The 72,089-nt window shown below is 44.0% G+C and overlaps 1 protein-coding gene across 1 annotated transcript; it reads left to right on the top strand.

The window, feature by feature from the left end:
* The first annotated feature begins 54,489 nt into the window (after window positions 1-54,489).
* LOC140733792 (probable G-protein coupled receptor 139) lies at window positions 54,490-55,374 on the top strand. Its single transcript, XM_073057543.1, has one exon. The coding sequence runs from the start codon at window positions 54,490-54,492 to the stop codon at window positions 55,372-55,374; it is 885 nt and encodes a 294-aa protein (XP_072913644.1).
* Window positions 55,375-72,089: the final 16,715 nt, after the last annotated feature.

Below are 72,089 nucleotides of genomic sequence, written 5' to 3'. Positions count from 1 at the left end.
TTTGCATTTTTTCGTTAAACGCGATTTGATTTTTTAACTGCTTGCTTTTGTTTTTTTTTTGTTTGTTTCACTGCAGTTAACCTTTTGGCAATTATCATTCTGTGCCGAGGAAACTGTGGCCTCTACAACTGTGTAACGCGCCACCTGGTGGCGATGGCTGTGGCGGATCTGATGGTAGTGATTATCGACGTCCTGTTATACTAGATGGGTGAAGCATTCGGACTTTGTCAGTGTCGTGGGAAACGCTCAGTTCCACCTTGTCACGTGGTCGTTGATTGCTCCGTGTGGTTTACTGTCATTTGTACTTTCGATCACTTTGTGGCCATTTGCTCGAGGAAATTTAAAACAAAATACCGCATCCCCAAATTTGTTGATTTGGTGATTGGCGTAGTATCCATCGGGTTCTGTTTTTTTTTAAAAAAAGTCCCTTTTTATTTTCTGTACATGGAAACAGCAACGTTTTCGTGAGGGGTAACTGGGTTTGTTTCGTTAGGCCCACATTTCCTTTTTCGGAATCGTTTGAGGGGTTTTATTGGGTCGGTGGACTGTCTGTTGAATCGGTTACTTCCTTTCTTCCTCAATCTGACCCACCTCTTAAAGTCAGATAAATTGTGGAGGCGAGCAGAGTCCGCAGGGAGCTGAACGAATGGCGAAATTCCGGGACACAGCGAGATCCGAGGATGGAGAGCGGGAGACAATCCATCATCCTGCTTTTCCCCCTGTCGGCGAGGTTATTCTCTGTTGGGCGGCAACCACTCTGGTCTTGATTCTCATGCGATGCCTCTACACAGACTTGGAAATGCCTAATCAGCCTTTTCAAGCACATTTTTGGGGTACTGTGATTCAGAATTTCAGCAGCTTGTTCTTCAGCAAGTTGTTCTCTGCCCCACGAATTTGGTTTCCAAAATATTTCAACGTCTGTTCCGCTCAGATGAAATGGTAAAGTAATTTCTAATTTCAAAAAGTAATGTCACACTTGCTCTTCAAGCATATTAACAATAGACAATAGACAATAAGTGCAGAAGTTGACCATTCGGCCCTTCGAGCCTGCACCGCCATTTTGAGATCATGGCTGATCATCTACTATCAATACCCGGTTCCTGCCTTGTCCCCATGTCCCTTGATTCCTCTATCCATAAGATACCTATCTAGCTCCTTCTTGAAAGCTTCCAGAGAATTGGCATCCAGTGCCTTCCGAGGCAGTGCATTCCAGACCCCCACAACTCTCTGGGAGAAGAAGTTTTTCCTTAACTCTGTCCTAACTGACCTACCCCTTATTCTCAAACCATGCCCTCTGGTACTGGACTCTTCCAGCATCTGGAACATATTTCCTGCCTCTATCTTGTCCAATCCCTTAAGAATCTTATATGTTGCAATCAGATCCCCTCTCAATCTCCTTAATTCCAGCGTGTACAAGCCCAGTCTCTCTAACCTCTCTACGTAAGACAATCCAGACATACCAGGAATTAACCTCGTGAATCTACGCTGCACTTCCTCTACAGCCAGGATGTCCTTCCTTAACCCTGGATACCAAAACTGGACACAATTCTCCGGGTGTGGTCTCACCAGGGCCCTGTACAAATGCAAGAGGATTTCCTTGCTGTTGTACTCAATTCCCTTTGTAATAAAGGCGAACATTCCATTAGCCTTCTTCACTGCCTGCTGCACTTGCGCATTCACCTTCAGTGACTGATGAACAAGGACTCCTTGAACAAATTCAACTCCCAGAAAACTTTGCTGTTTTCAACGAATACAACATTTGTACCCAGCGGGTCTGCAATGGCGTTCTGTCTTTGAAAGAATCTACCTGCATAGGTTAGATTGCTTGGCTGCTTCCTTTTTGTGATGTGTTATGTACCTTGCACATTCTATCACCCTAAATTCCGATATTCAAACGAAGTACTGCAGACCCATTTTTGAAGTGTAAAGTTTTCCATTGCTACAGCTACTTTACAGCATTGCCCCTTTACCGTAATACTGTCGGACATTGAAACTGTGGACACAATTTTTGACTTTACGTTTCGATTTACATTCCACTAGCTTAAAAAACTATATCCTCCTAGTTTCTACATTGTGGACGAGCCATTGTTATGACGCTCCCACAAGTTGTCTTCTTGTTCTACTACATTTCAAGATTTGTGATTCTGTTTGCAAGGATGGTGCACTGTAGAAGTTTCCAGCTCTGTCTTCGCTCGCTGCGCCGTGTGTCCCGAGGAGCTGCAATGTGAAAAATTCAGACGAATTCATGGTTTTTGTCCTGTACTCGCTAAATTTAGAATAATGAGAAGAGATCGCTTTGTTATCCATCGATCATTGAATGATCTGGACAAAGAGGATATGCAGAGTGGGGTGAGTCTACCACCAGAGGGCGCAGCCTCTGAGTTGATGGACGTCCATTGAGAACACGGGTGGGGAAAAATTCTTCAGCCAGGAGGGCGGTAAGTCTGTGAATTCGTTGCCGCAGACGGTTGTGCGGGCCATGTCATTAGGTACATTTCGGGCGGTCGTTGATAGTTTCTAAAATAATCAGGGTTTAAAAGGTTACGGGGTGAACTCAGGAGAATGTGGATGAGAGGGACTCCTTTCTTCCTCATTTTGACCCTCAATGTTCTGATCGTCAGAGAGATTTGACCGGCGAGCGGGGTCCGCAGGGACGGGAAAATTTCCAGAAAACAGCGAGATCCGGAGATAGAAATCCTGAGATAGCTCACCATTCTGTTTTTCACCGTGTCGACAGGTTTCCTTCTCTGTTGGGCGACAAACACACTGGACTCCATTCTCAGGCTATGCCTCTATACAGACCTGAATATGTCTATTCAGCTTTTTCAGGGACGGCTTGGGGTTCTGTAATTCAGAATTTCAGTAGCTGCACAAATAGAACCATAGAACACTACGGCACAGTACAGGCCCTTCAGCCCTCCATGTTGTGCCGACCCATATAATCCTTTAAAAAAGTACTTAACCCACACTAACCCATAACCCTCCAATTTTCATCCATGTGCCTGTCCAAGAGGCTCTTAAGTACCCCTAATGTTTCAGCCTCCACCACCACCCCTGGCAAGTCATTCCAGGCACTCACAGCCCTCTGTGCAAAAAACCTACCCCTGATGTCTCCCCTAAACTTCCTTCCCTTAATTTTGTACACATGCCCTCTGGTGTTTGCTTTTGGTGCCCTGGGAAACAGGTACTGACTATCCACCCTATTTATGCCTCTCATAATCTTGTAGACCTCTGTCAAGTCCCCTCTCATTCTTCTACGCTCCAAAGAGAAAAGTCCCAGCTCTGCTAAATGGAGTTATTTACGGTGTGACCCAGATCAGGTTGAGAGAGCAGCTGATAGTTGACAGCTGAAAGAGGCACGATACAAAGGTTTGGGTACCCCAAGAGATTTGAGCTCTCAGAAAACTTTCATCAAGGTCTCAGACCTTAATTAGCTTGTTAGGGCTATGGCTTGTTCACAGTCATCATTAGGAAAGGCCAGGTGATGCAAATTTCAAAGCTTTGTAAATACCCTGACTCCTCAAACATTGCCCAAAAATCCGCAGCCATGGGCTCCTCTAAGCAGCTGCCTAGCACTCTGAAAATTAAAATAAAAGATGCCCGCAAAGCAGAAGAAGGCTATAAGAAGATAACAAAGTGTTTTCAAGTAGCTGTTTCTTCCGTTCGTAATGTAATTAAGAAATGGCAGTTAACGGGAACAGTGAAGGTCAAGTTGAGGTCTGGAAGAGCAAGAAACTTTTCCGAGAGAACTGCTCGTAGGATTGCTAGAAAGGCAAATCAAATCTGCCGTTAAACTGCAAAAGATCTTCAGGAAGATTTAGCAGACTCTGGATTGATGCTGCACTGTTCTACTGTGCAGCGACACCTGCACAAATATGACCATCTTGGAAATGTCAGCAGAAGAAAGCATTCCTGTGTCCGCACCACAAAATTCAGCGTCAGAAGTTTGCAAAAGAACATCTAAGCAAGCCTGATGCAGTTTGGCAACAAGGTCTGTGGACTGATGAATTTAAAATAGAACTTTTGGCCACAATGAGCAAAGGTATGTTTGAAGAAAATAGGGTGAAAAAGTTCATGAAAAGAACCCCTCTCCAATTGTTAAGCACGGGGGTGTATCGATCATGCTTCGGACTTGTGTTGAAGCCAGTGGCACGGGGAACATTTCACTGGTGGAGGGAAGAATGAATTCAATGAAATACCGGCAAATTCTGGAAGCCAACATCACACCGTCTGTAAAAAAGCTGAAGATGAAAAGAAGGGGCCTTCTACAACATTATAATATTCCTAAACACATCTCAAAATTCACAATGGACTACCTCAAGAGGCGCAGGCTGAAGGTTTTGCCATGGCCCTCACAGTTCCCCCACCTAAACGCAATCGGAATTCTGTGACCAGACCTCAAAAGAGCAGTGCATGCAAGACGGCCCAAGAATCTCACAGAACTAGAAGACTTTTGCAAATAATATCCCCCAAACAAGAATTGAAAGACTCTTAGCTTGGCTACAGAAAACGTTTACAATCTTTGATACTTGCCAAATGGAGTGTTACTAAGTATTGAAGCACCATGTAGGGTGCTCAAACCTTTGTTTCGGACCTTTTCATTTATTGGTATTTTGAAACTGTAAAAGGTGGAAATAAAAAAAGTAATCTTGCATAAGGTATTGAAGAAATGTATACACGCACACACACACACACACACACACACACACACACACACACACACTCACACATATACATTTCTTTAATACTTTATATATATATATATATATCGGAAGGCTGAGGATAATAAGTTGTTCCTGAATTGCCAAGCGTGTACCTTCTGACTGTTCCACCTCTTCCCTGATGGTAACAATGACCATGGGCGACTTTCCTGAGGCACTGCTCTACGGACACTAGTACCCAAGTTGGCGCTGACTAAGGTTATACCATTCTGTAGCTTCTTTCGATTATGAGCAAAACTATACCGCCCCTCCCCCCTCCACAGCAGACAGTGATGCAGCTTGTCCTAACGCTCTCCATGGTATATCTATAAAGTTTTTCGCGTACTTTAGTTGACAAACTAAATCTCTTTAAGCTCCTAATTAAATACTGTATAGTCTCCTCTTTGCCTTCTTCTTAGCTGCATCGATCCATTGGGACCAGATTAGATCCTCAGAGATGTTGATTCCCAGGGACACCAAATTGCTCGATCTCTCACTCCTGTTCCTTCCATGAGGACTTGTTCGGTTTCCTTCGACTTACAATTCCTGAAGTCTACAGTTAGCTATTCCAACATGCGGACATTGAGTGCAATGTTGTTGCTGCTATACCACTCATGGTATTTACAGATGGCACTTGAGCAAGAACTATACTCATAGCTCTGTGAAGAGACAGAGCATAGCAGTGCGCAAGTGGTGATTGTCAGCCAGGAGGAGCTATTATCATAAATCCAGGTAATTTGTGGTCCTCCGTTTAGGAAGGAGGATCCAATTGGTGACGGAGATACAGACGCCCGGTTCTGTAATTTATCAGTCAGGATTTTGGGAATGATGGTGTTAAGTTCTGAGATGTAGTCAAACAACAGCATCTTGGCAGAGGGGCTTGATTTGTCCAGGTGAAGAGCCCTCCAGATCGCGTGTGCCGTTGACCTATTGTGTCGATAGGCAACGTACAGTGGTTCCAGGTCCTTGCTGAACAGTCCAGGCATTTCATCACTGTAGATGTCAGTGCTACCGAGCGATAATAATTAAAGCAGCTCACATTATTCTTCTTAGGCACTGCTATCATATAATTTATGCCTTTTTGAAGCAGGAGGGAACTTCTTACCGTAGCAGTGTGAGTTTCAAAATGTCCCGGAATACACCCGCCTGTTGGTTGGCACCATTTTTCAGAGTCTTACCAGGACCTGCCAGGGTTCAGCCTTCTTAAAGACACCCCAAAATTGCCTCCAAGACAGAGATCACAGCGTCACCAGTGCAGCAGTGATATTCACAGCTTTAGTTACATTCTACATTTCAAGGGGGGCACAGAAGGCTTCGAGGTAATCGCTGTCATACATATTATTGTCTTTCGCGTTGTAGGATGTTGTGCATTGCAAACCCTGCCAGAGTTGCCGTCCATCCCATGTGGCCTCCAACCTCGCTCGGAGTTGGCTCTTCGCCCTTCAAATAGCTTCCGGAAGTCTTACCTGGTGTTCTTGTTCCGACCTGCGTCACGAGACATAAATGCCAAAGATGTAGCCCTCAACAGACGAACCTCCTGGTTCATCCACGGCTTTTGATCTGAGAACGTACAACGTTTTCGTAGGCACACATACATTGAGATGAAACCGAAATCAACTGCAGCATACTCATCCAGTTTCAAATAGGAATCGAAGAATACAGTCCAGTCCACTAGCTGAAAACAGTCCTACAAGCGCTCCTCTGTCTGTACACTCTAGACCTTCTCTACTGGTGCCGCAGTCTTTAGACTCTGCCTATACACATTGAACGAATGGAACACTCCAACTACTCCGGACGGCGACAGCTTGCGCCATTCTTTGCTCGGAAGATGTCTGTTTTTTTTCGCATTTTGTCAATATTATTACTAGCTTGCCAATTTGACTTTGGAAAGGTGAATCATAGCATTCAGTTTTCAAATTGGTGTATTTATTATCAGATAAAGTATACAGAAACAACCTTAAACTCTAATTCCTTTCAGAGAAGGACGAAAACCGGAAGAACTCCAGAATAAAACGGACAGAAACAAGTTGACCATGAAATCCCACTGTTCTTCCCCCACACCCACCCAAGCACCATATACCCCCATCTTCCCCCACCCATTTCAGCAAAAGCGTCGGCGCCCACCACACAAGAACCCAAATCTTCAACAAGTGTCACTGACCGCCACCTACGTTCCAGTTAACATCACATCCACCACACCTGACCACAATGACCTACCCAATTCTACGTCTCCAATATCTCAAAACATCTTTACTAGTTTCTGTTGACATCACATTGGCCCAAATCGCTAATGTCCTGACACCACTGCTAGTTCCCATGCCGCCATTCTTCCTCCAGGTTACAAATGACACAACAGCACTTCCGCAGGACCGCAATGGCCTCATGTATTTCCACATCCACAATGAATCGCATAATTGCTCGGCAGTTCACACTGGCCATAACCTCCACACCGACCTAATCGCCACTGCCCTCCGCCACAATTATTGCCACTGACCCCGTACTCCCCACCTCTTCAACGACAACACACAGCTCATACTCCCGCTCTCCATGTCTCCCCACCAACTCGCACAGCGCGGAAAACTCTTCAGAAGACTCCAAACTCTCGTGTGTGTAAATTGCCCACGCAACCACTCTGGAACACCCACTCATCCTAGAATTCACCCACCAGATCCCGAAGCAGAACTAAAACCTTCTCCACCACCCCCTCCCCAACATCACACCTGCATCTCCGCTCCCGGACTGTGGTCTATAAATCGATGTCAAGTGTTTCCACAGCCCTCCTCAGACCCCGCCCACTCAGTGGACGCTCATCGCTCAACAAGCATGTCCCTCCTCCACCAAGATAAAACATATATCTTGAGAATCCCCCACACTCACTGATTGCACGCTGTTCCCGCCTGGTAAAATATCCGTCTCCGTTTGGCGAGATGTCCTGTTGTATTCTGACCTGGTGCTGTCTCGAGCGACATTCTGCGTACTTCCCGATGACAACACGACGACATTGATTCGATGAGAATCAGACAGGGGTTCCATAAATATCAATAGAAGGGATATTCATCTGATTTAGAATGGGGACCAAGGTGAGAAGAGAGAAGGTCACAACAAGTTGTTCTTTTGCAAAACATATCCTTCCGTTCCAGTCGCCATCAGTCCACCTCTCCCACCACGATTCCTCCACCGGAATGTCGTCTCATTAACACCCTTTCAAATGATTCAGATTATTGTTTACATAATAATTCCGAAACGATCTCGGCCCTTGTCAAGTTCCCACTTAAGTTACTGTCCGGTACCTTCCTTATATTTGCTAAATTACAATGCAAGCTACCAGACGCAATGCCTGTGCCAGCGTAAGGATTTCCAGAGTAAGACACAATCTCATGGAGAACCTTGTACCAGGACGGATATTCAATCGCTTTTTCTGTGTTCCTAATGTATTGACATCTTTCCCTTTGATGACTTATCGAAATCTTTTGCATTCCGGGAATATTTCTGTATTCGTCAACCTATACAATTTTGTCCCAATGACACAATTCAGCTCATTCGCACGAACGGAAATTATGCCCTTTCATCTGCCTGTGCTATCTCACTGCTTACGACGCCGACATCGAGTTGTATGGCAAATGCCCAAACCTCAGCTGTATTGCCCCGTTTCCCATTCTCCTTCGAAATTCGTTTAAAGCCTCCCCAACAGCTCTACCTAACCTGCCGGCAAACGTGGTGGTCCCATTCCAATTCGTGTGTTAGCTTATGTTAGTTCAGCTCATTCCTTAACCAAAAGCGATCCCAATGAAACTAAAATCTGAATCTATGCGCCCCCCCCCCAGCGCACCACTTTCTGAGCCACTCATTCTTCAGCACTAACCCCCTATTTCAGCCCTGACCAGCACGCGTTTACTCGGATAAATCCGAAGATTACTACCTTGGAAGTACCTACTCCTCTCTGCCTCCTAACTGCTCTTCAACATCTTCCCTAACGCCCTATAATGGATACGCATAGATTTTCTCCCGTGGACAAGTTGTTGTGAATGAGGCAACAGTAACAATTTTTGAGCCCTTTAGTCGTCCATCGTGAGCAACAGTCTGAGAGTCAAAGCTCGAGCTTCGCTCCCTGACTTAGATTTTACCGTGACTCGACCTGAAGTTCAACATCCGTCAATAAAGCACAGAGGCAGAGAGGCAGAAAGGTCAATGTGCGCTCATTAGGTTCAAAGATGGAAGCTGCGGCCGTTTATCACTGGAGCAGATATATCATCCAGTAAAGTGACTGCATTCAGCTGGGGGAGAGGGGACTATCTTCCAGATTATGTGCTGAGAGTGACTGGATTAGATCGAATGGATACGACCTATGCAAATAGTGTAATATAATCAAGAAGAAGCACTTGAGAAGTAAAATACTTCGAGAGTAACGAGAGAATGGGAGTCGTGACAGTATTTCCGTGGCACATGTCGAGTGTGAATAGGGTTCACATCTCAATAACAATGAGGTGGCTCCCAGCAACAGAGACACCCAACGCGGAAACAGATCCCTCTGTTACCCGAGAGTACACTGATGGTCGAAACACCGTTCACACAAAGCCACCTTCCCAGCACCGAACCCCCTATTGTACCTCAACAGGATGCTTCTACCGGCAAGCTGTGATCGGTTGGGTTGCGGGTGAAACTAGAGCAGCGACACGGTAACAAACCGCAGACACCCTTTGGCAGTCGGTCAGGGTCGAACGGGGTTAGCTGCAGGTATGACGTGAAACTCCTGTTAGCAGACTATGGGGCTTCTGCGCTTTCAGGCTGGCGGACTTCCACATTCGCTTTCTTGTTTACACAGATGACGCGTAGAAACAACAGTCTGGCAACACTGTCATTTAAGGTATCCTGAGTAAGCCACAAATAATATTCGGTTCCGCCGTTGCTCAATTACCACCAATAACAGTGACTTAGAAAACTTTATTGTACAAATATGTCGTATTTTTATTTCCTATTCATCCAGATTTATCCTAAGCCAAATCTGATGGTAATCGTTCAATTTCTCCCAAACTTTCTAAGTACATTTCTGACAAATCTTAAAATAAATTCTCCCCAATGGCGTTTCCTGTGCTCGTTCGATTTTACTGTTGATCATACAAACAGTATCCGTTATCACGAGACTTTGAAACTCACAGATAGATTTGATTGTTTGTCCATTGAGCTGAAACACCAGAATGAAGGCGCAGTAAATTATATCGGTTGGTTGATACGGAAAGATATAGAGAACAGAGCAGAGAAAATCCAGGATGGAAACAATTGTTATGACGATGGTTGCAGTGATCTCTCTACAACAGATGGCTACAAATAGATCAAACGTGAAGCAGACAGTATAAAACACGGACAGTTCCAGACAGACCGTCTTCAGGTTAATTATCACCGTATGCGTGCGAGGTTCAGGTCAGAAGAGCTTTCATGAAGATTGTATTAAATAATATGTTGAAGACCATGAAAGTAGGTCTTCTGCGACTGTCAGAGACACACCTTGACAAGCCGCAGATTCCCCGGGTGAGAACAGCCATGCTGAGGAGTCTTGCTGTAAGGAACAGCGAACAGCATCAGATCAATGACCCCCGGATGTATTTCACAACATATCGAGGTGATGTTCAAATACACACTCATTGTCTTCAGTATCTATTGCAGAGACACGAAACAAGTGAATATACCACACTCGATCAGGGGAAAGCTCTTCAGCGTTCTTCATGCACTCTTCAACAGGCCACGAGTAAAATTTGTATTTAATCGAAGCAAGTTAACAACACGTGATAGAGAGAAGAGAAAAATCATTTTGGAATTGGAAAAAAAGAATGCTTGTTGTGTTAGACCGGAGCAGGCTGCTCTTTAAGGTGAACAGGAGGCAGTGAAATAGCGGTGTAGTCTGTATTTCATCAGGTTAAGAACTCAGTGAGCGCTATTTCCATATTCACGCGTTTTGGAGCCTTATGTTGCCGAAGGAGCGGTGATAATTAAAAAGGGAAACTAGACGTTTGACGTACCGCAGCTCTTCAGCCTGGACCTGCACAATGAGATACAGCCTTCTCGGTCTGCAGTCTGAAAAACATCCTTGAGTTATAGCTGGGATCTGTGCAGTGCGCTCATGTGCTCAGAGTCACACGGGGGGTGTAGGGGGGTTCTCTACAATCTGGAGTTGCGAAGTGAGTGGTCGTCAGAAAGCCCGGCAGCCTGGACATGCGCAATCACGTACGGTGGTAAAGGCTGCCCTCCACCGAGCATGTCGACTACGTTAAAGTTCATATGAATCGGCTGGCCGAAGACGAGCCCTTGGTTACAGTCCACTCGGCTCAGCAGCCTCGCCACTGTGAGGCAGAAAGTGAAATTATATTTAAATATTTACAACTGAGATGATTCAGAAAACAGACCTCCGTTAAAGTCTGCACTGTTCTTATCAGTAGTTGAACAGAATTCAGCGAACTGCCCCAACCGGAAAGAAGGAGCATCTCAAGGTACTGAGTCAAAGGCTACACATCCTTCAACACAATAAACAGCAGAATAATCCGTAGGGTTGCTAGGAAATCCAAAAGCGAAAGTAAGTTCCACTTATCAGGCAAATTACTAGCTTTCAAATTTCTGGGTTTAACATTCCCGAGAACGATAAATCAGAATAATAAAACTATATGCCATATCAGTACCGAATCCTGTCAGAAGAAATCAATGAGAAGAATATACAATATCGACTTTGTTACAGAGTCGTTCCGACTTTCCAGTTCCGCATATAATTCCTCCCTCTGTAAAAGTTACGTGTTAAACGTGGCATAAAATGCAATTTGAAATCATCTGTGTCAGCTGCAGTCTCTCAATAACCAAGGTGATGCATTTCTGCTTCAACAATCTGAAGTGATCAACAGTTCATTGCAGACACAAACCTCCCCACAATTAGAATTATACAGATGCCGTCCTGACTCAACAAATCTCAGTAAATACAAGAACATGATCTCCGGCACCTCCGCATTCAACGACGTCACCTTCTGTTCAACCACTCAGATTTGGAACCAATCATCCTGATTACTGCAGATCAGCAACATTATAATCACTGTGGCGAGTTTTCACAATCACAGACAATTTTCACACAAAAGAAAGTCTGCAGATGCTGGAAATCCAAACAAATCAAATCCAAAGCACACAAAAAACGCTGCAGGCCAAGCAACGTCTATGGAAAGTCGAAGTTTGGGTCAGGACCTTTCATCAGGACAGACTCGGCAAGAAGCGTTGACTGTTCTCTTTTCCATAGATTCTGCCTGTTCTGCTGAGCTCCGCCAGAATTTTGTGCGTGTTGCATGGACTTGGTTGTTTTTTCTTCTAATCGCGTTCGTTCTTGTATAATTGTATATAGTTTATGTTTAAATGTTTGGTTTTACTTGAGAATGCAATTTATCTAATGTTATGTGGTTGGTCACGTGACAGTAAAATCATTTTTGACTTCCATTTGGAGTTTCATGTTGGGAATGGCTTTGGTCCAACATATATTCTTTAAATCAACAAACCCGACTGATGGTGGGTCTGTTCATAAAGAACGCGATCTGCTCCTACTTTCAGATTGTGCTGACCTGCCTCAGATGTCACTGTGGCTGCAGGTGTGGGAATTTCGCTTCACCTTTGCTCATAACGATTTTGTTTCTAATGTTGTTCCTGTTACGTTCCTGCTGCTGCCACGAATCTGCCATGTCTGATGCAGGCATGGATACACCGCACCGTCAGGCATGACGAGACTATCGCCGAATCTGCCATGTCTGATGCAGGCTTGGATACACCGCACCACCAGACATGACAAAACTATCGCCGAATCAACCATGTCTGATGCAGGCTTGGATACACCGCACCACCAGACATGACAAAACTATCGCCGAATCTGCCATGTCTGATGCAGGCTTGGATGCACTGCATCACCAGGCATGATGAGACTGTCGCACTATCTGCCATGTCTGATACAGGCATGGATACACGACATCACCAGGCATGACGAGACTGCCGAACAATCTGCCATGTCTGATGCAGGCATGGATACACGACACCGTCGGGCATGATGAGACTGCCTCCTATAACATCCTAACGGCTACCACAGTGGAAATATGCGAATTCCAGGATTATAACGGACAATGCCGACTGCTGAACACTGGCATTCAGAAAGTATTTTTGACCTGCATGATGGCGAATCTAGCGCAAACCTACAACTAACCACGGCATTGCGTTTCCGCGCCGTTCACGATTGTTTAATCCAAAAGTCTTAATGCAGCTTCCTGTACCTAAGCGCAGAGGAGAACGGAATAATTGTTACTACGAATCCGATGCAACGCAACAAACACAAAATAACACCATAATAATAAAAACGCTATAAATATAAGAACATTAAATAGCTTATTGGCATTGATTGATTGTAGATCCAAAAATTACGCTCGGCTCGACTTGTTACTGACAGGAAATAATGACGTAATTTTGGAGGTTTTTTTTTTGGTGCAGTGTTGTTTAGATTTATTCCATCTGTTTTTGTGCCTTGTGGCCGTGCAGCAGTTGTTACGTTGTCTGCTTGTTGAAAGGGGCAAAAGACCAAGCAGGGTGAGCAAGATGCTGCCTGATTTTAATGATCTTTTTCCGGCACCTTTCGGTATATGTCCTTGATGGCGGGTAGGATAGTGCCAGTGATGCCTTGGGCTGTTCTGGCCACCCATACTGAACGCATTCCTACCAGCCACGGTGCAGTTTGTTAGGATGGTCTCTACTGAACGTACAGTGCAAAGTCTTGTTGTGTTCAGCCTTCTCAGAAAGTAGAAGCGATGCTGAGAGTTCTGACAGGATCTGCTAGGGGACTATTATAATTTGTGTGTGATATGCACTCCCAGATGTTTGAAACTTCTGCAGTTTCTTCTGCTGTGCAGCGATGTAAAGGGACCACTGAATGGTGCGAGTTCTCCCGAAGTCGATAATTAACTCCCATATCATGTTGCGATTAAAGAATAAGTTATTTGCGTTGGAACAGGCCTCGTGCTCTTCCACCTTCTCTGGGTAGATCGTACCATCATCGTTGCTGCTGATGATCCCCACCACTTCCGTGTCATCAGCGAATGTAACGATGTGGTGGCTCGAGTATTCAGCCGTGTAGTCAGATGTGACCAGAGTGTACAGCATTGGCCTCTGCCCACAAACCTGAGAGGATGGTTGATTCCGCTTTGCGGATGGTGTGGAGGCAGGTGCGGTTGTGTACCCTAGCTATCTGAGGTCATTCCGTTAAGAAATCCGACACCCAGATGTACACAGGCAGCTTAGACCGAGGGGTATGAGTGTCTTCAAGAAGGTTTGTGGGACGATAATGTTGAATGTCAAACTGAAATTCAGAATAAACCTTCCGACATAGGGTTCCTTGTTATCTAGGTGTGCCAGGGTTGGGTCGATCACAGACACTGTGATATTTGTCGTACAGAGATTCTGTCGTTAACGTGCTTTTTTAAAAATCAATATCCTGTCATAATTGTTTCACACCATCACTCTACGTATTGCAGCCTAACATCATTACTTGTGGAGAGATTATGTTGATAACGGTTTTTATTTGTTACTCAATATCATGCCATAGTTGTTTCACACTATCACTCTACATATCTCTGCCTCACGTTATTGTTGGTGAACATAAACCTACATTATTGGAAGTCAACAGATCTATACCTGGTACAGTGCAGTAGCATCACTGATTGGATACTTTGTCATTGTTATTGGCTTTCACCTGTACATAAACACAATTGCTGGAGGCAGGAATTCAACACTGCAGATTGAGACATTTTCTTTTGTACTGGCATAGGTTTGCTACCGCGACCGCACTGTTTATGACGCTACTCCATATTGCAGAGATAAGTCCAAACTTGGAGCATTGGTCGCTTCTGCCTAATCGCATAAGCTGAATGTGATGTTGCGAATCTTCTCTCAGGTATAACCGCACTGTTTTCTTTGACCAGTTCTACACTGACGGATCTGAACTGACATGGGCATTGCTGGTGTTGTCGGGGAGCACTTAACTTCTGTTAAAATGATCCAGCACGTTTATCAGAACAATAAACAGTGTTGGTTATTGATTATGTTGTTTTGTCAATTAAAAGCTCGAGGCTAGTTTTTAGGAACATCACGGAGCACCATAAACACCAGAGATATGCAAGTGATTCAGGTGTGAGTGGGAGATGGTGATCAGAGTGCTAAATTTCAACAAAGCCTCGCCTCTGTCTCCGGAGAGTTGACAACGGAATCACCGACTCGTCCCACGCTGGTAATTCTCCTATGACCCCCTTCATATGGGGAAAAGATATATAAAATTGAGAACACATGACAGCAGGCACAACGGAAACAACAATCCCCTCATGATAAGTTGATGGTGAGGACACCTTGTAAAATAAAGATGAACTAATGATCTCTGAATTTACTTTGTCGTTGTCCTTGCGCTGTATTACTCCAGACAATTGCACAATCTTTTTCCGTGTAACACGATAGTATGCATTCAGTTTCGTTTCGTACCACCTTGCAGTGCATGGCAAGCTCAGTATTAGCATGTGCAGAAAAACCTTTTGAATGCATTTTTGCACATAAGTTACTTCAGTCATAGAACAGGTAGAATCAATCATTTCGGCCCATCCATTCTGTTCTTAAGCAGTAATCTGCGTAGTCCTATCGATATGTATCCCCTGCATATCCCCCATGCCCCTCCTATCCATGTAGCTACCCAACCTTCTCATATACTTTGAAATCCAATTGTATCTACCACATGTTCTGGCAGCTTCTTCCACATTCTCACCACCCATTGAATGAATTAGATATTCTCATGTTTCCCTTAACAGATAAACTCCAATTGTACTCTCACGCAAGCTCCGTGGGAACAAAAACCTGCCTGTGTTTACCCTAAATATAATCTTATAATTTGGCAAACCACAATCAAATTTCCGATAGTCTTCTACGATTGAGACAATAAAGTTCTATCTTATTCAACCCTCTCATGGCCCAACGAGATCCTTGTAAATCATATCTGCACTATTTTAATCTTATTTATATCTTACCTGTATGTAGGTGATCAAAATTGGATACAATGTTCTAATTTAGGATTAATCAGCGTCGGATTCAAATTTAACATATGGTCCGAAGTACTGCACACAATGCATTGATTAATGAAGTACAAAATGTCAAAAAAATTCTCTTTACGACCCTATCTTCCTGTGACGACACATTCAATTACTTTTGGCCCTAATCCCTTTGTTCCAGCCAACCCCTCCGTGCCCTAGCATCGAATGTGTAAGACCTATTCTTAGTGGTACGAACGAAGGGCAACACATCGCACTTGTCTACATTAAATTCCATTCAGCCCATTTTTCTAGCTGGTCCCGCTGCAAGCCCTGGTAGTGTATCCTGCTGTTCACTAAATCAGTAATCTTGGTGTCATCCACAAATTTGCTGAGGTACTTAACCATATTATTAATCAGATCGTTGCTATAGATGACAAACCAGGAAACCAGCCCAACACAAGCAAATGACTAGCAATGTGTTACAGATGCTGAATGGTTCGAGGAAAGAATAGTGAGTATAGTTACAATAACCATCCATAGGTCTGAGAAGGAAAGGATTTGGGAGTCCTTGAGCAGAACACCCGAAGCGTTAACGCAGGTAGTATCGGTGCTGAGGAAGTCAAATGCAATGTTAGTATGGAGGGAACTTAGAGATAGATCGCAGGATGATTCAGGGATTGATAGATTTGTCATAGCAGGAACGTGTGATGGCTCTGGGTATGTACTCGGTGGAATTTAGAAGGATAATGGGGGATCTCATTGAAACCTTCCGAATATTGAAAGGCCTAGACAGAGTAGATATGGAAAGGATGATTCCCATGGTGCAGAGTCTGGGACAAGAGGGTACAGCCTCAGAACATAAGGACGTCGATTTAAAGCAGAGATACAGATAGATGTGTGGTATTTGTACCTCAGGCAGTTGTGGAGTCTAGGTCGTTACGTATATTTAAAGGAAAGCTTGATTGTTTCTTGATTGAACACGGCATCAAAAGTTACGGAGTGAAGGCGGGGGACAGGAAAAAACGGTCAGACACGATTGAATGTCGAAGCAGAGTCGATCAATTCTGATCCTCAGACGATGCCCTTATGGTCTAAAATAGTGGAGAAACTCAGCAGGTCAGTCAGCTTTTATGGAAAATAATAGATATTGGGCGTTTCGATTCGATCACTTCCTTCAGATTTCAAGTGAATGGTCCTGATGATGGTTCTCGGGCCGAAACGTCATCAGTTTTCTCTTGCCCATCGATGCTGTCTGATCTGCTCAGTTCCTCCGACATGTTGTGTGTGTTGCCTTGGAGTTCCAGCATCTGCAAATTTGTTCGTGTTTGTGAACTGCGAACCCAACACCGATCCCACGGCAGTCCACCTCGCACAGGCGTCCAGGTATGATGCTATCCTCCACTAGCACTCTCTGGCTTCTCCCATTTTGCTACCTCTTTAATCCATTTTACTACCTCAGCAATGCCAAGTAGCTGAAACTTCTTTACCAAGTTCATAAGCGGGACCTTGCCAAATGCCTGGCGAAAGCCCAAGTAGACAATATCTACTACCTTGCCTTCATCACCATTCCTGTAACTTCCTCGAAAAATGCTATAAATCAATTAGATACGACCTACAACGTACGGACCGGTACTAATTGTTCACAGTTATGTAGATACTCATAAATTAGGCCCCATTCAATTATTCCCAATAACTTTCCCACCATTGATTTCAGGCACACCAGCATATAACTCCCTGGTTTTATTTTGAGACTTTCTAGAGTCCAATGTTCCCTAAACCCGTTATCTTTCATTCTGAAAGCTACATGCAAGCATTCTGCTCGCCAAATTTCTTTTTTCAAGGCCATTCACTTACTAAGAATATCTGTTCCAGAAAATAGACTGCTCCAACACACATTGCCGGGTCATTTCTGACACCATCAAATGTAGTATTTCTCCAATTTAGAAACTCAACCCATCGGACCAGACCCAGCTTGTACTTTGAAACAAGTGCCATCATGAGCACTAGATGAAATGTGTTCACCTACACAATCCTCTGTCCCCTGCCCAGTTCTTATTCCCTTATAGCAGTCCAAGTGTCGCACATTCATTCGTCGTGACTTTTACGTACTGATTAAGACAACTTTCCCAAGTACATCTGGCAGACGCATCGAACGCAACAGGCAAAAATGCTGGAGGAAGTCAGCAGGCGAATCAGGTTCCATTGAAATTAGTAACCAGTCAATGCATCGGACCGCGACCCTTCATCAAAACTAAAAGAAAGAGCAGACGTCAGAGAAATAAGGTGGGGCAGTGAGGAAGAATCACAAGGTGGCATCTTATAAATGAGACCGGAAATGGCTGGGGGGGGGGGTGGTGAAGTAAATAGTTGGGAAGTTGCTTGATAAAGGAGTTAAAGGTATGGTGAAGAGGGAATCTAATAGAAGAGGACAGAATGGAAGAAAGTGAAGACAGAGGAGGAAATGAGAAAGGTGGGCAGATAACGAGTACATCTGTGGATGGAGACATAGAGATGCAATTGACTTTCAGCCAGGAATGAAATAGAGCATGAATTAAATTTCAGATTCAAAACAGGAACCGGCCTGGCCAAACTAATTGCATTCCCGTTATGGCAGGAGCCCACTCTTAGCAAATGCTAAAGTTGCAGAAAATATAACGAAGTAGGACACATACAAGGAGTATGTCGGGCAGCGAAAAAAAAATAGATTGACAGAACAAAGAAGAGAAAAAGAGAAACAATCAAGTTACAATTTCAAGAAAATGGTATTAACCTGCACGCTGTTGATGAATAATCTTAAAGTTCTGAGAATGACTCAGAACTGTGCAGGCAATAGATTTACAACATGAAAAGTGATAATAGATCAGCAGTACTGAACGGCAGCCTAATTCAAAATAAATTGGATGGACGCTGACGAAGGTTCTCGGCCCGAAACGTCGACAGTGCTTCTCCTTATAGATGCTGCCTGGCCTGCTGTGTTCCACCAGCATTTTGTGTGTGTTGCTTAACAAATGACATACCGTTTTTCCGCTTTGGTTTTGAACGTCCTCAGCTTTATCATCATCGAAAGGTCATATTTGCGCAGGTGTCGCTACACGGTAGAACAGTGCACCACCACCCAAAGTCTGCTAAATCTTCCTGAAGGTCTTTTGCAGTCAAACGGGGATTTTGATTTGTCTTTCTAGCAATCCTACGAGCAGTTCTCTCGGAAAGTTTTCTTGGTCTTCCAGACATCAACTTTTCCTGTTAACTGCCATTTCTTAATTACATTACGAACTGATGAAACAGCTTTTCTGTAATCTTATAGCCTTCTTATGCTTTGGGGCATCATTTATTTTAATTTCCAGAGTGCTAGGCAGCTGCTTAGAGGACCCCATGGCTGCCGATATTTGGGACAAAATTTGAGGAACCTGGCTATTTATAAAGCTTTAGATTTTGCATCAGCCGGCCTTTCCTAACGATGTTTGTGAACAAGCCATAGCCCTAGCAAGCTAATTAAGGTCTGAAACCTTTGTAAAAGTTATCTGAGAGCTCAGATCTCTTGGGCTGCCCAAACATGTGAATGGTGCTCCTTTCCTTTGTACAAAGTTGTACAAAGCAAAAATGATACCCTAATCTTGCTTAAAATGTTGAAAGGAATGTTTAATCTTTAACTTTGTGACTTTTGGAGATCATTTCATCTTCTACTCACTTAACTATTCACAGTAACAGAAATTTTGACCAGGGGTATCCAAACTTTTGCATGCCACTGTATATCCCATCCACCGGCGGTTCGTATATAAGTCCGTGTTTCGAATGCAGTCCCAGGGTATACTGTCAATTAATTTCATAGGCTGATATATGAAGAAGCGTTTTTGTAGAATAGAGCAGAACGGTGGTTGTTGTCAGATCCACAGCCGTAGTTTTCCCGGTGCAATACTTTGCTTTCCACTTCTTACAGCAGATTGTTATTCAGTCGCGTGAGGTACGGCCTGTTACAAAGCCACGTGGCTATTCCTAATTATGTTTATCTAAGTACTTGGCAATCCAGTTTCTAAGAAGACTCAGTAATATGCAAGTGTGACTATTTTACTGTGGCAAGGATAATCCAGAGTACCTATTATAATTCTTGATCAAGCTGATATTTATCGTTTATATTGAGATATTACCGCTGTCGATGAATTAAATTCTCTCCATGGCCCAACGCCTGAACACCAGGTCATATCGACCGAGTGACCTGCTGCTTATTGCTTATGACTGCATAAATAATTATCTTCCCCTGCGTGTGCATGTAGAGTGACACTCCAACATCCTGCTTGCGTGATTTCCTAATTTCCTGAACGATCGTTCCGTGAATAATCACACGTCTGGTTCTGCTTTTGAAACCAGCCTGCACATTTTATCCATTATTCGGTTGCTATATATCGGGGGTCGGTTTTGTTCTTGACCAGTCGAATATCATGTTGCTATTGACCACTAGCGCATGTTCTGAAACCCGCCATGAGCTTCAGAAGGTGCCGTGTCGTACCAACAGCGCTCTGCAATGCGCCCAGACACTCGTCAAGGCTAGCTGAGCGTTGAAGGGTTTTCACAGCTCTCACCACGTCCATGCTCCTCTTTCCTCTCGTGATTGGGCGTTGTTCCAGAGAATACCCTTTGCTCTGGGTGGGGTACCTCTGCATGTGCACTGGGCCACTTACCTGACAGTGAGGTACGGGCTGATGCCAACTCAGAAGATTCACTCTGCACTGGGGGACGGCGCTTGATTAGACATTCCAAATCCGACCACTGTGTCCCCTCACTCCTATAATGTTAGAACCCTATCTTTCCGCCCCGAGCTACGGGAAAATCGACTCCTGACTCGGCCCGCTCTGCTACATTCCCCTCCTCTCTGACAGTATGGTCAGGCCATGACCCTGCCTTGCCTGGGGCACCGATAGACGCTGGCAGTCCAACTACCGTTATGTCAGAGCTAGTCTGAATTAAAACAAGGTCTGAGCCCGCCATGTCATCAAATCTTCGCGCTAGGATCTCAACGCTAGGACTAACAGCTTTAACAGCTTTATCCGTACTCAAAATCGAATTCACAGTTCATCCGGGTTATGAATATCCACCCCACTCAACACGCACGCATTCGTTACTGGTAACCCGATGGAGGCACACCAGCGCTTCACCCCGCTTGTACCCATAACAGTGCGGATTTAAACACACGACCCACTGGTTCAATGCTCACACAGCTTCCAACGGAATGAATCCCGGTCGTGCCCACACTATTGTCATCCTCAGGTTCGGCCAGTACGTTTTGGTCCAGGGGAAGACAGCACTGGCACCGCAAAACTGAGAAATCTCGTTTGTGTGGATGCGGTGAGATGCATTGCCCGGTTACAAATCCAAACAGCAAAATATCAGACAGTACACAGTATGAAATTAAATGTTAGAACTTTATAAATCTTAATCTGACCATAGAGTTAGTAAGGAAAGGGCCAATGTTAATGAAAGAGTCAACTGTGTACGTTGGAGCTCACTGATAAGGCCATTCGAGGTTTTGACAATCGGACATTTGCTCCCCGTCTTCTCTGTCCGGTAGTCTGCACGCGTGTCTTCTCTATTCGTCTCTCGTCGACGAAAGAGCGCGAAATCCCTGCTCCCAGACCCACAAGAAAGAACCACATCCCGCTCATTGGATAGCATACATTCCAAAGGCCCCGTTATCTGTGGTCTAATTACATTAGCAGTGAATCCTTACAGCACTTTACTGCCCTAATATACCTTTCTGTATCAGCAGCCATGATGGCATTGTATACACTCGCCACTACCGTGTAAAGAACACAACTCTGACATACTCCCGATTAATTCCCCAAATCACTAATAAAATCATGGCCACTGGTATGAGCATTCCCGCCGAGGGGAAGGGGGTGGGGGGAATATGTCTCTCGTAATGCATACGATATATGGCTGTTATCATCTTATGAAACTCAGTCACATTTCAGTCATCCTCCTTCGTTTCAAACAGAATATCGCTGGTTCAGTCAAACTACCCTTCTTGATTAGAAAATACAGCGATGAATTAATTAAAATGTGGGAGATGCATTATTGTATAAAACAAAGCGGGAGCAGTCCCACTGTGATTAAGCGTAGTTCATGTCATTTGTAAGGGCATATTTTCACTGTGGAAATGGAGATACTCGAATGAAATCTGAAAAGAAATCTTCTCATGCAGTAGGCAGAGAGTACATAGAATGAGTGTCTGAGAGAGCACAGCGGCATGTCTCATCCGTAAACGGATTTCGGGCAGGTAGACCATGAGACAAGGGCTGAATCGAGACGACACGAATACAGACAGTGAAATTACCATGTGCAGAAAAGGCCCGCTTCTGCGCGGTACGAGCCCATGTTTCCACGATTCCATGCAAATCGCGATGATTACAATCAGTGTTGACTGCTGCAGTTCAAATTCCGGGTCCCAGGTGACGCTGTGGGAGAGGGAGTGGGAGGGTGATGAAATTTGATATGATACCATGTGAGGTAGAAAAATGGACACACAGTTCTTAATGAAGGTCAGTCCAATGAAACAGAAAATGCTGGAGAATTATTTGGAAAAGGTGATTAATGAAACAATGATTTGTGTGATTCAAGTGGAGACATGCACGCAGTAAACAATATAGAGCTAATCATTTTTGTACCTAATAAAGCGGCCTGTGTATAAAGACTCGTGGTCTTCTGCTCCAGTAGTCTCTTCCCACTACTGTTTTAACGCGTGGTTATTTGAGTTACTGTCACCTTCCAGTCACCAAGAAACAGTCTGGCCATTCTCCTCTGACCTCTCCCATTAACAAAGCCTCTTGGCCCTCTGAACTACTGCCACACAATAGATTTTTTTTCTTTTAACTTTTTATATATAATCCCTGTTAACACAATACACTGCTGTGGGCGAACATTTCACATAATGAATTTCTGAGATAATTAAACCACCCCATCTGGCAGCAAGGTATTATCACTTCGATCTAACTTGCTCACGATTCTTATGTTTAGTCTGAATATTAACTGTACCTCCTGTCTATGTCTGCATGCTTTGGGTTGCAGCCATATGATTGGGTGATTAGGCATTTGCATTACCGTGCAAGTGTACAGATATACCTGATAAGTGGCCACTGTGTTTTCATCCTAATAATGCAGAAGTTGTCTTCTGCATATAACTGAAGCATAAACTCGAATAGGATTTACAGCTTCCCATTTTGCAATTGCGTGTTGGTAAGAGTTTAAGCGCAGTGCCTTATTGTTGCAATTGTATTTCTCCGTTCTACAGCGAAGAGGGGCAAGGAAAATGAATCTCAGGTCATTATGACGTGGCAGAAACTTACTTTGATATTGTTTTTCATAATCTGCGAGTTATTTTAGCTCTCGGTAGCCGTTGTGTTAATAACGGAGCTACAAATTTCTTCCTTCAAATTATACCAAGAAAGATTGATTTCTGATAGTGAATTCAATAAACTCCCCTCCCTCCCAAGTTAAATCTGTGTTGATAGATTTTACTTCTTAATAATTCGAAGGATGGAGATACCCAGATACTTCACCGCGTTGACAAACTCCTGCCTGAACTTTGATTGCGTCACCCCATAAATGAAAGTGTTGGTGCATAAACTGAAATTCTGTAGGATATATCCGACATGTGCAAAGATATATTCGGAATTGTTGTACTGGCTGGGTGTTGTTCCGGCGATGTTGTAATATACAAAGTTAAGCACAGTTGTTAACCACAGAAGGATAAAGCTGCCAGATATAGCAAACAGCAAAATCATCGACTTCCTCCTGCTCTCCATCTCTGGGTCACTTTGATTCGCCTCTTTGCTCTGACGCCTCAGTGCCTTCCGCACACGACTGGCCAATACAATGTGTCTGACCGTCAAAACATTGAACAGCAAAATAAAAGCGAAAGGCAGCAGGGGCGTCACAACCTTATCAAACATCCTGAAACCCACCCACAACGGATCGGTGTAATAAACTGGCTTCCTTTTACAGAACCACGCTACATTATTAATGACAAATCTGGGTTCAGAAGAAAAATAGAAAGGGACGTTTTTCAGACACAGCAGGATGCCGGTTATTGACAGAACAACAGCCGCAGTTTTTAAGGTGCAGTAGTGTGTTTTCAGTTTCTGGCAACAAATGAGGACAAAGCGGTCAAAGGTAAAAGCGACAGTAAACCATACGGAACAGTCCCTGGCCGCACACATCAGAAAAAAGTTAACGTTGCAGGTGGGATAGATGTCGAGAAAAGATCCGGAGAAATAATAGCTGATCCGCATCAGTATGACGGCGGTGACGACAGCCAGCAGATCCGCCGCCGCCATGACTATCAGATAGCGAGTGGTGCAGGTGGAGAGGCCGCACTTTCCCCGGGACAGGATGGCAATCGCCACCAAATTTACTGTGAAGAATAAAATAGAAATAACGTTTTAATAAGCTTCGTGATCCTCTGTAGGACTCGGTGGAACCAAGGTTGACTTGGAGAGATTAGATCGTACTCCGCCTGTCTGATTTTTGCCCTCTCTTTCAATCACCTTGCAAACTTTTGTGTCCATTTACAGCATACTTGCTTCTGTTTGTCAAGCCCTGCTTACCCATACCTCGGTCGTATTTGTGTACAAATTAGAAAACTATGATTTTCACTGGTGCAATTATAGTACGGTGTAATCAAGCTATACTAATGAGACCGCTTCAGAGGTTGACGATAGACGCCTACTGGCGGTTCTGAGACATACAACAATACGTCTGCTACCTGACCTTGAATTCGATCTTTACGTGAAACTATCAGTTTTGAAAATAATATCACAGTTAGTCTCAACTAAAACAATAGAAATAACAACAAATGGTATTCAAAATATATCCACAAAATACTGTTGCTGGTCCTTTGATTGAAAATAAGATCAACCGCTGTAGCAACGGGCAATAGTACAGAACAAATTACTGGTGGCTATTTCTAGTCTCTTACCAGGAAGTCCAATGATGGCAATGATCAAATAGCATATACTTCGGAAGCTGATAAATGTTTGCAACATTTTCGGTGCGCACGCTTTTGGTGACCCTTCGGATTGAAACTCATGATCCTCCTTCATTCCTGGAGCAATTATAATCACAATTATAAGCCCAGCGAATCTCCTCTGGGAATCTTAATTTGCAACACCGTTGAATACAGATTATATTTAGCTTTGAAAAAAATAAAGATGACGACAGCATCGAGGCATCCTTGTTGTGTTGAAATACAATTATTATTTCGATTCAAATATAATATCTGGAAATATGCGCCCGTTACCAAGAAAAACATAACTTCACGGAATTGTAATTCAACAACAGGAGAATTAGCGGCCCGTCCAGAAAGTGTCGGTGTAAATCAGGAAGAAATGGGGAGAGAGAGAGAGAGAGAGAGGGAGAGAGAGAGAGAGAGAGAGAGAGAGAGAGAGAGAGAGAGAGAGAGAGAGAGAGAGAGAGAGAGAGAGAGAGAGAGAGAGAGAGAGAGAGAGAGAGAGAGAGAGAGAGAGAGAGAGAGAGGAGAGAGAGAGAGAGAGAGAGAGAGAGAGAGAGAGAGAGAGAGAGAGTGAGAGAGAGAGAGAGACTGACCCAAGCTGTAAACAGGAATGTGTGTTATTTACAAAAACTAAGACATTTCAGGTGAATTGAACATTTAACCCTTACATGTTGTTCGGGCCAAATTTGACTCGTTTTGACAGCAGTAAAAACACCCTAAATGCTCCTCGTAACTTAACCTTTTCATTCCCGGGAGGGTTCTCGTGAATCTGATCTGGACTTTTCTCAAACCAGCAAATCTTTAGATGGCTCTTGTAGATTCACTGTCTTCTTAGAAGTGCATAAGAGTAGGGAAACAGTGGACATCATTTCAATATTTACACAGAGCTTAAATGGCAAAACATTGCATTGGAGTTCCGAAATTAAAAAGGGGAAGAGAACACGGTGGACACACTGCTCAGGGTGTCTGCAACGAAAAACAGAGTTAACATCTTAAATTCAATCAGAAAATAAAGGCCACGCCATTGCGGAACTAGTGACTCCCTGAAATAATAATGGCACGGTATATTTTTGTTTTATTTTCATATGCATACTGTTGAAGAGCATGAAAAGTGCGCGTATGTGGCTAATCATTTATTAACTGGGCGATTCTGTTGACTGCGATCAATCCTGACTTTAGGTGTGCGGCTTGTACGGTCCTCCTGTGATACGGAAGTCTCAAAACACGCATCAACAGTCTCAAGTTCAGATAATTCACACTCAGTTGATAATATTCAACGGCGCACTCGTACAAAAAGTCGGGCTGGGATCAAGCAATCTACCTCGTCATGATCTTGTAAATTATCTCCAATTGTATTCCCCTTTTTACTGTAGCGTTGAACTTTATCCAACATGATATTATTTTTTTTTTAGCCTTGTTTTTTGTCCGGGCACTGTGTAATGTTGGACAGAAACCATAAGACTATACATTACGGGACCAGGTCCACGATGTTATGTCTAACCAAATAAATCAGTAACAAATCCTTTCTGCCTACAACATATGCATCCCCTTCGATCTACCTCACATTAATGTGGCTCTTAAATTTTCAGAATATATCTGCCTCTACAACCACCGCAGACAGCACAATCCAGGAACCTGCCACTCTCTGGTAATAAAAAAGTGACCTCGCACACTTTTGAAATTATTCCTTCTCACCGTACGTGCATGCCCTGTAATGTGAGATATTTACCCCATCTCTCTCTCTCTCATGATTCAATAAACTTCGATCAGAGCTCCCACCAGCCTCAGACACTGCAGAGCAAACCAACTCCGCCTGTCCAAACTCTTGCTATAGCACATGCCCTCTACTGCAGGCAGCATTGTGGTATTCCTCTTCTGCTCTGCACTCACCCCAAAGCTTGGACATCTTTCCGAAAATGGGCGACTAGAAAATTATGCAATGCCTCTGAAGCTATGTAACGAGAGTTTTATAAAACTTCAAAATAACTTCCCGACTTTAGAATTCAATGATTCAACCATTAAAGCAAGGTATCGTTATATGCCTTCCTAAACACTCCAACAATCAGGAAGCTGTGCGCGTGTTTCTCAAAATCTCGCTGCTCATCAAGTCTGTTAAGGATTTTGCTCATAACATGTGCTATCAATTTGGACTTTAACAACGTGCGACATTTCACTTCGGGAAGGCATAAACTCCATATGCCATTTCTCTGCCCATATTTGTATATATCTATATCCAGCTGTATTATTTACCAGTCAGGTACGCTCTCCATGACTCCATGAATATTCGTATCATCTGCAAACCTGCTATCGCACACATCTACATTTTCATCCAGGTCATTTGTACGTTGGGACTATTCTAATGAAGTTTACTAACATAGACACATAGAAAAGAGGCATAATATTATTGGGAATAGTCAGCATGGCTTTGTCAAAGGCAGGTCGTGCCTAACGCGCCTGATTGAACTTTTTGAGGTTGTGACTAAATACATTGATGAAGACCGAGCCCTAGATGTAGTGTATATGGATTTTAGCAAGGCAAAGGTAATGTACCCCATGCAAGGCTTATTGAGAAAGGAAGGAGGCATGGAATCCAAGGGGACATTGCTTTGTAGATTCAGGACTGGCTTGCCACAGAAGGCAAAATGTGGTTGTAGACGGGTCATATCCTGCATAGAGGCTGGTGACCGGTGATGTGCCTCAGTGATCTTCTCTGGAACGCCTACTCCTTGTGATTTTTATAAATGACCTGGATGAGGAAGAGAAGAGATGAGTTAGTAAATTTGCTGATGACACAAAGGTTGGGGGTTGTTTGGATAACGTGGAGGGCTGTAAGAGGTAATAGCGGGACATTAATAATGCTTGGCTGAGAAAACTGGGCTGAGAAGTGGCAGATGGAGTTTAACCCAGGTAAGTGTGACGTGGTTCATTTTGGTAGGTAAATATGATGGCAGAATGTAGAATTAATGGCAAGACTCTAGGCAGTGTGGAGGATTAGCGGGATTTTGGCGTCCGAGTCCATAGGACACTCAAAGCTGCTACGCAGGTTGACTCAGTGGTTAAGAAGGCATATGGTGCATTGGCCTTCATCAATTGTGGGTTTGAGTTTGCCCGATAGTTAATGGTGCAGCTATATGGGACCCATGGCAGACCCCACTTGGAGTACTGTTCTCAATTCTCAATTATCGTCGCCTCACTATAGGAAAGACGTGGAACCAAAGAAAGGGTGCAGAGGAGATTTACAAGGATGTTGACTGGATTAGGGGAGCATACCTCATGAGGATAGGTTGAGTGAACTCTACCTTTTCTTCTTTGAGCGACGGAGGATGTGAGCTGACCTGATAGAGGTGCACAAGTTAATGAGAGGCATTGCTTGACCGTATAATCAGAGGCTTTTTTTCCAGGGCTGAAATGCCGAGCACGAGAGGGAATAGTTTTAAGGTGCTTGAAAGTCGGTACAGAGGAGAAGTCAGGGGTAAGTATTTTTTTTTTTAACTCAGAGAGTGGTGAGTGCGTAGAATGGGCTGTTGGCGACGGTGGTAGAAGCGGAAACGATATGGTTTTTTCAGTGACTCCTGCATGGATACAAGGAGCGCAGAAAAATAGAGGCCTATAGCTAAACCTAGGTAGTTCTGAGGTAAGGACATGCTCGCCGCTGTTTGTGGGCCAAAGGGCCTGTATTGTGCTGTAGGTTTTCTATGTTTCAATGTTTTGTATTATTGTGACTTTCTGAAGATTTGCATAGGTGTTACCGTGTAGCCCTAATTGTTTAATGCATTTGGAATTACTCCACTTGTAGCTATTACTAACAGGACGATGTTTACCTTCTCCATGCTCCTATGTCTTCCAATTTATTTTCACTCAATTCAGCATATTCAATTAAATTCTGATTTTTTAAAAAATTCTGTGCGTTGTGTGTGTTTGAAATTGTTATATCTATTAAATCCGTCGTTCTTGCTTGTTGAACCTGTGTTATTACATCAGGACGATTTTTTTATGGCTTGTCTCATCTGTTACAACTGATCGGTCACTAGATAATTAGTGGTATTCGGACTCGAATACTGGTAATGTATTTATAGTAAGGTGTGATTTCATTTATGAGTTTGTACTTTATGGCAAGATTTTGTTGAAAGAAGTTTTCCAATTGATTGCGTCTGTGTAAGTAATCAGATTGTGTAATATTGGTACAGCATCCTGTAAAGTGTTGGATTGTTTCTGTTGTTTTCTCTCGTGTGACAAGATCTGGAGGATTTTCCAAAGTGGATTGTTCCTTTAAAAAGAGAGAGAGGGAACGAACAACGTGTGTTCTATTTCAGCAACGGAGAGAGAGAAAGTCTGTGAGTTGCCTTGGAAAGGGAAAGGCGGAGCCATGTGATGGACGGCAGATGTTCAGCATCCGTGGAATATATACACGGTCAGCTGGCTTTGTAATCAGGCACGCCAGACACCAAGGAAGACACAGACACTGGTTGAGCTTTGCCTGCCCACGACAAAGGTGGGGATTTTGCTCACAGTGTGGACAAAGAAGGAACGGGTGGAGAGCTATCGGTGTGTTTAACGCTGGCCTAGGTTGATAACTGCACCACAAAGGAGGGACCGGTGGGGATCTATCGGTGTGTATAACGCTGGCCTAGTTTGATAACTCCACCACAAAGGAGGGAACGGTGGAGAGCTATCGGGTGTGTTTAACGCTGGCCTAGGTTGATAACTCCACCACAGAAGACGGTCTCCTTTTTTTGGTCACACTCGGTGACTTTAATAAGTTTCAGGAGCAGGTAGACGACGTGGAAGATTCGACGGCATCGGCACTGGGAAGACAAAACATCTCTCTCTCTCTCTCTCTCTCTCTCTCTCTCTCTCTCTCTCTCTCTCTCTCACCTCTACTCAATTCAATTCAAATTCCAGAACTGAACTGACTTCTTACCATAGCACCGTAAGACTGTATCATTCAGTCACCTGAGCTGGGAGAAGCTTGGGAACTTTATTTACTCACTTATATATGCATATGCTCTGCTAACCTATTTTGCCTTATCTTGTTTTGTAATACGTTATCACGTAGTTACTAATAAAATAGAGTTTATAACGAAAGACTCAGACTCCAGGTGTGTCCATTTCTACTGGTTCTTTTTAACCCGTTACGGGGTACGTAACCCTCGGCATTTTCGACATGTACCGAACTGAAGCGACTGGGGAAGAGGCAGTTGGCTCACAAATAGAGAAAGCTTGTAGACAGTACGAGAGGGAGGATAGACAGGTGATAGAGAAGGGACGCGCTCAAATCGAAGGCTTGAGATGTGTCTGTTTTAACGCAAGGAGTATTGTGAACAAAGCGGACGAGCTTAGAGTTGATCAGTGCTTGGATATATGATGTGGTGGCTATTACAGAGACTTGGATGGCCCATGGTCAGGAATGGTTGATTCAAGTACCGGGATTTAGATGTTTCAGAAAGAAGATGGAGGCGTGGCACTGTTCATCAGAGATAGTGACACGGCATCAGAAAAGGTGGACGCCATGGAGTGATTGTCTACGGAGTCTCTGTGGTTGAGGTTAGGTACAGGAAGGGGTCAATAACTTTACCCGTTTTTTTTTTTATAGGCCGCCTAATAGTAAGAGTGATATCAACGATCAGATAGGGATACAGATCCTGGAAAGGTGTAATAATTTCAGAGTTGTCGTGATGGGAGATTTTAATTTCCAAAATATCGATTGGTGCCTCCCTAGAGCAAGAGGTTTAGATGGGGTGAAGTTTGTTAGGTGTGTACCGTAAGGTCTATTGACACAGTATGTAGATAATCCTAGGCAACTGTGGGAGGCGAGGGAGGAGATTGCTGAGCCTCTGGCGATGGTCTTTGCATCATCAGTGGGGACCTGAGAGGTTCTGGAGGATTGGAGGGTTGCGGATGTTATTCCCTTATTCAAGAAAGGGAGTAGAGATAGCCCAGGAAATTATAGACCAGTGAGTTTTACCTCAGTGATTGGTAAGTTGATGGAGAAGGTCATGAGAGGCAGGATTTATGAACATTTGGAGAGGTATAATATGATTAGGAATAGTCCCCATGGCTTTGTCAAGGTTAGATCGTGCCTTACGATCCTGATTGAATTTTCTGACGATGTGACTAAACACATTGATGAATGAAGAGCAGTAGATGTAGTGTATATGGTTTTCAGCAAAGCATTTGGTAATGTACCCCTTGCAAGGATTATTGAGAAAATAAGGAGGCATGGGATTAATTTGTGAATCCAGAACTGGCTGGCCCACAGAAGGCAAAGTGTGGTTGTAGACGGGTCATATTATGCATGGAGGTCGGTGACCAATGGTGTGCCTCAGGGATCTGATCTGGGACCCTTGCTCTCCGTGATTTTTATAAGTGACCTGGATGAGGAAATGGAGTGATGGGTTAGTAAATTTGATGATGACACAAAGGTTCGAGGTGTTGTGGATAGTGTGGAGGGCTGTCAGAGGTTACAGCGGGATTTTGACAGGATGCAAAATTGGGCTAAGAAGTGGCAGATGGAGATCAACCCAGATAAGTGTGAAGTGGGTCATTTTGGTAGGTCAAATATAATGGCAGACTGTAGTATTAATGGTAAGACTCTTGGCAGTGTGGAGGATCAGAGGGATCTTGGGGTCCGAGTCCATAGGACGCTCAAAGCAGCTGCGCAGGTTGACACTGTGGTTAAGAAGGCGTATGGTGTATTGAACTTCATCAATCGTGGAATTGAATTTAGGAGCCGAGAGGTAATGCTGCAGTTATATAGACCTTGGTTTGACCCCACCTGGAGTACTGTGCTCAGTTCTGGTCGCTTCACTACAGGAAGGATGAAGAAGCCATAGAAAGGGTGCAGAGAAGATTTACAAGGATGTTGCCTGGATTGGGGAGCATGCTTTATGAGAAAAGGTTGAGTTCACTCTGCCTTTTCTACTTGGAGCGAAGGAGGATGAGAGGTTACCTGATCGAAGTGTATAAGATGATGAGAGTTATTAATCGTTTGGATACTCAGAGGCTTTTTCCCAGGGCTGAAGTGGTTGCCACAAGAGGACACAGGTTTAATGTGCTGGGGAATAGGTACAGAGGAAATGTCAGGGCTAAGTTCTTTACTGAGAGAGTGCTGAGTGGGTAGAATGGGCTGCCAGCAACTGTGGTAGAGGCGGATAAGAGGCTTTGAGATAGGTACATGGAGCTTGGTAAAATAAAGGGCTACAAGTAAGCCCAGTAATTTCTAAGGTAGGTGTCATAAGAGGGGCGCTGAAGCCGGACACAGATGTAAGACCCAGACACTGAAGTACTGGTAACTTAACTGGACTAGAGCTAGGGACTGGACTGGATACTGATTAGGAGCTGGGACTGGAACACACACTTGGGCTAGGACTTTGGCTAGGATAGAGGGACCAGGACAAGGAACTGGGAACTAGGAGCCTGGGATGGACTTCGAGCCAGAGACTGAACAAGGACCCAGAACCTGGGTCATAACTCGGGCTCGCACAGCGGAACTTGGCGAGGACATGTCATGGCTACAGTACTGGACGAGGCTCGGGTTCTTCTAGGCTCTCCTGGGCAGATGGGAAACTCATGGGCAGGACGAGGAACTCCTTCTTAGAGCACAGGGCCGGGACCCTTCCTAGGACATGGGGCCGGGATGCTTTCGCAGGGCCGGTCTCCTTCCTTGGACGCAGGGCCGGGATGACTGCCGAGGTAAACCGCCGAGGAAACTATCATGGATTCAGATGGGGAGGAGAAGAGAACTGTCCTGCCTCAGGGTTACGCCAATGACGGCCTGGCTTGCCCAACGAAGGAAAAGACAGGTAGGAAGCTCAATTCGGGGTGGCTCCGAGTCTCGGGGCGACCAGCAACCTTGGCTGGCTACGGAAACAGCTGAACAGACGGCCACTCAGCCGGCCCTAGAAACGGCCGAAGCTATGCCACAGTGACAGCTCCGACTAGAGACATCAAGGCTCCATGAAGTGGTGGTCTTCCAACCAGGCCTAGAGATCACGAATGGCTACTCTAGCCTTCCACTGGCGGGTTACTCCAAGGGGATACTGACGAGACGAACCAGCAACCACACTCGACCTCAAGGTCACTTAAATTCCCAGTTCCAAGACGAGAATCAGGTGCCTATTATTAAACACAACCGAAGCAAGGGACAGGCGGAAGACCCGGACTGTGAACCGGACCATGACAGTAGGGACATGTTCGGCACAACTTTGTGGGCCGAACGGCCTGTACTGTGACACTAGAACACTATGGCACAGTACAGGCACATCAGCCCTCCATGTTGCGCCGACACATATATTCCTTAAAAAAAGTACTACACCCAAACTACCCCGTTACCCTCCATTTCTCTTCCATCCATGTGCCTTTTCAAGTGTTCCTAAATACCCCTAATGTTTTAGCCTCCACCACCACCCCTGACAAGTCATTCCAGGCACTCACAACCCTTTGTGTAAAAAACGTACCCCTGATGTATCCCCTAAGACCTCTATTAAGTCCCCCTTCATCCTTCTACGCTCCAAAGAGGAAAGTCCCAGCTCTCCTAACCTTGCCTCATAAGAATTGTTTTCCCATCCAGGCAACATCCTGGTAAATCTCCTCTGCACCCTCTCCATGGCTTCCAGGCCCTTCCTATAATGAGGTGACCAGAGCCGAACACAACACTCTAAGTGTGGTCTCACCAGAAATCTGTAGAGTTACAATATGACCTCTCTACTCTTGAACTCAATCCCCCTATTAATGAAGGCTAGCATCCCATAGGCCTTCTTAACTATCCTATCAACCTGTGCAGTGACCTTGAAGGATGTATGGATTTGAACCCCAAGGTCCCTCTGTTCATCCACACTCTTAAGTAACTGACCATTAATTCTGTACTCAGCCTTCTGTTCTTTCCTTCCAAAATGCATCACCTCACACTTACCCGAATTGAACTCCATCTGCCATTTTTCTGCCCAACTCTGCATCCTGTCCAGATCCTCTTGTAATCTTCAACAACCTGCAGCTCCAAACATAACTCCTCCAATCTTCGTGTCATCCGCAAACTTACTCACCCATCCTTCTGCCTCTTCATCCAGGTGATTTATAAAAATCACGATGAGCAGGGGTCCCAGGACAGATCCCTGCGGCACTGCACTAGTCACCGAACTCCAGGCAGAATACTTTCCTTCCACTACTGCCCTCTGCTTTCTTCCTGTAAGCCAATTTTTGAACCAAACAGCCAAAGTTCCACTGATCCCATGTCTCATGACTTTCTGGATGAGTGCTGTAGGTTTTCTATGTTTCTATGTTTCCACTTATATTCTTGAATATGCTGATCTTTTTAATGTATTTTTGATGTTTGTCTGCCAACCATCTGGTCGTGTACAGCCACAGGAAACCGTTTTGAAGAAGTCCAAATTATGAGTCAGACATTCGACGCAACCTTGTCGACAACTAGTCTGCTCAAATCGTGGAGATGTCTTTCATGTAGGGCCATGCTCTTCCAATGGTCAACTTGTCTGTATTAAACTCCTTCTGCCATTTTTCAGCCCATTTTTCCAGCTGGTTCAGATCCCTCTGCAGCTTTGTAAGCCTTCCTCACTGTCCACTACACCTCCAATCTTTGTATCATCAGCAAATTTTCTGATCCAATTTACCACATTATCATCCAGATCATTGATATAGATGACAAATAGCAATAGACCCAGCACTGATCCCTGTGGCACACCACTAGTCACAGGCCTCCACTCAGAGAAGCAATGCTCCACTGCCACTCTCTGACTTCTCCCATCGAGCCAATGTATAATCCAATTTACTACCTCACCATGTATACCTAGCGACTGAATCCTCCTGACTAAACTTGTCAAAGGCCTTACTGAAGTCCATGTAGACAATATCCATTGCCTTCCCTTCATCCATATTCCTTGTAACCTCCTCGGAAAACTCTAATAGATTTGTTAAACATGATCTACCACGCAGAAAACCATGTTGACTCTCCCTAAGAAGTCCCTGTCTATCTAAATATTGTAGATCCTATCTCTTAGTACTCCTTCCAATAATTTACCTTCTACCGACGTCAAACCTACCAGCCTATAATTTCCTGGATTACTTTTTGAGCCTTTTTTAAACAACGAAACATGAGCTATCCTCCAATCCTCCGGCATCTCACCCGTAGATGCCAACATTTTAAATGTATCTGCCAGAGCCCCTGGATTTTCAACACGAGACTCCTTCGAGGTCCGAGGGAACACCCAGTCAGGTCCTAGGGACTTATCTACTCTGATTTGGCTTAAGAGAGCAAGCACCTCCTCCTCTTCAATCTGTGTAAGTTCCATGACCTCACTACCTGTTTGCCTTATTTCCATTGACTCCATGCCAGTTTCTTTAGTAAATACAGACACAAAAAAAAAATACATTTAAGATCTCCCCCATTTCTTTTGGTTCCATACACAGCCGACCACTCTGATCTTCAAGAGGACCAACTTTATCCCTTACTATCCTTTTGCTGTTAATATACCTGTAGAAGTTCTTTGGATTATCCTTCACCTCGACTGCCAAAGGTGCCTCATGTCTTCGTTTCGCCCTCCTGATTTCTTTCTTCAGGATTTTTTGCACTGATAATACTCCTCAAGTACTTTATTTGCTCCTTATTCCCTATATGTGTCATACATCTCTCTCTTCTTCTTTATCAGAGTTCCAATATCCCCCGAGAACCAAGGTTCTTTATTCTTATTCACTTTGCTTTTAACCCTGACAGGAACATACAAACTCTGCACTCTCAAAATTTCTCCTTTGTAGGTCTCCCACTTACCAATTACATCCTTGCCAGAGAACAACCTGTCCCAGTCTATACTTTTTTTGATCATTTCTCATTTCTTCAAATTTGGCCTTTTTCCAGTTTAGAACTTCAACCCGAGGACCAGAGCTATCTTTATCCATGGTCAAGTTGAAACTAATAGCGTTATGATTACTGGAACCAAAGTGTTCCCCTGCACCCACTTCCGTCACCTGCCCTATCTCATTTTCTAATAGGAGATCTAATATTACATACTTCCGAGTTGGTACATCTATATATTGATTTAGAAAACTTTCCTGAACGCATTATACAAACTCTAACCCATCTAGACCTTTAAATCTATGGGAGTCCCAATCAATGTGTGGGAAATTATGATCTCAGTTCTCAGTTCTTGAGGGTCAATTTTCACATTTTCTTTTAATGCACTGAGTTCACTGTAGCGAACAGAACTGACTATGGCCGCAACTGAGCAAAGACCTATAGTGAAATAATATGGAATATGTTGATTAACATCAGCCTGCTTTAATGAAGAGCCTCGTCTTTGATTAAGAACAACTTCGCCTATGCATTGATTAACTTTTTTAAAGAATTGAAGGTGTTCTGGTGTTTTCATTACTTGTCTGATGCTAAAAACATCGAAACAGTTTCGAATGTTACTGAAGCGCGATTTAATTAAAATCATTAAGAATCTGAATGAGGTTGTAATGTTACAGTCCCTGTGGAAATGTGGAGGGGTATAAAATAAACACAGCCGGAGCAATTATCTTAGTATAGATGCTTGTAAATCAACTGCTCTGAAACATCAGGCAGAAAATGCAGGAGACGTTCTACGGAATCAGGAAAGTATATTATATCATAATTGCAATCATTGGTGTTCCTGGTAAGCAACTATAATTTTGTTATTTTTGTATCTGAACACTCGAGGTTGTTTCCCAGTTTAAACAATGGTTAAAATGCTTGCGTTCTAATCCAATGGTTTTGCATGAACTAATAGTGGAACATTGGTGTCGTTTCGATGACCTAATGTCCTCGATCTAAGCACTAGTACTGATAATAACACTATTACTGATGTTAATAATATTAAACATGAGCTGATATATAGTAATAATAGAATGACGTTTGTCTTTGTGAGCATTTAGAGTACTTATTGCAAAGTCAGAATGCACAACTGCAGAGGGATATCTTCGAGAAAAGTTTACAAGTAGCCCGGTTACTGCCTGATAATAAATAACGTAACTGGATCTGTGACTGCGCCATAGAGAGGTTCGCATGTTCTGGGCTGCAGTATTATTTTAAAGTAATGTACTGACTGAGAAGCACTGACGTTTTAAATATCTACATTGTCATGCATTAAACTAATCGCTCTGATATACAGTGCTGATGATTTTTTGGCCATTATATTAAGGGGCACTACAAATGTTTTAAAATATTTGCGTTCTGCAAATGCTCTCAGTAATTCCTATTTTATTTGGCTTTGACTGATGTTATGCATTTCTTCTTTCGCCGCTGCTGTTGGTTAAATAAGTTTATTCATTGGTGAAACACGGAGAAACTGTTTACCCTTTTATCTTTGAAATAGACAGAATCGATTGCTAAGCAGTTACTGAGAGTGATCATATTTACAGCAGTGCAACTGGCCTGTCTCGTATCACTGGTTTATTCAATTGATCCAGCAACGTTCTGGTACTCGTTCTGGTCTATGACGTCACTATTATATTTAGGTGATATTAATATGTGCTTAAGAATTATTCTGAAATTAATTACTTTGGCAAAGATATTTCTTAACTATTATTTAGGATTTGTACTAACCTGTGACTCCACTTAGTGGCGTGACCATCAGTGAAAAAATTTTCATAAACAGGTGGAATTAAATTTTAATTTAACAATCCATCGAAAATAAGATTGACATCAAACAATATATTGAATGATTTCATTATATCCCCTTAACACAGAGGTTAGGCGGTAAAGCGGCAGGTATTTTGCGGGTATAGATGTGACTTGAGATACCTTATACAGAGAAATTTCAATATGAAAGGTGAGATATTTTATGCAAGACCATATGGCCAGAAGACCATAAGACATAGGAGCAGAATGAGAGCATTCAATCAAATGTACCAGTTTAGCCATAGGATCTGAATTCCACAGTATCACCAAACTATCGCTAAATAATTTCTTTTTCATCTTATTACTAAATAGACGTCTTCTATTTTGAGGTCGTGCCCCCTGGATCTCAACTATCCGAACACTGGGAAAAAACCCTCTCCACTACTACTCTATCCATCCCTCGGTACAGTTTAATCGTAATTATGTGCGCTAAATTTCTCGAGGAACAGCTCCCGATGATACAATTACAATGTTTATGAAAGAGTTGGACTGGAACTTGAATAGGAATGGGGCTGAGGGCTATTCACCGAATTCAGGCTAATGGGAATTGTGCAGATAGTCATTTGCATTTATATAGACGAAGTGGAGTTCGATTCTATGATTATATATGGAATAGATCTCTCCCACTGCCCTTGCAGTCCTATCCAGACCAGAATAACGTATTTTCCTCCCGTTTCTTCAGTTTTTACTTCCCTAGTTATATTCGTATTCTGGGTTCCGGTTGATGTCGATCTTGCCTTTGCTATACTTCCTCTATGTGTACATTGTTTGGCCATCAGACCCCCTCAAGCTGATTGTATTGTATAGTTGACGCCACAATTCTTCAGACAATCCACGAAATTCAATTTCTTCTTGGAGATCGTTCTAGTCGATTTATTTCGCCCACTTCTGAGGTCTTCAAGGGTTTCTCAGAGAGCGTAGCCTGAAACTTGACATCAAGCGTATGAGATGCTCCCAATCAATTTTTCCAAAATATTTTGCTGTGACGTCTTAACTCTTAAAGTCATTAAATCATAGAGATTTGTAACATGAAAGCAGTCACTTCAGACGATTGGGTGTCCACCGACTCTCAACCACCTATTTACTCTAATACAATATCAGTTCGTATTCTCTCCCGCGTGTTGTTTAATTCTGTTCAGATTCCAGTATTCAAATATACACTAGAAGCAATTTGCATCGCCCAGTTGACCGAGCACCACTTTTGGATATGTGATCAAACCGGGACCCCAGAAGAAGCCAGTGCGCTCACAGATACAATGCACAGACGCCGTAAAGTATGGAATCTGGTTCTCAGGCGCTGTCAGGCACATAGATAGATAGATGATAGATAGATACTTTATTCATCCCCATGGGGAAATTCAACCTTTTTTCCAATGTCCCATACACTTGTTGTAGCAAAACTAATTACATACAATACTTAACTCAGTAAAAATATGATATGCATCTAAATCACTATCTCAAAAAGCATTAATAATAGCTTTTAAAAAGTTCTTAAGTCCTGGCGGTTGAATTGTAAAGCCTAATGGCATTGGGGAGTATTGACCTCTTCATCCTGTCTGAGGAGCATTGCATCGATAGTAACCTGTCGCTGAAACTGCTTCTCTGTCTCTGGATGGTGCTATGTAGAGGATGTTCAGGGTTTTCCATAATTGACCGTAGCCTACTCAGCGCCCTTCGCTCAGCTACCGATGTTAAACTCTCCAGTACTTTGCCCACGACAGAGCCCGCCTTCCTTACCAGCTTTATTAAGACGTGAGGCGTCCCTCTTCTTAATGCTTCCTCCCCAACACGCCACCACAAAGAAGAGGGCGCTCTCCACAACTGACCTATAGAATATCTTCAGCATCTCACTACAGACATTGAATGACGCCAACCTTCTAAGGAAGTACAGTCGACTCTGTGCCTTCCTGCACAAGGCATCTGTGTTGGCAGTCCAGTCTAGCTTCTCGTCTAACTGTACTCCCAGATACTTGTAGGTCTTAACCTGCTCCACACATTCTCCATTAATGATCACTGGCTCCATATGAGGCCTAGATCTCCTAAAGTCCACCACCATCTCCTTGGTCTTGGTGATATTGAGACGCAGGTAGTTTGAGTTGCACCATATCACAAAGTCCTGTATCAGTTTCCTATACTCCTCCTCCTGTCCATTCCTGACACACCCCACTATGGCCGTGACATCAGCGAACTTCTGCACATGGCAGGACTCCGAGTTATATTGGAAGTCTGATGTGTACAGGGTGAACAGGACCGGAGAGAGCACGGTCCCCTGCGGCGCTCCTGTGCTGCTGACCACCGTGTCAGACCTACAGTCTCCCAACCGCACATACTGAGGTCTATCTGTCAAGTAGTCCACTATCCAATCCACCATGTGAGAGTCTACCCCCATCTCCGTTAGTTTGTGCCTTAAGATCTTGGGCTGGATGGTGTTAAAGGCACTAGAGAAGTCAAGGAATGTAATCCTCACAGCACAACTGACCCCATCTAGGTGAGAGAGTGATTTGTGCAGCAAATACGTGATAGCATCCTCCACTCCCACCTTCTCCTTATACGCAAACTGAAGAGGAAGAGGATCCCGGGCGTGCCTGGTTTGTGGCCTCAGATTCTGTATTATCAGCCGCTCCATGGTCTTCATCACGTGCGACGTCAAGGCAACAGGTCTGAAGTCATTCAACTCCTTTGGTTGTGGTTTCTTCGGTACCGGGACAATACAGGATGTTTTCCACTGTCTGGATACTCTTCTCTGCTCCAGGCTCATGTTGAAGATGCGTTGTAGTGGTTCTCCCAGCTCAGTCGCACAGGCCCTCAGTAATCGTGGGGAAACTCCATCCGGTCCAGCCGCCTTTCTGGTACAGATCTTCCTCAGTTGACCTTCCACCTGTGCAGCCGTAATCCTGGGCGTGGGCAAGGTCTCCTGTGAGTGGCTATTTTCCTGTGAGGGAAGTAAGCCTGGTGTGGAGTTCTGCGGTGAGGATGAGATTGTGCTGTCGAACCTATTGAAGAAGTTGTTCAGCTGGTTCGCTTTCTCCACATCTCCACTTATGCTTGCCCCCCGCTTTTCACCGCATGTACACCACATGTACAACAATCTGCGCCAGAATTTCCCCATACCTTCCATTCTTCTTATGATTTAGTTGGTAAGTCCAGATAGCATTGTAACAGCTTTCTCGGTCTTTGCTGCCAATGTAATGGATCGATGGCTGGGACAGAAATTCATCTGACCTGTGCTCTTTCGGTGCCTTCCAGAAATAACTTTACAAAAACAAAAGGCAAGACTAAAGCAGAAAACATTATATTTGGCTCTCAGAGCCATTGAGACACAGAATATTGCGGCAGAGAAACAGGCGTTCAATCCACCTAGTCCATGCTGTCATAATCTTATGCCTAGTCCAATCTCCCTGCACCAAATCATACCCTTCAAAAGAACTCCCTATCGCTCAATGTTATAATTGAACACTTCCGCTGAAATTGATTGTCATTATGATGAAAATTATGGATAAACCCGGGACTTCCTATCCAATTTACCCATCGCCTTAGGATTGTTTCCATCTTGATTTCCATGCATATTCACTGTTAACGGTTCAATGCGTCGACCGGCTGTGACCTAACAAGTGGTGTTTCTTTTCCTCCCATATGCCCAACTGGGAGATACATGAAAGATTCATGATCCTATTTGGTATCATGACTTCTTCATCACAGATATTTTCTCTGTGATAATTCGCTTTCCACCCAGAGCTGGAAGGAGTGGCTGTCCAATCCTTTCCAATCAGTTTTACGTTCAAATAATGTGCCGATATTTCCAATTTGCTTGCCTAACACCGCTTGATAGCAGAAATCATGTGCACTTCTGCCTATTACCCTGTTTGTCATCCAGCATGATGTTTGCCCATAGAACATTACAGCACAGTACATGTTAGCTATCATTGTCTACATGGAACATAAAAACATTGCAGCACAGTACATGTTACCCAGCATTGTTGCCCATGGAATAAAACATTAGAGCACTGTACATGATTTTCAACCCAAGCTATTGTTCCGACGATTTAACCTTCTCTACGGTCAATCTAATCCTTCTCTCACTCATAACCATTTTCCTGTCATCATGTGCCCACCTAAGAGATTCATCAACGTCCCCAATGTTTTCACGTTTATCACCGACCCAGGCAGAGCATTGCATGCACCCATTACACATTGCGTGAAGAACTTTCCTCCAAAATCCCTTTTAATTCCTTCCTCTTGTACCTCTTGTATTATCCATTTCCACCCCGCCAAAAACCATCTCAGGCTATCCACTCTATATGCACGTCTTATGATTTTGCCCACCCGCTTTAGACCATTTTTCAGATTCCTTCGCTGCCAAGAAACACTCGCTCGCTCTACCTATCCTCGTAAGACATGCCATCTATTCCAGATAGCGTCCTCCTCGGCACTCCCTCTAAAGCTTCCACGTCCACGAGTCAAAACTTCCCTCCACTTGAGCTACGTCCGGTTTCCGAGGCTGCTTGAATTGCTTTGACATAATATGAGCAGAACAAGGTATCAGATACCCTAGCCGTCTGGCTATTTCATGTTTGACCAAATAACCATGTCAGATGCCCAGTTTCTGGTGCAGGACCCACCATCACGCTTCTCGAAATTGGAAATTGTATTCTCCTTTGTTTATCTCATTTCTAGTGAATTTCCTGCATGGAGTTTGCCCACAAGGAGCCGCCGACATGTTGATCTTGGTTCGGATTGTAAACGAAGCGCACACAGTATTTATGTAAAAAGTGCTATTTTTGTTATCAACAGTAAGCTAAATCAAGATGCTTGGATTCCAGTCAGGCGGGCTGGACTTTGTAGAGATCTATATGCTGAGGCCCATAATTTGCCGGTTCGTGGAATTTTGTGGGGCGTTGCTACGCAGTTGCAGATTTCTGATTTGTCCCATCGTCAACTGATTGCAGGTCTAACCCAAAGGATCCTCCCTCTCTCTGCAGCTTATTTCCTTCAACTTATAGCATTACATCAACAAGAAAATATCAAGCTGATACCAACACTTTGTCTTGCCTAGACGTGAAATTGGATGTTTAGAAGGGAGACTGGTGGGCAATATGATGTTTTAAATTTCAAAAAATCCTTCAATATCATAAACGTCGGGTACAGAAAATTATTGTTTCCAGTTTTTTTTTCGATTTTATTTCTCTTCTCTTTTTTGCAGTGAATTTTGTGGCGATTGCGATCCTGTCCCGGGGAAAGTGCGGCCTCTCCACTTGCACCACTTGCTATCTGGTGGCCATGGCAACGGCGGACCTGATGGCTGTGAGCACTGCAGTCATACTGAGGCGGATCAGCTTTTATTTCCCAGGATCCTTCTTGGATATCTACCCAGTATGTAGCATTACCTTTGTACTGCAGTGTGCATCCAGAGACTGTTCCGTCTGGCTCACCGTTACTTTCACCTTCGATCGATTTGTTGCGATTTGCTGCCAGAAGATGAAAACAAAATATTGTACCGAAAAAACTGCGGTCTTAGTTCTGGTAACAACTTGCGCACTATTCTGTTTTAAAAACGTTCCTGTGTATTTTATACATAACCCAGGGGGGCGAATTAATAACGGTTTTTGGTTCTGCAAACTAAGGGCAGGTTATTACACTGAATACGGATGGGTGGCATTTGATAGGTTGGACAAGAGTTTAACTCCGTTGATCCCCTTTGCTTTAATTCTGCTTCTCAACTTTCTGACAGTCAGATACATCCTATTGGCCAGTCGTGTGCGCAAGGCATTAAAGGGTCAGAGCAAGGGAGACAATCGGAGTGACCCGGAGATGGAGAGCAGGAGGAGGTCGGCTATCTTACTCTTCACTATATCCGGTAGTTTCATACTACTGTGGTTACCCACTGTTGTAAATTTCATAAATTATAACATTTCTCGAACAGATCCCAACAATTACACCGATTCCGAATATATCCTCGAGCAGATCGGGTACATGTTACAGAATTTAAGCTGTTGCACAAACACATTTATTTATGTGGTGACTCAGGCTAAATTCAGAGAACAGTTCATACGTGCATTTAAATACCCTGTGATGTCAATGCAGCGATTAATTAACAAAGTAAACAACTGACCCCGGCCACTGCAGTGTTCAATACCTCCCGACAATAAACGTACTATTTATTAGTCGGATAAGTAACACATGGATGCAAACAATGAAAACGCAGGCAGGAGTTTGGTTTGGAAAGTGCTATTAGCTCTAAACGTACATCGGGGGCATTGATTTGCAAAATTTTATCTAGATATTTAGGATTCAAGATTAATTGTTTATTGTCATTCGTCAGTGGACGAGTGTAAAGGAAAATGAAAATCATTGTTACTCGAGATCTGGTGCAGCATGATAAAACAAAGCAAGCATAAAGAACATAATAAAAGAAACAAATACGCAACAAATAAAAAACATTCTTATGAAATCAACTAGAAGTAACTGTTACATTGTAGATAGATTGTATGTACATAAAGTCACTAGGTGTTATGTATGTGGAGGTCATCGAGTGTGATGGGCTGAGTTAATATTTAGAAGTTTTGATCAGGCTGGGGAAAACAACGATATTTGAGCTTAGTGGCCCTGGTGTGGATGCTGTGTAAGCTCATACCTATTGGGAGTAGGAAGAATAAACAGTCCATTGACTGGGCTGCTGTGATCCTTCATCATATCGGATCCAAGATGGCAGCGCGATGCAGTTTGCAGCGGCCTCTCCGGAGTTGATATCTTTTATTTGTCAAGCGGGGTGCCATGAACAATCCTATCAATCTTTTTATATTGATATTCCAGTAGGAAAATATATACAAATCAGAAGAGAAGTTTTAGAAAACACATAATACAAAAGACGTATAAACAGCAAAATAAAGTATATATTGTTGTAGCTTTCTCGTACAGGTGTAGAAACACTGAACTAAACACGAAGGTACACCGTAGTCAATGAAGGCACGATCGCAGTAAGATTAACCGTTTACTGTTCACTCTTCCACATTAACGTATGGTGAAAACTGTTGATGAAACAATACAAAATAAATACGGTATTTGTTTCCTTCTTGGCATCACATTTACATCACAAATGCTCGTAAAAATAAAAGTACAACAAACTATATTACATTAAAGTCTCATTAAAGTACAACATACAGTCGGAATCTACCTACGCCATCAAGAGGCTTTAAATACACTTCACACAAACTATCCAGCAACGCTTTCAATAGCACAAGAAAATAAACTTTATCAACCGTCATTACTTTTAACAGAATCAGCGTTAACATTTTTACTTCAACATATCGATTGTCTTATGAACTTACGGCGTTGCTTCTATCATGTTTCTAGTGCGTAGAAAGAAACTTGCCTCGCGCTGATCCTGCACACACAACCCCCTCCTTCCCGTTTCCCTAAACCAGTATTTACCCACACGACCCGGCGAAACCGGCTGTGACGTCATCGCATGCCGCGATACATCACAGACAATTAATTTACTTTCAACAACCTTAACTTTAACTAGAAAATAATTACAATCGAATTACTAAAGCGAAAATGTAATAAAGCTAAACAAATGCCTTAAGGGCAACACACTCTCCGCCTGACCTTTGCAAGGACTATGAATATGATACAAAACTTCAATCTCACGATCAGTCTTTAGGCAGAAGTTAAACGACTTCTGCAACTGGTCTTTGGTAAGTTTTCACATCACCTCGGTCAGAAGTTTTCAACTCAACCTTCCTGACATGTCCATCCCTACCAGGGAATGTGGCAGTGATTCTGGCCATTGGCCAGCAGTTGCGGGCGATTTGCTTGTCCCTGAGCAGGACTAAATTTCCAACTTGAAGATTCCTGCGAGGTTCTGTCCACTTTTGTCTATGTTGGAACAAAGGTTAGATGTTTATGTCTCCAACGAGACCAGAACTGATTTGCAAGACCTGTCTCCATTGCTTTGTGTACAAATTCTTATCTGAGAAGTCCTCAGGTGGAGCGGAGCTCCTGCCTTCTGCGTAAGGAGCATTGATGGCGAGAGTATGAAGGGGATTTCCGTGGGAGAAGACACAGATAGGAGTGGTCGGATGGCTGTGACCTCTGCTATTTGCGTGCACAGTACTTCGTGGGTCAGTCGGGTGTGTTGCTGCAGAATCATTGAATCAAGGATCCTTCTGGCGATGCCAATCATCCGCTCCCAAGAGCCTCCCGTGTGAGAGGCGTGTGGTGTATTGAATTCCCAGTTGCATCCCTGCTTACTGAGGTACCTTTGTACCGTTTTGTCCATCCCGTGCTCCTTGGGCTCTCCAACAAAGTTCGTGCCGCAATCAGACCTTAACTGTTTTGCAGGGCCTCTTAGTGCAAAGACGCGCCTGAAAGCGGTAAAGCAGCTGTATGTATCTAAAGATTCGATTACCTCAATGTGTACCGCTCTTGAACTCATGCAGCTGATCATGATGGCCCACCGTTTGCTCTCTGCTTGTCCTCCTCTGGTGAGTCTAGTGATGATAGTCCAGGGACCAAATACATCGAGCCCCACATATGTAAAAGGAGGGCAGGCATTGAGGCGTTCTGGTGGGAGGTCCGCCATACGTTGAACTTCCATCTTCCCTCGCAGTTTCCTGCAGGTTACACATTTGTGGAGTATTGAATTGATCAGTGTTTTGCCTCCCAAGATCCACAGTCCCGCTGCCCAGATTGATCCCTCTGTCAGGTGACGGCCTTGATGCCTTACCTGTTCATGGTGATGGCGTGTGGGCAGTAAGGACACGTGGCTGTCTTCGGGCAGGATTACTGGGCTCTTTTCTGCTGCTGAAAGATGAGAGTGTATTAACCGGCCTCCAATGCAAATGAGATCGTTCTTCAGGATCGGGTTGAGTTTCCTCAAAAGGCTGTCCTTTGGTATTGGTTTATTAGCTTGGAGGGCCGAAAACTCCCTTGCAAAGGCTGTTCTTTGAGTTGCTTTAAGGATGACGTCCTTTGCCTGGGCCAATTCGTCCGCAGTGCGAGGTAAGTCTCATTTGTGCCATCCCTTGCATTTACTATTTCGGGATGTGTGCTTGTGGGATCTGGCCATGTAAATGAGGAACGCAAATCCTCTCACTAAGGAATTCAAGGTGGAGAACCGCTGAAAGCGGTCGGTGGTCCGTATTGATTCTTCGGTTTCAGCGAAGACTGACTGTCCCAGTGCCTCCTCGGTTACTTTACTACACTTGTCGTTCTTCCTTGATACACATGAAGCTTGTGTAGGGTTGAAAAATTGAATGGCGGCCACTCTCTAGCACGTCGATCTTGAGTGTGTGAACTGTCGTTTTGTGACGTTGCCAAGGCACACCTCTCCTATCACCACCCCGCCCAGATCCGGACGGTGGGCGAAGAGAGCGTTGTGTTGACCTGCTGCCTGACATTGTGCACCCTGAGAACGTATCTTCCGAGTAGTATCTTCAGTGCGGTTATTCAAGATTTCATTGCACTCCAAGAGTGGAGGGAGACAGATGACAATTTTACCATCCAGCGACTTGAGCTGGAAGCCTTCTGACTCCCTGCCAGAAGTTTCTGCGATGCCAGAAGAACTCAGTCTGACTAGTGAGCGATTGCTCTGGTCGTCCAGAATTACATAGGCTTTGCTGGCCTTGTCTTTGGCTCCCTTAGGGTACGCCTTAGTGAGGCAGATCTTTTAACAAGAACGGCTTGACTGACCTTGACCGCAATCTTCTGTGCAGCTCGAGCTGACAACGGTTGCCTTGGAGTGATATTCTCCCTCCCCACGGTCCTCTTGTGAGGATGAAGGAACTTTGTCGGTTTGCGGTAACGGGCCGGGATGCATGGCCCCATCGTGATTAGTGCTATTGCATACCAAGCACTTCACGGTGAACGTACACTCTCTAGCGAGGTGAGAGGTAGACGAACAAAATTTAAAACAAATTATTTTCTCCTTGAGGAGGGCCATTCTCTCGTCAATGGGTTTTTTTCTGAACGTTCTGCATTTTTGGGTGGGTGGGGTTTGTTGTGCAATGGACAATTCTTGCTAGGGTCATTGTTAGTTGTAGAGACTTCGGTTTTACGCACCGAGACAGGTTTATTGATGGTAAAATTATTCGAAGTGGATTTAACTGTCTTGGTGTGAATTGTACTGCTACCTTGACTCATGAAGCTAGGGTCGTTTCGCTTCTTCCCCCCCTTGCACACAAACCTAGTGAAATACTTAAAGGGAGGAAAGCGACCACCATTCTCTTCCTTGTACTCTGAGCCAATAGACACCCACCTTTCCTGCAGCCCAAACGGAAGTTTGCCCACGATTGCTCTAATTCCGTATGAAGTATCTAAATATGACAGGCCAGTTAAATAGCCGTCTTCTTTAGCGCCTTCAATCTCCATGAGTACATCTCCGAGCTCTCTTAGTTTAGTGTGGTCCTTGGCTGACACCCAAGGAAAATTTTCCAGCCGTCGAAATAGTGCCATTTTAGTAATTTCAGGGGCCGCATAGCACTCCCGAAGTCTCTCCCATGCTTTGCGTAAGGCTAGCTTGGGGTTGTTGATGTACACTGAACGTATGCGTCTCACCTGTTCGCATGATTCTTTTCCCAGCCATTTCGTCATAAGATCCAACTCTTGGGTTGCTTCGAGCTGGACTCCGCCGGTTGCGTTTGCGAATGAGGAGTACCAGTCACAGTAATTTTCAGGCTTATCGTCAAACTGGTATAGTCCTGAAGTGACGAGATCTCGTCGTGCTAAATACTGTGCCATTGGTTCAACTGCCAGTGGCACCCTGGCTGGGGGAATATGTCGGCGGGCATATGACTGAGCGTATATGGCGGGCATATGGGATTTGCTGTTCTGACTTCAGCCTTTGCCTCTCCTCTGGCCAAATCTGGTAAGTTTGGTGTCGGGAATTATTTATCGTCAGCCCTTTCATTGTTGAGTTTGTTGCAAAGTTGCAAGGGTAAATTGTCTTCCTCATGAAATGGGACGTTAGCAAATAAGTATGGAGAGGACGAACGAATCTTCTGGTACATTTGAGATGGGACGTATTCGCTAGTGCATTCCAATCTGGTCCTTTCTGAAATAGATTTCACTTCATCTAGAACGTGCATTTCTTCAGCGCTTTCTAATATTTCTGCTTCCACCCTGGCAGCTTCGGCTTCTCGGCGTAGCGCCAGGACTTCTAACTCTTCTTCTGCCGTTACCTTTTCCAACTGGTTTTCGGCTTCTCTGGCAGCCGCTTCCATTTGGTTTTCGGCTTCTCTGGCAGCCGCTTCCTTTTGGTTTTCGGCTTCTCTGGCAGCCTTTTCCATTTTCAGTGTTGCTTCCTCTTCAGCGTATGACGCTCGCACCTTAGCGGTTTCTGCTTTAGCTCTTGCGTGGACAGCCTTATGTGCTGATGCCCTACTGCTCCTGGCGCTGGATGTCAAAGACTTGACACTTGATCGCGTGGTCATCATACCATTTGTCGAAACACCTAGTAATGCCGCCGTTTCACTGTAATGTTCTCGTACAGGTGTTGAAGTCAATGAAGGCACTACCGTAGTAAGATTAACCGTTTACTGTTCACTCTTCCACATTAACGTATGGTGAAAACTGTTGATAAAACAATACAAAATATAAACAGTGTGTGCTTCCTTCTTGGCATCACATTTATATCATAAATACTTGTAAAAGTAAAAGTACAACAAACTATATTACATTAAAGTCTCATTAAAGTGCAACATACAGTCAGAATCTACCTACGCCATCAAGAGGCTTTAAATACACTTCACACAAACTATCCAGCAACGCTTTCAATTGCACAAGAAAATAAACTTTATCAACCGTCATTACTTTTAACAGAATCAGCGTTAACATTTTTACTTCAACATATCGATTATCTTATGAACTTACGGCGTCGCTTCTATGATGTTTCTAGTGCGTAGAAAGAAACTTTTCTCGCGCTGATCCTGCACACACAACCCCCTCCTTCCCGTTTCTCCAAACCGGTATTTACCCACAAGACGCGGCGAAACCGGGTGTGACATCATCGCATGCCGCGATACATCACAGACAATTAATTTACTTTCAACAACCTTAACTTTAACTAGAAAATAATTACAAATGAATTACTGAAGCGAAAATGTAATAAAGCTAAACAAATGCCTTAGGAGCAACACAATCGTCAAAATCAGATAAGCATAATTTCACGCTTTTTTATATATATAATATAAACAAGAAACCACAACTCCTCTTAACAAATCGTTAAAAAAAAGATTGGAAATTTTGTTATATAAAAAGAGGAAAAAAACCCACTAAACTAAACTAAAACAAAGAAAAAAGGAAAGAAAGTTTGGGCAGTCAATTTGAGGATAATATTAGAAGAAAAAGGAAGAGAGAAAACATCTTTCCAGTCACCTCTGAAACTTCGCGGATAAAGAAAAATTCTCCCATAGAAAATAAAGAAAAACAAATAAATAAATAAATATGTTTAAATATATGGTGTGGATATGGCGAGGATGTATATCATGATGGTTGTTGGGGTGTCTAAGATATTAAAAAAAATATTTAATATTTGGGGCAGGCAGTAATGCAGATTCCTCATGGCTGGCCGCAGGGATCCCGGGCAGGGCCGCTTTCCAGGCGGAAAACACGGAGGCCTGGTCCAGTCGCGGACACCTGGGCAGGTCCGGGGCACAACCCTTAGGGAGCAATAGGTGGAAGGGGCAGAACTCCCGCCAGGCAGCGGCAGTCCGGTCGGATCTGCCCGACGGAGGCAACAGGTAAGAAGGGGCAGGACCCCTGCCGTGCAGCGGCAGTCCGGCCGGATCCGCCCGACGGAAGCAACTGGTAGGAGGGAGCAGAACCCACGCCGGACAGCGGCAGTCCGGCCGGACCCACCCGACGGAGGCAACGGGTATGAAGCTGGGTCCAGGGTGAGCAGCAGGACTACCGTGATACACTGGTAAATTGTGAAAGGCAACCGACAGCGTGGCAGCCCAAGCAAGAAGAATAAGGCGGAACAGCGGGACCAGCGCACAGGAGAGAAGCAGGGGAACAAGACCAACCGGATAGAGCATATACAGAACAGTCCAGCAACCAGGGCAGAGCAGGATTCCGAGCAGGACAGCAACCAGGGTAGGACAGGATTTCAAGCAGGGTGGCAACCAGGTCTGAACAGGATACAGAACAAAACGACCACCCGCCCGGTCTCCGTCCCACGGCCCCTTATAAACACCTGCAGCCGAATTGGCCACAGATGTGCCTCCTTGATCCAGGCTGATCTTAACAGGCTGAAAGGGGCCGGGCGGGACAGCTACAAGACCCGGAGTCCGGAACTCTTGGACCGGATCTAGACGCGGAACGCGGATTCCGGACATGACCGGACACTGACACTCTGCTGTCTTCTCCGGTTCCATACATACTTTCCACTGTCACATTTGATTGGTCCTATTCGTTCACGCCTTACCTTGTTGCTCTTCACCGACTTGTAGAATGCCTTAACGCTTTCCTTCACCCTGTCCGCCAAGGCCTTCTCATGGCGCCTTCAGGCTCTCCGAATTTAATTCTTAAGCTCCTTCCTGCTAGCCTTATAATCTTCTAGATCTCTATCATTACCTTTTTTTTAACCATTCGTAGGCTTTCTTTTCTTCTTGACTAGATTTACAACAACCTTTGTGCACCATAGTTTCTGCATCCTAGCATCCTTCCCCTGTCTCATTGGAAAGTACCTGTGCAGAACTCCACGCAAATATCCCTTGAACGTTTGCCACACTTCTTCTGTACATTTCCTTGAAAATATCTGTTTCCAATTTATGCTTCCAAGTTCCTGCCTGATGGCACACATTCAGCGATTCGTTATCAGCTTTCCCCTCTGTCATCTAATGAAGATGTTTTGATGGTTCCTCGCGTCTAATCTCTGGAATTCAGAAAAATGATGAGAGAGAGACTTCATTGAAATGTATCGAAAGCTGAAAGTTCTCGATGGTGTGGATATGGCGAGGATGTTTCTCATGATGGTTGTTGGGGTGTCTAAGACGAGAAGGCGCAACCTACAAATAGAGAGACGGCAATTTAGAACGGATATGAGGAGGAATTATTTTACCCAGGGAGTGAGAATGTGTGAAATTCCTACAACAGGTAACTAAGGAGGAAAGGTGATTCAGTATTTTGAAAGCAAAGCTTGATAGAATCTTGATTATTCGGAGTCTGATTGCGGCAGGAGACTGTGGCTCAGAATGAAATAGTGAGATGACGGAGCAAACTCAATGGGACAAATCGCCGAAATCTGCTCCTATATCTTGTGACCATTTGGTCTCTCTACTCTGTCCCTCAATGTGAAATCTGTCCACTGACCAATGCCTGTCAGTCCCTCTCTCTGGGAGGATATCAGGACACTGACCATCGTCTCTGAATCCCGTTCACTCAGGGGCAGATCTCTGCACTCGTCAGTATCTGTCAATCCTTCTCCCTCAAGGAGGTACTGTACACTGACAGGTTCCTCTCAGTTCCTCTCTCTCAGGAGATCCGTACATGGTCAGTGTTTCTCAGTCTTTCTCTCTCTCTCAAAGGAGATCTGTACACTGGCCAGTGTCTTTCAGTTCATCACTATCAGGTGCCTAGCCTTATACAGATCATAGACTATCAGCCTTTCTCTCCCTCAGAAGGAAATCTCTACACTGACAGTTGTTTCTCAAACCCCCTTTCTCCCCTGGGATATACCACACACTGAGACGTTTAAGATGAGATATAAGTGTAAGTAGAAGAATAAGATGATGAGAGGCATTGATCGTGTGGATAGTTAGCGGCTTTTTCCCAGGGCTGAAATGGCTAACACGAGAGTTCACGGTTTTAAGATGTTTGGAAGCAGGTACAGAGGAGACGTCAGGGGTAGGTTTTATCTGCAGAGAGTGATAAGTGCGGCGAAGGTGGAGGAGGCACTTTTAAAAGACTGCAGGAATCAGAATCAGGTTCATTATCACGGTATGTGACGTGAAATTTGTTAACTTAGCAGCATCAATTCAATGCAATGCATATTCTAGCAGAGAAAATCATCATAATAATAATAATAAAAAAATAGTTATACATAAACAAGTAAATCAATTGTGTACGTTGAATAGACTAAGAAACGTGTAAAAAACAAAAGCACTCTATATGAAAAAAAAAATTGAGTTAGTGTCCAACGATTCAAAGTCCATTTTGGAATCGGATGGGAGAGGGGAAGAAGCTGTTCCTGAATCGCTGGATGTGTGCCTTCGGGCGTCTGTACCTCCTACCGGATGGTAACAGTGAAAAAATGGCATGTCCTGGGCGCGGAGGTCCATAATCATGGACGCTACCTTTTAGAGACACCGCTCCCTATAGATTTCCTGGGTACTTGCAGGTTCGTACCCAAGATTCCGCTGACTAGATTTGCAAACTTCTGCAGCTTCTTTCGGTCCTGTGCAGTAACCCCTCCATACCAGGCAGTGATGCATCCTGTCAAAATGTTCTGCACGGTATAACTATAGAAATTTTTGAGTGCATTTGTTGTCATGCCAAATCTCTTCAAACTCCTAATAAAGTATAGCCGCTGCCTTGCCATCTTTATAACTACATCGATATGTTGGGACCAGGCTAGATCCTCAGGGATCTTGACACACAGGAACTTGATGCTGCTCATTCTCTCCACTTCTGATCCCTGTATGATGATTGGAATGTGTTCCTTCTGTTACTTAAACGCAACGGTTTAAATAAACCAGCAGCAGCTGACCACGCCTGGAGTCTGATTTTGATGTGTGTGTGTGTGTGTGTGTGTGTGTGTGTGTGTGTGTGTGTGTGTGTGTGTGTGTGTGTGTGTGTGTGTGTGTGTGTGTGTGTGTGTGTGTGTGTGTGTGTGTGTGTGTGTGTGCAAATACAATTCCACAGCTCGTTGGCAAGATTTAAAGTCCTACGATGGTAATGTAAGAAAGTTCAGTTCAATGCGCGGAATTGATGGTGGGGGGTAGGGAAGAGGTATCTGTAAGCCAAGGTGAAATCCACAATAGGAGAAGAACGAATAAACAGGTGCCGTTGATCTTCCGTCATCGGGCTCCGAATCCACTCTCAAGTTAACCAAACGTAGCTTATCACAAAGGTTACAGTCTTCGAGGCAAAACTACCACCCAGGCAAGGGTAGCCTCCTCAGGGTCGGCCCTTCTGCACACCGTGATCAGAGACCTTCTACATTGATCGATTCTCCTGATCGATCCTCAACCCACCCTTGTGGGCACTCGAAAGCTCTATCCAGTGACTCTCCTGTCGTTGGTCTCCTTCCAGCTGCGACTCTGACTGTGTGCAAAAGTGTCCTTGTATAAGCCCAAACACGCTGTAAGCTTATGTAAACATCAACTGTCCATCATACAACTCCTCCTCTCTCTCCATAGCAACCCAGAAGCAGGCAGCAGGGCTGTAGTCAGTTTCTCTCTCTGTCTCTTGATATAACAATAAAACAATATAAAAATATAGCAATATAACAAGAAAAAATCTGTGTAATATCACTGACGCAATGAGCAAAAATAAACTAGGGTATTTGTTCATTGAACTGTAGCTGATGTTGTTGACAACGTTGCCACACTAATGAGCTCAGCAACCTTCTTTTAGCTGCATAAAAGCCGATTGAACGATTCAACAAAACAAAGCGTTTCTTGGCAAATTCTGTACCACTAATTGCCACTTCAAAATGGGGTATCCAACTATTTACTACATAGTGAACCTTTACTATCCCGTACTTGCGGCAGTTGGCTTTCTTAGTAAGTTGCTATAGCTGGCTTCTATGTGCGTTTTCACAACTGATTTCTGTACTTGCTCAGCTGTTCAACTGCAGCTATGATCCCCGAACAAATGTTCTGCCTTCACTGAAAGATAGGATTCAGGCATTCGAAGTTTGTTTTGCAAACTCCTGAAAAACGGATCCACCGCTGTGCAGCGGGGGTACTCTGACTGACTGAGTTTCCACAATCTGACTGCAAACTGACGTGCACAGCACAGAGGCAGCAGAACTCGAAAGAGAACGTCATTTAAAATGGAATATAGAAAAATTAATGAACAATTTTCCGCTAATGTTCCGCTTTTTTTCTTCTTTTTCATACAGTTAATATAATGGCGATTGTGATCCTTTCTCGAGGCAAGTGTGGACTCTCGAAATGCATCACACGTTACTTGGTGGGAATGGCAACTGCGGACCTGATGGGGGTTATCTTCACTGCTATCATACTACACTGTAATAGAATTTATAACTACGCTGATTTCTTGTTTATTCATCCAATTTGCGCTCTGATCCTTGTTCTCAGTATCGCCATCACGGACTGTTCTGTTTGGTTCACAGTCGGATTCACTTTCGATCGTTTTGTTGCAATCTGTTGTCAAAAGCTGCGTGAACGATACTGCACGGAGCGAACAGCGGCTGCGGTTTTAGTGACTGTTGTTGTAGTGAGCTTTGCGAGGTGTGTCCCGTTTTACTTTATAATGGAGCCAGAGATCGTAATAAATAACGTCCGATGGCGCTGCGTCTACACATCTGAATATTTAACGTCACCAGCGTGGAAAGACTACGAGTTATTTGATAGTATCTTAACACCTTTATTACCGATTTGTTTAATTCTATTGTTTAACGTTTTAACGGTCCGACATATTGTCTTGGCAAATAGAGTCCGTCGGAGTCTCCGGAACAACAGCGTGAATCAGAAGGATCCAGAATTGAAGAACCGACGGAATTCCATGATCCTGTTGTTTGCGCTATCAGCCAATTTCGTATTACTGTGGCTTCCCTATGTCGTACACTCCATGAACTGGCAAATGCAGAATTATTCTTATACAGACAAATATTTGAATACCCCAGTATACATCCTGCAGCAAGTTGGATTAATGATGAAATTCCTCAGTACCTGCACCAACACGTGCATCTACACACTTACACAGAGAAAGTTCAGAGGGGAGCTCAGAAATGGAGTGAAATATCTGTTGACACTAAATGGCCGGTGCTAGAGGGAACGGGCACCTCACGTTGGGGCATGACTACAGATTGTGATGATCGGTGTATATTATTCAGTTTCAGTCAAATATTTAGCAGTCAGGAGTCTGAGATCTCCACAAAAATGAGCAAAACCAATTTGTTTAAATACAGAAGGTTGGTAATACAACTACGTGCTGGTCGTGATATATTTGTGTTTGTTTTTTTTCACGGTACTGCAGAGCAAGATATTTGTTAACTGGAATATAAGTCTGCATGAAATGTTCTAAGCGTATGAACATAGTAATTATCACAGGGACACGAAGTTAGTCGAAGGAAGCGGGAAAGCTTATAATTTCCATGGAAGTATTGATAACAAACCTTCGGTTCAAGGTGTTGGTGGGGATGGCGTGTGGGGGGGAGAGATATGGGAGTATGGTGCCTGCACCACCCTTAACTGAAGGAAATTATAAAACTGATTAGTAATGAAATTCCAGATCTCACATGGAACTCGGCATGTTTTTCAGTAGTTGTGTAACAAATTGGGACGGAAATCCCAGCGTTAGAAAAGTCAACACAGCTTCAGATGCAATGTTGCCCGTACATTAATGCGTAGCTACTCGAGTTTACTCTTGGAGGGAAGGAACTATGTTTCCAATCATCCCAATTTATTCTGAGAATTGCCTACTGTCAGAGTTCTGGTATTTGCCTAATACTTTCATCTGAACACACCGATTCTCTTCATATCTGCTCATTCATGCATGAATTTCTCTTTCTCAACTTTTGTACATCAGGTGCATTTGTAAATTTAAGCAAAATTAAGTATTTTCCCTTCAATTATCACATATGTGTCACAACCTTATGAAAGGCTGAATCTTGAACTTTGTTCTGATGAAGCCACAGAGCTTAGAATATTTGCCAAAGTGCATCAGGCAATGTACTTCAGCTGAAATATTACATCCGTTTATTTCATCGTTGTACCAACCAGCGTCGTCTGTTTCAGTTTCAGTTTTCGAAAATCTGCAGTTTTATGTTTCCCATTCCCATGTCTTTTCCGCTTCTAACACCAACGCGACTGTCATAGGAATTCCCCAATGTCATCGACAATGCAGCGGCGAGCATGTAAGTACTTTAGAAATTACCTAGGATTACCCATAGACTTCTAATTTTCTGAGATCCATGTACCTATCCATTAGTCTCTTTAAAGACCCTATCGTATCCACCTCCACCACCGTCGCCTAAAGCCCATTCCATGCACTCACTGTTCTCTACGTAGAAAACCTACCACTGACATCGCCTCCGTAGCTACTTCCAAGCACCTCAAATCAGTGCCTTCTCGTGTTAGCTATTTTAGCCCTGGGGAAAAGCCTCTGACTATCCACATGATCAATGCCATTCATCAACTTATACACCTCCATCAGGTCAGCTCTCATCCTCCATCGCTTCAACGAGAAAAGGCCGAGTTCACTTAACCTATTCTCATAAGGCGTGCTCCCCAATCGAGGCAACTTCCTTGTAAATATCCTCTGCACCCTTTCTATAGTTTCCACATCCACCCTGTAGTGAGGTGGCTAGAAATGAGCACAGTACCCCAAGTGTGGGCAGACCAGGGTCCTATTGCTAATGCTACAGGGTTCTGTAAAATTACCTATCGGCACTTAAACTGTATCGCACGGTTGATTAAAGCCAATGCACCATATGCCTTCTTAACCAGACAGTCAACCTGCACAGCAGCTTTGAGACCCCATGGACTCGAACCCCAAGATCCCTCTGATCCTCCACACTGCCAAGAGTCTTACCATTAATTCTATATACTGCCATCGTATTTGAATTACCAAAATGAACAACCCCACATTTATTTGTGTTGAACCCCATCTGCCACTTCTCAGCCCAGTTTTGAATCCTATCGATGTCACACTGTAACCTCTGACAGTCCTCCACACTATCAAGAACTCTTCCAACCTTTGCGTCATCAGCAAATTTAGTAACCGTCCATCCACTTCCTCGTCCAGCTGACTGAAAAAAATTATGAAGAGTCATGGTGAGATTAAAAGAAACATTTGTCGCATTTTACAGCGGATCGTAAATTGGGCTGAGGATCTCTCTTCCGTGTTTTCAAAGCCGTTGTTTTAAGATATAAAGTAAAGTAATAATCCACTATTTGTCCTCCAAGCGGTTTTTTCAAGTGTATTTTCTACAATGTCGATGAGTCGTTTCAGTACTCACACACTTTTTAAGCTACACTGCTAACACTTAAACGTACAGTATGTTTTGCTCCACAGTATTACTGCTGGTTTGTCGCTTACTGAAACTTCGTGCAGCACTTTCACCGCACAGGTAGAGGCATTACCAGCTGGACACGCAATATGCAAACTAATAAATTTGATGGGATTGGCGGACTATTTGTTATGAAGGGAAAGAATGAAATGCTTGGGCGACGGATCAATGCAAGCAACCTGAAAGAGTATTCATTTTGGAGACAGGGTTGGCAGTAGGAAAGATCAAATTGCTTAATATTCCAAGTTCCTGACTTTTTCATTGAAGGTAAAGAGGGCGTTTGAGTAAAGGTGGATTTGTAATATTGGTCATGCAATATCTGATGGAATATGCTTCAGACTAGCGGCAGAGATTAGATTGTTTTGTCTTAACCAATGTATCCATGCCCTGGCTAGCCATGGATACTGTGACGCATACGAATAGCTATGTTGCTCCATCATACTGGAGCAGAAATCAGGACCATACAAGTAAATACAGAACGGCGAGTTTCTCTTCAGAGTTATGGAAGTTACGGGACTTTGCAAATGTTACCAAACCATCAATTCTATCATCCAAATCATTGACATATAACGTAAAAATAATCGGTCTACTAGACACCGGCAGACAGTCAGAAAAGTCTCCTTTGATTCCCACTCTTTAACCCTTGCCAATCAGACACTGTTTTATCCATGGTAGAACATTTCCTGTAATATCATGCTTGTCAAGCACCCTCATGTATGGCACCTTGTCGAATGCCTTCTGAAAATCAAAGTACACAGCATCAAATGATTCCCCTTTGTCTATTGGGCTTGTTATCTCTTCAAATAATTCTGACAGCTTTCTCAGTCAAGCGTTTCCCTTGCCGAAACCATCAGTCTCCAAGTACCCTAAGATTTCACCCTTAATAATGATCTCCAACAGCTTCCCATCCGCTGCGGTCAGACTAACTGACCTAGATTTTTCCTTCTTCTGTCTCTCTTCCTTCTTGAATTGTGAAGGGATACTTGTAATTTTCCAGTCTTCCGAGACCATACCAAAGCCAAATGGCTCTTGTTAGATCACCACTAATACCACTTCAGCCAACGCTTTGAGTACTCTGGAGTGTACACCATCTAGTCCAGATGACTTATCTACCTTCAGACATTTCATTTCCCAATAACCTTCTCTTCGGACATGGTAACTTCACACAGTTCACACCCTCTGACACCGGGAACTTTCAACACACTGCTAGTATCTTCCACAGTGAAGACTGATGCAAAATACGTATTTAGTTCGTCCAGTATTTCATGGTCCCACGTTGCTTCAACTCCAGCATCGTTTTCCAGCGGTCCGATATCCACACTCGCTTTTCTTCTTTACACTTTATGTCTCTGAAGAAGCTTTTGGTATCCTTGCTCAAATCATTATCTGGCTTAATTTCACATTCTATCTCTACCTTCATAATGACTTTTTATTGACTCTGTTTGTTTTTAAAAGCTTCTCAATCCTCCAGTTCCCCACTACTCTTGCTCAGTAATACTCCCTCTTTTTTTTTGCATTTTTATGTTGTTTTTCATATCTCTTCTCAGCCGTCTTTTCCTCAGAACATACCTTCCTCTTTGGCATGTATACATCCTGTGCCTTCGGGATTGCTTCCAGATATTCCAGCCATTACAGTCCAGCCGTCATCCCTGCCAGTGTTCGTTTCCAATCAATTCTGGATAACTCCTCACTCATGCTTCTGTAATTTCCTTTCCTCCACGGTAATAATGATACATCTGGCTTTAGCTTCTTCTCAAATTTCAAGGGGAAATCGATTATATAAAGCCATCTTGTGAGGTGGCTGCGGGGTTACTCTACACAGCCTCGTTAATATCGTTCCCCTTCCTGATTGTCATCTGGTTTCGTATGTCCTGCAACTTGGGACATCCAGTACCATCTTCAACTCCTTAATGCGTTTTGTTAGAAGCTGCATTTGGATGCACTTCTCGCAGTTGTCATGGTTACCGATACTGGAGATTTTCCCGTCTTCCAACATCCCACAAGAAAAGCATTGCGTTATCCTGGCTGTCGTCCCTCCCTAGCTGAGCAGATATAAAGGAGAGAGAGAGAAAACATAAAAACACTGAGCATTTCTTTCTCTTGCTTTCTCTTTGCTGAAAGTTCGAAGAGGTAAAGCCTTAAGATCACCAATCCCGCTATCTCCACTCAGCCGTTGTCCACTGCGCTTGCCCCTGCCTTCCTTTGATTTGCTTTTATTAATTCATCCCAATGGCCTATTGTTCAAAATGCTATTACCATGCCGCGAACTGCTCCTGCTTTTTATCCTCTTGCGATGAATCTGATTAAAATCCCCTCTTCTCCAAATTTCCCGTGACCGCATTGGCCCTTGGTCAAACATTTATCATGCTGCTGCGACCCAGTTTTGTATTTTCTTCTTGGACGATGGACCTGTTGGATCCCCTCTTCTCCAAACTCCCGATTGGCCGCTGATTAAAGCTTCATCGATTATATTGATTATAATGCGGATTTCACAAGGTTCCTCTTGAGATGCTCATCTGGACCTTTGAGGTGGGATGCGTGATTGTGCAGGTTGATAGGGCGGTAACGAAGCCATTTGGCATGCTTGTCTTTATTCTTCCGGGTATCAACTTCGAGGATTGTAAAGCAGTGTTGAATATTTCTAAAACACTATATCGGCCGTATTGGGATCATTGGGATCACTGGGATCCCGCCTCATTGTAGGAGATCATTGGAAGATTCGGAGAGAGTGAAGACAAGATTTATCAAATTTGAGTGTGTATGCTACAAGGAGACGTTGAACAAACGTATTCTGCTTTCACTGGGGTGGCCGAAGCTGAGAGAGAATATAGTGGATTTCATCACCAGAAATGAAACATCCATTTTACTCAGTGTGTCGGAAAACGATTCCAGAAGAAGTAAATATGAAAGTGCATAATTTTAATGGAGATCTGTGAGACCGAAGGGTGTGTGTCTGGACCGATCTGCGAGAACTGCAGGTGCGGCCATTGTTCCGGGGAAGTGGGAGAGACGAAAGTGATCACGAGTAAAACACGCGACTGAACATCTACTGTAAGTCGAATAGCTGTTCATCTGTAGCACACTAAGTTCTGACACTAATTATTCATTACCGCACCAGCATCCTGGTGCTCCGGAAAATTGAACTTCAGTTGTAGTGTAACAGCTTTTCATTTGAGCCTTCCTTCCCACACTTCCTAAATCTTATCCACAGACTATCGAATATAATACTCCAGGTGAATTCTGTTCCTCGACTCGTTAGCAATGTTAGCCGGTGCTGCATTCTTGACCCATAAAAGCACATGTGACACTTATTTGAGCGAGCAGGCAATCAAAGGTCATCCGATTGTGCAAGGTAACCATTCCAATTGACACAATTATCCGCTGATACTCTGGTTAACCCATCCTGCATAGTCTTCCAGTTCAGGATTCTGTTAGTGAAGTACAGCGCCGACATGTGCAGAAAAATAAACGACTATTAACTACTTTATTAATCATTCCTGTATCTTCCGTTTTGGATTACAGCAGCCACGGCGTCGCCAGTTGCAGCCGCCCAGGTGACAGCAGCCGGAAACGGTGTGAGATAAAGCAGAGGGACAAATAGCTGGGTTGGAGTCTACACCCCTCTCACTACTGGCCCTGCTGCCGAGCTCTGTAACAGCAGCAGACATGGATATAATACATGTTGTCCCAAATCACTGATGTGGACTGTGAACAGTTGGGTACTCGGATCAATACCGGTGTCACCTACTGATCACAGCTTTGTAAATTGAAAATAATGCGTTTACTCCCTCTCTCTGCTTTTGACCTGCTGATTAATTTTTGTGTCCACGCAAGTACACTGCCCACAACCCCATGTGTTTAACCGATCCTTTCTTAAATTACGCCCACAGCACATTCATCAGTTCCCAATTTTCCATCTGTTTATCCCTTTCTGAACCCACCCTGACTCTGCCAAGGCTGTAGTTGCTGTCCATGCAGCCCCGTGGGTGGGGATGTGGGGTCTGACTGTTGGACCCGGTGTACACAATACAATGGAAAGATGGACGCTCTGTGGCTCAGCCCAGCAGTTGTTTTGCTAATGTCTATCTGGGTCTTGGGCTCAGTGTGGGACAGATTCTCTCTGCTGGAGACTGTGACTTCAAAGGGCTGTTGGTCTCTCTGTGCTTTATAACACATTGTGTGTATGAGAGAGGAGCGGCTGCTCTGTACCTTGTCCTTCGACAGGAGGTGATGGCGGATTTGAATGTCGTCTTTCCATTGAGTAGGAGAAGGAAACCTCCAGTTTCACTGACAACTAACCATCGTACGGATAATCGCCAGCATTGAGACCCCAGATCTCCAGGGCCCTGAATGGGGTCAAGGGTAAATGCTTCAGATACCGGTTGTAGAGCGAACTGTACAGCAACGTGACCTGCCACCTGGTGTCGAGTATGGCTTTAGCATAAATAACGTCTATCCGCAGCGACACACTGGAGCAGTGTCCCACTAAGCCTTTAGAGGAATGGTCTTTCGCTTTCGGGGTTTCCTTGGTGTATTGCTGGATATGTGTTCCCACAGAGACACCAGGCCGTTCCCTCTCTGGGACTTCTCTAAGTTTTCCAAACAACTCTCTCCATACAAGTACCCGGAGGCTCACTCTCCTTCTCGCCTGACATCGGCTGCTAGCTGCCCTTCGCATTGTCCGTCCCCTTAGAGGGCCTCTGGTCCGGCAAACTGGAGGAATATTTTTCGTGTGGATGCTGCGTGATATGCTCCCCTGTTACAAATGAGAACCACGAAATAACAAACAGTACACAATATGCAATTAATCGTTTGAGCTTCATGATCCTTAATTTGGCTAAGGGTTAGTAAATGAAACAAAAATAAAAAGGGTCCATTTTAATGAAACCGACTAATGCGCACGGTGGAGCTCACTGATTTCCCATCTTTTCGTTCTCTATCGATTTCCCCCGGGCCTCGCCATTCCAGGTCCTCTCCGTCCTGCAGTCTCTGCCTTCCCCGTTGTGGCATTTTCACCCTCCTTCTTCTACCGAACAAAAGCCCACGAACCTCTGTCTGTCGGGCAAACAAGAAAGAAAACACCTCCCCTCATTGGACGCTGCACATTCCAAAGCCCCGTTATCTTTAGTCATAACCCAAACACACTGCTGCTACAAAGAAACCATTAGGTTATCAGTGAAAACTTTCGCAGGTCGTTACATCAAAAAGTGAAGAAATAAAATTAACGGTGTGAGTTGGTGTTGATCCATTCAATGTCCATTTAGAAATCGGATGGCAGAGGTGATTGACAACGTTTTGGGACTGAAACAGAAGTTAGGATAGAAGGTAGACTCCTATCTTAATGCTAACAACCCTTACTCCAGTACTTTCCCGGGGTATGGGTCTAGCTCGTGCCTGCAACTTCACTTCCCACTTGAACATTTCGGATCGTTTTTTTTCTCCCCAGGACTCTTTTCTTTTCTCAGAACATTCCCACATTCCAGAGTAACGATACTTCTCTTGCTCCACCATGACATGTTACCCATTTTTTTCAAAAACTTTGGGGGAGAAAAGTGTGGCATCTGATAATTTATCGTGTCTTTTTCTCGCACGGCCTCAATGTGCTAAAATCCATTTATGTAACTGATCTGCGTTATGATCCAATAAATCTACCGAATTATTTTGAAATCATTACTTCTATTAAATGTGTTTACTTCTATTAAATTGTCCCTTTTATTTACAAAAAGAACACTTATTCTAAACACGTTGATCAGCTACATGCAAACAAAGGGTTACAGTTACGTGTCATTTTATTGAATACGACTAGCTCCATTTCTCCAGAGGCGTTGGCGTCCCCGGAGTCTTTCTCCCTGCTACTAATGAGCCTCCTTTTCAGTCAGTTTTCCCTCTGCCAGCGAAAACAGCCATCTCGGCATCGACTGCAATCAGCAGATTCGCAAAGATGGTGCTCTCGGTGAAAACAGGATTGACTAATTCCATCATTGATCAATCTCTGGAAACCGCAGTGTGGAATTTAACAGTAATTCGGAGTAGTGGGCTGTTCAATTTATTTTCGCGGTTCAAGTGGCTGACCTTAGATCTTCGAATCACGAATGCACTGAAGAAGATACAATTTGTTTATTACCCTGTCCTGGCTATTATTACTCTTACAGGTGTGTGTCTCCAGAAAACCTAGTTACGGAAGTATCTTCAACTACATTTAATCAATTATCCTGTATACCTCCATCTTAAACTTCATGCTGATGTCCGACTGCTATTCCATATTTTGCCTCTCTTCGGTATCGGCTGCTGTGTTATATCAGATCAACATCTTTAGTTTCCATAGAAATTCAATCTGAGTTCCAACCCACAATATTCCCTTGGATAGCTGGTCTGATAGTCATTTATACGCCCGGGCCTCTGCCTGCCAGCACCGCCTCTGGGCTTGCAAACTCTCGTCCATTTCGACCATATTATCGATAAGAACACTCCGCTGCACCACGCCTCTTGGAACCATCTGAATATTCTTACAATCTCGGACATCCGGAAAAAAGACGTCCCTTCCTCATGCCACTGCATTTGTAGCCGTCAATTGCAGCTTCATGTTCATTGTAGCACAAAAGTGTGAGCACATATTTGAATCTTCACACGGTTCCGTTTCACTGTCCTGTCTCCTCCTAAGTAAAGATCTTATTTTCTGAATTCCGTTTCGAACTATTATTCTGAGGCAGGCGTATATTCCTGTTATAATGCAACGTAAAGCGAGAAAGCTCAGGATCAAAGTCAACCTATTGTGTATATCTCTGGCTCTAACTATTTCTTCAGTCCAAATACCAACAGCATTCAATGGGGCAATGCCAAACGCAGATTGCAATTTCTTCTGAATTTCAAGTTAAATTATGTTCAGGAAAAGTAAATGAAAAACAATGTCAACGATCGATCCGTGGAACTAATCCCCTCCCGCCGGCCAACCTCCTCCCCACGAAGTCTGTATATGATTCCATCCTCCGACTGGGATGATACATTTAATAAAACGCCAATGTCTTTGTAATAACATTGTTCTTGAATTCACAATAGGGCATATCAGTGTGAACTCAATTACTTGGTTATTGTTCAAATTATCTAATCTAACAACTGGAATGGTAAGCAATTTGCTATGAAGCAGTTCTTTGGAGATAAAACGGGGTCATCGCTCCAGATTATTCAGCTTTCAACAGGAAGGAATAAAATGCACAGGAAAGAAACAGAGCAGCTGGAGTAGACAAAGGAAATCAGGAGCGAGGGTGAGCGACCTTAAGGGAATAAACTCTCCTAGTGTCAGCGATCAGTATCGAGTGGCGGACAAAAACCTGACTGTTGCCACAGTGTTGAGTTGGAGGTAGCTGCGGTAAATATATTCACTATTTGTAACTGTCACTAACATTCCGTCAAAGTCCAGCTGCACCATGGCTAATGGAACTCATCGGCGCCCGTGGTACCTCAGACAAGCGAAGGAAATACGGCTGTCCAGAGATTTCACCATAGAAAGCATCCTGGTTGCATAACACACGGCTTTGTACGGCAATAGTTTTCTGAAAATTGAAAGGAATTGTAGAATTATGAATTCTTTCCATTGGAAACAGACTGATTTCTTCTCCATCGACTTCTTCTACAATTTCCATTGCCTTGGACATGCAACGAGCCTAATCAAAGACTTCGCCTCACCCAGCCTACCTCTGGCATCGTCTCGTAAATCTAACTATATTCTACATTGAATCTCATTCAATTGAATCGCATTCAGTCAAGAGCTGGAATAAACGACTGTGAGGGAATAAACTCCATGTCCAACATCAAGGAATTTAAAATGCAGTGAGCGCACTGGATGGTTGTGCACGTGCATACGCTGTCTATGTGCATAAACCGTTTGGAAAGTTAGACGGTCACGCACTCCATTTACTAGACCCGCACCATCAGTAATACCTGCCCAGTGAACGGGCGATCCAGGTCCTTAGCATGCGACGTATTAAAATCAGATCTCAAACTCAACATGTCCCAGAGTGCCGATTATTTTCTCCAAACTTTAGGTTAGTTGCTTCAAAGCAATTGTTGTGTCGTCGTAAACTTGGCTAAATTCAGCAGCTGTGAATCGGTCACCTGTTCTGTGAACTCAGCTGAGCTGCACCATAATTTATTCCTTGCGGAATAAATATTATCTGCAACAGCATGCCAGGAATTGGATTGTATTGTGTAGTGGGTAATATTCAGGGGTGGGAGACTGCCCTTTATCAAAACTCAATCAATATCAGGAGTGCTTAGTTAATGAAATCTGCTTTTCTGCACTTTTATTGTTCGATACGGCATTCACGTCTTTATCCCAACAGGTATGAAATTATCAAATCATCTGCAGTCGTTATTCATGGCTTTCAAAAGGATTTATTGGGCGATGTTCGATTCCAAATACCGCGCTTAATCTTTCACCGGTTCGCCTAACCAGTTAATCCAAATAATTGACTTTCTGTTGTTACGGATTCAGCAGCAATAAATAAATCAGTGAGGCAGGGGTATTTATAACAAATAAAACATTTATTAAACACTGAAAAACCCCCAAAGGTAAACAAATCACTAACGTAACAGGAAGTCAGCTGCTGTGCGGCAGCTTAAACAGTTCTTAAAGCGATGTTGCAAAAACAGTTCTTCAAAGTAGTATTGCAAAAGTTCAAAATGCTTACAGTCCATTTAAGGGAGAGACTTTTTAAGACTATTTAAATTCTCTTTCACGTCCTGTTGTTGCGTTTCCCAGTCGAACTACTTTTCCCACGAAGAATTTACGAAGATGGAATTGAAACGGCTCAAAGGCACTGACCTTTCCTTTACAAAACTGTACTCAATCCTTTCTGCTATTTCACAGGGATTAGCATGAGCACAGTCAACGAATTCCTTCAGAATGAGGATCAAACAAGGTCGAACCTGTTTCACCATCGAAATCGACTTTCCTCGATCTTTTAACTCCAGAACTCCGATCTTCACTCTCCACTGATTTTTGAACTGGCAGTATTATGAAGAAACTGCTGGCAATGACCTTTTAAACTTTAGGCATTAAATAAAACTCCATCTTTCAACTAAACTGCGTCATAACATTAAATCACGCAGTGGCATGAAGTCAACATGGCAAATCCAGCCACGAACTGCCCGTCCTCACAGGGAGGGGTCCTCCTTTTATACCCTGTAAAAAAAAACCTGTCACATGACCTGTACTGGCCAGAAAATGACGTTAATCCACCATCACAAGACCATTACCTCAAGTCCAGATTAGCTTCAACACCAGTCACGTGACAAGTACGCCACTATCACGTGTCACGGGTACATAACACTAGAAATTTACTGTTGTAATTTTTCTAAGAATATATTATTAATTAGTTTTTCTAGGAATACATTCTTTCTCAGCTAAAATAATTTCCTAATATGACTGCACACATAAAAATGGTATAAACTATATGTAATCATTTAAACAACACAATCCACTGTTTGATTCCTCTCCTTGCAGTGAACCGGGTGACGATATTCATCCTGCCGCAAGAAAACGGCGGTCTCTCCAGGGTTCTTACTCGCTATTTGATCGCCTTGGCTTTGGCGGATGTTCTCGTCGCTTTCTTGTAACTGACATTGAATAGGACTCCGAATATTTTCATTCCATGGGAAGTGCTGTTCTGGTCAATGAATATACCAGTGAGTAATATCAGCGCCGTCCTGCTTTACGCCGCCACCGATTGTTCAGTCTGGTTCACCGTCACTTTCACCTTTGACCGATTTGTGGTCAGTTGCTGCCAGAAGCTGAAAACAGTATATTGCAGCGGGAAAACTGCGGCGTTTGTTCTGGCGACAGTGACTGCGATCGGCTGCTTAAGGAACATCTACCCGTACTTTCGGCTCGCAGGGACATATTCAGCAATAATTGCTGCATTTATATGTTCAAAAAGTGTGTTATATGTGTCCTTATCTATCTCCAGGCCAATCGACCAATTTCATGATCTTATTACCCCTGTAGTGCCCTTCGTGCTGGTCCTTTTGACGAATGGTTTAACCGCCAGACACGTCTTGGTCAACAGAAGATCCCGGAGGAGACTCCGGAGTTCCAGCAACGGGCAGAGTGCTAGAGACCTGGAGATGGAAAGCCGGAGAAAATCCCTTGTTTTACTGCTGGTGATCTCGAGTAATTTCGTTCTGCTGTGGGCGCCGTTCACTGTGTATTCTGTGTGGAACCTGTTGTGTTTTTCCAACTCTTCGACGCTTCCGCCAGATTGTCTGCGAGAGTTGGCTGTAATGCTGCAGCTTCTGAGCTGCTGCACAATCACGGCTCTTTATGTCGTGACACAGACCAAGTTCAGGGAGCTGATAAAATCTCCCCTCGCTCGTACTACCATAGGTTTTTATCCCTTTTAGCAGACTCATGTGAGGCATTACTTCAGTGATCTCTACGAGTAGAATATTATGAATTCGATAGATAAGGGGGTAATAGTGGACGGTGTATATTTGGACTTTCAGAAAATATTTGACTAGGTGCCACACATGAGGCTCTTTAATAAGTTAAGTTACTAAGTTAAGGTATTACCGGAAAGTTTCAGTTGTGGTTACAGAATTGGCTGATCGGTAGGAGGCAGAGAGTGGAAAATGAAGGATTCTTTTCTGGTTGGCTGCCAGTGACTAGTAGTGTTCGGGAAGGGTCGGTATTGTGTTCAAATCTTTTTTTTTGTTGTTGTATAGAAATGATTTCAGTGATGGAATGGATGTTCATTTTGTCAATTTTACAGATGATACGAAGACTGGTGGAGGAACTGATGTTGTTGAGGATACTGGTGACTGTAGAAGGACGAAGATAGATCAGGATAATGGCCAAAAGAATGACAAATTAATTATTTCCATTGGAATAAAATCATAAGTAAGATTGTTTTTCCCTACCAAACAGAGTTTCATAATGCTTTTGGTATTCTTTTGCTCTTAGCATGCTGGAAGACGTTTCCGAATATCGTGTTTTTTTAAAAAAGACCGAGACGTGTTAAATGACATTTTGCCGAATGTACGCGAGAATCTGGAGTTAATGTGCGCATGTCTGAGAGAACACCTCCACAGAAAGATGTGTTCTTATCTTAGAATTTATTCAGAATTGCCGAAGTCACCGAGGAAAGCGCAATGCATGTGGAAAGTAGCTGCTAATCATGGAGCTAAGTGTAAGAATGGAACAGTACATGAGAGGAACAGGCCATTCGGCCACACAATATTTTGCTGAACCAGCTAAGAATAGGAAATCAAAAACAAACAAACTCTGTTCCCTTCTACTGTCGCAATGTCAATATCTCTCGATCTCCCTTGTATCCCTGAGCCTATCGAAAATTCACCGAACAGGCTCCAATGTATTTGCCTCTAACACTATACCAGGAAGCGAATTCGAGGCATCCACTACTCGGTCAGGAATAAGCTTACTCTTACATCCCCTTTCAACCTATTTCCTTTCACATTCAGTACCAGCTGTCACTGCATGTTCCACGTTCCTCGGCATCCCTTATCTCCAACAGTAACCCAAACACTGCTTTCACAGATAAACTGCAACATTGGCAATAAAACCGTTACCCAGGGATTACACTTTCCACCCACATCTAAATAATAACGTCCTCCTCACTTGAAGTAATTCAACATCACCTGATTACGTACGAATAATGTCATGTTGTCAGCATCTCCGATCCGTTAGTGACATCTCTCACTCGTGAAATAGACGCAGCACTCTGATCCCCAGGTGTGACATGCACCAACCTATCTGGTGGTTTCCTTCTACTTTGAGACATCGTCACTCCATTATCTCTTTCTTCAGATTCGGACACTCTCTGGGATCTTTACTAAATGTGGGTGCTTCTCGTTGCCCCTTACTCGCGCCCTCCGGCAGGTCAGCCCGCTCTGTCACTTGGTTGATCTCAGATTCATTCCCAATTTCTGGAGAGCACTGTCTCCCTTGTTTGTCTCGGCACAAGTCATTTGCACCAGACTGTGGATATTTAGGAATCTCGCGGTCAATTATTGGGTAGCATATACCATAATCCCATTTCCTCTGTACCACATTCAGTGATTAAATCCCTTCCAGAACTTTCCACTGACTGTTGTTCGCCTCCCTCGCCGCAGAGTCCTCTTACGAGGAGTAAGATCTACATCAGCCTCTGCGTCATCATCTACCACTTGTCCCAGAACTAGAAGGTGGTTCTGATGGTGGATTTTGTATGTCCATTCACATCCGCTGGTTTCACCCTGAAAACTGGTAGGTTTGGCAGTTGGCTCCCCACTACTTAAGGTAAAACCACCCAGCCGTCAGCTAGTTATGCTTGACTAGTCGCCCCAAATACTTTATGCGAACTCTGTCTCCAGGAATCATTTGTGAGAACCTAGTCTTTTAATCATATTTCCTTGATTCATTGAATATAATCGCATATCCTTGATTCAGCTTGGTCGCAAAACAACTGCTAGATCATAAGCTTGTTGAAATTCCCTCCTCCTCTCAGACACATTTCTCACAGAGGTTATCTATAGCAAATCTTCCTTAGAGTCCCTAAGCAGTGATTATCGGAAACCTTGCTGCCTGACCAAATATCAAAGAAGATGGCGAGTATCCGGTAGCTTCTTTCTGTCTACGTTTGTAGCAGTGGACCAGACGCCCAATATACTGACTCTATTTCTTCCTCTTCCTGATCTCCATGGTTCCAAGAATGTCCAGCGATGTCCAGTTGGACGACTCGGGCCGAGGATGACTCTGAGTCCTCCACAAGCTCAGCAACACGCCTATGAGCCTGTTCTCAGAATCCATTTCCTGATTGTTATGTACCTGTCTGGGAGGGCCATGGTGATGGAAACAATTTTTCCAAAACTCTTTGATCACGATGGCCACCCTCTGAAGGCTTGAGGTTATCTGGTGAAGTGATCAGTAAAAACCAAGACATTCGTCGTTTTCCTAGAATCAGGCTCAATGGAGAAGAAATCCATATATAGCCGATCGAGTGGCCTACTGTCTACAAATGGGATAAAGGAGTGGCTCTCTTAGGCAGCGTGTTCCTCCGAATACATCGACTGCACGACCTAAACACCGATCTCCTCGCAATCCACAGATTTTCTCAAACCCCAAATGACCTGAATCACCATGAAATGACTTCTGCACGATCCTCCGATACTTCTTAAGCAGAAGCAGCTGGGATTGCCAAGGCCTGCCTGTAGAGGACGTGGCCTGGTTTGGAACCTGGATCCTCGACTCCAGTTTCTGCCATTCTCTCAGCAGGGGAGATATGGCCAGGTGTTTCATCTTTCCAGCTTGGGCCATATCGCTTTTCGTCTGAGCTGACGAGGCGGTACCTATGCAAGGGTCATCTCGCTGAACGACGGCCAGTTCCCCCGGAATGAACTCAGGCAAACGCCTTGTATTCAAAGCGGTCAGGTTGCAGTAAGCATGCCGAATGACACAGGTAGATACTGCCAACAAATCCACCGCTCGATGATGGAAAACCGGCAGATTCGTTTCGCTCCAAGTGCAGGAGCGCTGTCCCACTCACCGTCCATTTCCAGTCCTTCATGCGCCCGTTGGGATAATGCGTCAGCATCGGTGTTCCGCTTCCCCGGCCCGTACTTCAGGCTGAAATCATAGGCAGACAGCGCCGCCAAACAACCTTGGCCTGTGGCATCCATTTTGCCCGAGGGCAGGATATGACTACATATTGTTGCCCGTCCTCCCCTGGAAACAGGCACCTGATAGATAATCAGATAATTTCTGTCCGTGGGGTGGTTTCAGTCGGAGTGTGACAAACTCTGGCTGGTGAAAGCGACTGGTCTCCACCCTTTGTGCTGATCTTGATCAGATCGCCCCCTAAGCCCTCACTGCTGATATTTGTATTAAACACATACGGCAAAAAAGCAACACTGAAGAATTTAGCAGCAGCACCTTCAGCAACTGAAAGAACTTTTCATTTTCCAGAAGGCTCCAAAGGGCCACGATGATAATTACCATCTACTCTTTTCGTTCTTCTCATTTTTTCCCAAAGGAGGCAAAGGAGTGTGACTCATTTTAGAGTTGTCTTTCACGAAGCTCCGATAGTACCCAAGGAATCCGAGGGACTAGCGTAGGGCGCTCACATTCTTGGGTCCTGGGCGTGTGGTAACCATTTCGATCCGCTGAGGGATCCGTTACAACTCCAGTACATGAGACCATGTGTGCAACACAGTGGACATACGTTTTGTCGAACTGGCGCATGTGCAGTGACATTTTAACCCTTCAGCTTTCAGTGGCTTCGCCTGTGCTCTTCCAGTGTTGACCCGAAGGCGATGACGTCATCTAGGTACACTAGCACCCCAAACAAGTTCATGCCCCCGACAGTTTGCTCCATGACACGCTGGAAAATATCCGGACAACTTGATACGCTCTGCCTCACACTTTCAAACTGAGCAAATCCTAGTCGAGATATGACTGCTGCCCTCTCCTTGGCAGCCTCAC

This window comes from Hemitrygon akajei, chromosome 9 (assembly GCF_048418815.1).
Source record: "Hemitrygon akajei chromosome 9, sHemAka1.3, whole genome shotgun sequence".
NCBI lineage: Eukaryota > Metazoa > Chordata > Chondrichthyes > Myliobatiformes > Dasyatidae > Hemitrygon > Hemitrygon akajei.
The sequence above is the reverse complement of the archived record's forward strand: the minus strand, read 5'-3'. Positions and strand labels throughout refer to the sequence as shown.

What these genes read in the sequence shown, in the direction of transcription:
- LOC140733792 (XM_073057543.1), top strand. Translation starts at nt 54,490, where the DNA reads ATGGCGATTGTGATCCTTTCTCGAGGCAAGTGTGGACTCTCGAAATGC.